Raw genomic sequence first — 72,089 nt, 5'->3', positions numbered from 1 at the left:
GACTGGTAATTTAGCTAGTTGCCCGGTTTTGAGCAATTGTGCAATTTTTTAGGCGGGATACTTGTAGTAATTTGTATTATTATAATGGTATGTTGCTGTGTACATTGCATACTCAATCTCCTCACAATATTCAAACCAAAAAGAGTTCATTTTAGACCAGTATGTTTTGAGAGTCGCTGGTCAAAGGGAAGGGTATAATTTTATCTGTATTTAACCACCGGTTCCATATTGACCACTGACTCCTTTTTGTGCTTAGCTTCATTTCCAACGCCGTCACATTGGTGGCACAGGCATTTTTCTACTCACAGCTTGTTAACTTGATTTTGTTTTTTATTAGGAAAGAGAACACAACCTCGGGAAGAAATGTAGATAAGGATGTACCAGGCTAAGAATGTTTATGGTAGAGCAGGGTACAGCTCAGTTTTGGAAATACACTGTGGGATCTGGCCAGACTCAATTGTGTTTTTTCAACACTTAACAGGTACTGCCAGCGCTTGAATTTGACAACTTACTCAAAGGGACTGGGGTGTTTAGAACCTAACTCTTTAATTTATTTAAAGTATGTTAGGTGGGGGAGCTTGACAGCTGTGAGAAGACAGAACTCCTCTCTGGGAATGGATGAATTGCCCAGAGAATAATCCCATTAGGGTGGTTCTCTCTTGCCTTTCAGTTGTCAGGGTTCCACAACCTGAAGCTGGCAGACAAGGGATGATGTCGGAGTCAAGCCCAATTGTGATGCATTTTTAATTCTTATTTCTAGCTTTGCGGTGAGCATACATTAATACTTAGTCACTAATATGTGTGTTTGTGTGTGTGTATATATATATATATATATATATTATATGCATTGTTGTTGTATTGCATTTTCCTTGACCATTATTAGTCTACTGGTATGATTATCTTAAGAGTTGCACATGTGTTGCTTACGTTACAGTCTTTGTGTAACTTGGGAAGTTCCTTAATAAATTGATTACTCAGGCTAAGAATGCTGCATTATTTGCATTGCTTTCACTTTGTTCCCTCTCAGGCTGAAGAAAAGCAGAAAAATGACACAGTAAAATCTAGTAAATTTGACTGAACCATTTTTTTGGGCCTCCTTGCATGAAAACGCCCCCTTGCATATGTTATGCCTGGCACAGGCATAATGTGGCGCAAGAGTTTACAAAGTGGTGCAATGCATACATGGCGCCACTTTGTAAATATGGCACATGGAAATTTCCCTCTTAATGCCACATTAGCGTAAAAAATTATTCTAGTATGGTGCAAGGGCATTGCAAATATGCCCCATAGTTTTGATTGGGTATTGTCAGTGTTTAGGTGATTGAATGTAGGTAATACTTTATTGCAAAAAAGCCCTTTTTTGTCATGGTGAGATCTCACTTTTTGCCTGGTATTTGATGTGGTCTCAAAGTTGGTAGTGCCCAGGGCCCCTGCCAACTGTGTCCCTTGGGCCAGTCCTCTGTCCCAAAACTGTTGTGATGCATTGACACAACTGGCAACACCTTTGGCTGCCTCTATAAGTCCATAGTAAATGGTGCTTGGGTACCCAGGGAATGGGGTACTAAGGGTAGAACCCTGAGGACAGAAGCACAGATTGTGCACCCTCTAGGGGCATGCATCCATATGCACCCATCACTGCCACTGCAGGCCGAGTGTCCTAGTGCAATCCTAACATGCAAACTCAACATGGCACACAGAGCCTGTGTGCCCTGTCCACTATACACTGCATGCAATATAGGTAAGTCACCCCTCTGGCAGGCCTTCCCGCCCTAATACAAGGTGCACTATACTGTATGTGTGGGCATAGATGTATGAGCAATATGCCCTTACTGTGTCCTTGCCCAACCTGGGACATAGTAAGTGAAAACAGGAGCCATTTTACATGCATGTACTGGACTCTGGTCAGTACAAGTTTCACAGCTACTTGATGGCTACTCGGAACCCTGGGTTGTTGGGTATCAAATAATTCAGAATGATAAATCTAAATTCATACCAGGATTGGATTTAGTCCAAAACTGTGGTGGTGCATTGACACAATTGGCAACACCTTTAGCTGCCACTGAAAGTCCCCAGTAAATGGTACTTGGGTACCCAGGGCACGGGGTACTAAGGGTAGGACCCTGAAGAGAGCACCACAGATTGTGCCACCCTCTAGTGGCATGTATTGAATTTAGTCCAAAATGTACCAAGGGATCACCTTAGAGGTGTCCCCTGCAAAAGCTAACTACCCTGGCATAATTGCTGGTCAGTCACAACCAGCCTGCCACCACCAAATAAGCTTCTAGGACCATGGGGTGAGATGTCCTACTCTGGGTCCCAGAACAAAACCCTTTCTGGGTGGAGGTGTCACACCTCCTTCCTCAGAAGTGTACACTGCCCTGCTAGCGAGCTTCAAAGGGCTTACGTTCTTTGAAACTTGACCCCCCCCAAGCCTGCTGCTAGCAGCAGATGGTTGTCCCCATTGCAAATTCCTACTTTTGGTAGAAGCAGCAGTAGGAAAACACACAAAGGACAGCGGGATTGGTCAGCCACATCTTGCACCATCCCTATGGTGTTTCATGCGAGGTGACCTCCTCCATTTCATTTTCCTCCGTCTTGGGAAAAGGAGCGAAACTAGCCAGTCAGGTGTAGGAAAGGAACCTCTGTCCACAGGAGGTAGTTACTTAGTGAGTATAGCCAACCTAAAATAGATGATCCATTTGTCACTACTAGTACTCACCTAAATGGCCACTAAATACAATATTTAGTGGCCACCCCTAGACCTGAGATTCAGATTCCAAGGACAAAAGAAGACCAGCAGCAAAGAAGTCCCAAGGCTCGAGAACTGAAGTCCTGCTGCACCAAGAAGAAGGTGCCAAACCCTCCCTGCTGCTCCCAGGACTCGACAATTGCCACTGAGGGGTTGCTCGGATATCAGACAGATTCTTCAAACCCACAGGGGACCTCTAGTTTTCTAGAAATTGCTGAAGGTCTCCCTTCAGAGTGAAGGTTTCACTCATGTACCAAAGACCAAAAGATCAGTGAAGTCCAGTTCATTGACTGGCTACCGACCAAGGAACTGAATGCCACAGCCAGACTAAATTTCACCTGACAGACTACGAAGATAAATTCTACCAGTGTGCCAAGTTTGGTAGCATTGCAGCCTCCAGTGGCTGAACCGGGCCATAGCCCCTGATACTGGTTACTCCACGATGGGCACCCAGAAGGACAGCCCACTATGGACTGAAAAAGGACTAGGAAGAAGCCTCAGTTGAGGGACTTCAGAAAACACCAGGACCTCCCAATAGATTGCCCCTACCATCTGGCTCACTGATCCACTCTGAACCTGGCTGCCCTGTGCCCTGCACTGAAGATCCATTTGTGTACTAAGGGTCCTCCACCCTTGTGACTTCGACACTCCAAGCCGACCCACTGGGCTCACCTTGAAGTCCACCTATACAGTGCTTTTCCAAGTGGTCCCCCACAGTGGACTTGCACCAGCTCCAATGACTTTCTGCAGCTGCTCCCAAAGAGCTGCCCACCACTTCTCCTGCTACTCCACAGGGCCCACCGATGACCTCGACCTATCTGCAAAAGGAGACATTGGTTAACATATTGTCTGATTTTTTTTAAATTTCATTTTTATATGCATTTTTAAACTATTTCTCCATTGATTCCCATGGTGCTTAATTACGCACAGAACTGAGACAGTTTATAAATTTTGAAAATTCATAACTTAATCAAAATCAGGTAAGTACTTTTTATCCTGGTCTTAAAAATCTATAAAAATCTGAAGTATTTTTGGAAATTGATCTTGATTTATTCTTTTGAGTGTGTGTCTTGCTTTATTAATACTATGAGTACAACAAATGCTTTGCACATCTCCAAGATTAGCCTAACTGCTACACCAAGCTACAATAAAAATGAGAGAATTAGATGGTCTAGATTTTACCTCGGTAAATCAATGTATGGGTGACCAGCCTCTCTGCACAGTGTGTCTAGCTTTGCACACTAAATAAAGAGCCAGCCTCTTACAATTAGTAAGTAGATTTTTCATTGGCTCTTGAAGGAATAGAATATTAATTGAATATTTAGATATGTTTTTGCTTCTGTAGAGTAAACCAAACGTACTGCAGGTCAACTTGTAACTAATATGCCTCTTGTAGAATTTGTTGTGAACTTGTGACCTAGTGGTTTTAGTGGGTTTCTATGGAGACTGTGCTAAGAGGGCATTGGGGGAAGGGTGCTAAAGAAATACTCCTGTGTTTCCAAATTTTAAGAGGTTGTACTTATTATTGAGCGAAAAGAGCTTGGTTTCCTAGAGAGTAAATGCTAATAAAGTGTACTATGTTGAAGAACATATCACAAAACCTCAAAGCTATACATGGTTTTCAACATGTTTTTTTTTCACGATTTCACCACCATCATTGCGATTATGTCGTGATCAGGAAAAAAAAAATCTACTATAGAGGATTCCTCAGAAGTGGTCATGAGAGGGTTAACATTCAGTAACCATTCAGAAGTGTTATTGCATAACTAAAAAATGAAATGTATGCTTTTATTTTCTCTTTTCTTAATTATAACACGGTGCAAAGTTGAATAGGTTGCCATTTATGGTTGCTATGTGTAAGAGTGCTCATCCATAATGATGCTTAGTTTTGACAATTTCCAATATATCTGATGAGAGCAAAAAGAAAATATTTTACCAACACACTCAGTTTTCATGTATGTCAATAAGTTTTAATTTTGTGAAAAGAAATTTGATTGTAACTGAGTATCTCTACATGAGATTGCTGTACAAAACATTTTGAAAAGTATTGAAAGTAGCAGAGACCATCTAAGCGTGGTAGAGTGAGTGATGCTATATATCTATTTAATTGGTGAGTAAGATTCAATTTCTGTCATGTGCAGAGTAAGTGTCTGAGAAGTTAGCTCATAATCTTATCCATAGATCACCATCCAATGCAGGTGCTGCTTTCCTGCACAGTCTTATTGCTAGAAAGAAATCTACATGGTAAGGTTTAAAGTTACATTTACGAATGTTTTAGAAGATGTGAAAGTTTTAGTTGTGTATACAGCATGGGCTGCTCAAAAACAATGTGTTGGTTGGAATTCTGGGACCTGTAGTTCTATTTATTCCTTTTTAGATGAGATGTAGGAGAGTCAGTATTGAAAGGGAAGCACATGCAGTAGAGATATATGAAGTATAGGCTTATAGTTTAAAATACAGGCACTGAGGTATTAATTGAGCTACTTATGTATATTTACACGCCATAAATGTAATAAAAGGCACTCACAGAGGGGCAGATGTACTAAAACATTACAAGGTGCTGCTATAGGTTGACACGGACACTCACTGATACATATAGGGACACACTGACAAAATCTTGTCATTTATGTAAACAAATGCTGCTTTTATCATGTGTCAGGTCCAGTAGTGTAGAGTCTGTGTCTGCTCTGAGTGCCTACCTAAATTTGGCCTGTAATAACCATTTCTCAGATGTCATACTAACGTTTTAGTACAAATACTACACTTTTGTGATATGCTGTAGGTATACCAACAAGCATGTTGATTGTGCTTCAGAGAGTAACAAATATACTTATCAGTTTCATAAACCTAGACATGCTCTTCCAGACCTGTACGTCAAGCAGTACATAGAGTAGACTACTTACCAAAGAACTGACATTAATCTTTCCAAAGCATAGCTCCTGTGTCTGAGCCAGTGACAGACTGACAGAGAAATGTATACTTTCAGTGAGATAATCAGAAAGTATGCAGCACTATCTAATGCAATTGCAGACACAGTTACATAGCACTGTATTCTATAATGGAGGCACTAAGGTATTTGTTTAGGCATTCACGTACACATTTACAGAACTATACAGGTACTAGAAGAGGCCCTAACATAAACCGCACATGTACTGAAACATCTTACAGCAGTAATACAGGTGGACACCTACTTTCATTTGGGTATATAGGCAAATACTGGCACAATCTTGTCATATATCTAGACAAATACTAGTTTACTCATGTATGTGGGATTGAGGTATGAAGCCTGTGTGTGCCCTCTAAGTGCCTAACTAAAGTTGGCCTGTAAAACCCATTTTCAGGTCGCACAGTTATATTTGAGTGGAAATAGCCCACTTGTCTGATATGCAGTAGGGGTGCCATCAGGCGTAGTTGTAAGTGCTTAACTGATTAAGATTTGTACTTTATAGATTTAGAAATTTACTCATGCACTTGTAGGCCCCTAAGCCAAGCACTACATAGAGTACACCAATCACCAAGCAACTGATGTTTGTGTTTCCAAAGCATGGATATTGTGTCCTAGCCAGTGACAGAGAAGCTTCTATATTAATTAACTTACTGAAAAAGTACTTATATATGCAGAACTACCAAAGGCAATTGGAGACCTACTCATATACCACTGTATTCTCCAATACAGGCACTGAGGTATTTGTTCAGCCACTTATCTGCACATTTACAGATACAAGTAAAGTTGTTCTGTAAAAGTCCTTTTTCAAGTCTCAATTTCATAGGTATGCTATCAAGCATACATTATTGTACTTAAATGGTTAAGAAATGTACATTTCAGTTTTATAAACTTAGGATTCTAGAAGTGCATGACTAAGCCGAACACTACATGGAGCAAAGAACTCACCAAGCAACTGACATTTATGTTTTAGAAATCACAGAACCTATGTTACAACCAGTAACAGAGCAACAGAGAGAATTCTACTTTCACTCACATACTGACAAAGTACTTAAATATGCAGCACTATTAAATGCAATTACAGACACACTGACATAGTGCTGTATTTGCTGACAGAGGCACTAAGGTATTTGTTTAGCCACTTATGTACACATTTACAGAGCCATGCAGGTAATAAAACATGCACTAACATACTGGCAGATGAACTAAGACATGTCATAGCAGTACTACTGGTAGACACCTGCATTCACTCAGCTATACAGGAAGTACTGTAAAGCCTGTGTGTGCTCTCTTACTGCCTAACTAAAGTTGACCTGTAAAAGCGGTTTATCAGGTCTCAAATTCACGTTTTAATACAAATACCTCACCTCTGTGATATGCAATAGGTATGCCATCAAGCCTGCTGCATTGTTCTTAAGTCATTATGAAGCCTACTTTTTAGTTTTAAAAACGTACTCAGGGCCTTGCAGACCTATAAGCCAAGAATGACTTATAGCATACCACTCACCATGCAACTGACATTTATGTTGTCAAACCAGCAATTCTGTGTCTTGGGTACAGCCAAACTGACAGAGACACTTCTACAATCATTGTCAAATTCAAGTGAACACATGCTCACCTACCCCTGTATTCTCCAGCACAGACACTAATGTATTTTTTAAGTTGGTTACATATACATTTATAGAGCCATACATATTCTAAAACAGGTTCTCCCATACCAGCAGATGTATTAAAACATCTCATGGCACTAGTACAGATGAACACATACATTCAATGACATATATTGGGAATTAATGACACAATATTGCCATCTTTCCAGACAAAAAGGTGCTTAAAGCATGAGTGAGGCCTAGTACTACATGGCCTGTGTATGTTGTGTCACTGCATAGTCAACCTTGTCTGTAAAACCCCTTTGTCAAGTCTCAAAGTCATTATATTTTCTTCTATCCAGAGAAATACTATTTTTCTGAAGGGGGAGGCCTAGTGGAGCAGACCCTAACTCTATTCTATCAATAGCCACTGAAATTGACCTGTAAAAATATGTTTGTAATGTCTGAAATGTATATCTTAATGCAAATAAGTCACTTCTGTCATTTGCTGTAGGTATACTCCATAAATCATGAAGGAGTCGTTTGGGGTTTTAAAAAAGTTAGCTGTATTCTTACAGACTCCTAAAACATGCTATAGTAGTATTAAAAGTAGGCCTGCACATTCATTCACATACATATGCAAATACTGCATGTATATGTAATAATTATGGTTTAATAATGAGTGAGATATAGTATTGTCAAATCAGTCTATGAGGTATAACTAGCTACTCGATGAGGTATAGAGAGCCATTGTCTGTAAACTCATAAAGCTATTTTTCCTAGAAGAAAGCCATATCTTATAAAATATATTAACACAATTTTAATATCATCGTAAATTCTTTCTAGTATCTAATGTACAACTGAATAGGAATGAAATGTACCTTCTTTATTCATTTTCAGGTGGAAGATTCTATTCAGTGACACAGAGTTGCAATGTTGTCAAAATGTGAACTAAGAAAGAAAGAAGAACAGAAATACTACATCCTTAGAAGTGAGACACAAAAGGGGCAAAATGTAAAAAAAATGTAGTGAATGAAAAACTAACTGCTGGTAAGAAAATGTTGGAATTTTTCCCTTATGCTGGGTCATCCCCAATCACCACTGAAGTTAAGCCTGCCTGCTGGTGCCAAGCCACCAAGGGAGTGAGCTGTGGTTAGCTGAGGGTGATTCTCTTTTATCCTGACTGGAGTGAGGGTCCTTTCTTTGACAGGGTTAGCCTGGCTGCCAACCAAACACCCCATTTCTAACAGAAAACAAAAACATTTCCTAAAATGGTATGTGATCAGCTTGAAAGATAGCAAAATGAGGAGCATAAAAGTGAAAACTTGAGACCTACTAAGAAAGGAGTGAAAGTTCAAGATATTCGAAGTAAAAAGTCCTGGAAAGAAGAAAAAACTTAAACTAGAAGGCAGCGCTAGTTCAAGGAAATATGTTAGGATGTTCTGTAGCAGAGTAATCAAGGATCTAATGAAAATTATAAGTAAGATTAAAAGCAGGACAAAAGTTGTCAGACAAAAGGAACGTGCTGACTATATAGTTGATAAGGCGTTTGCTCTGAAGAGGAAGCTATTTATTTTGATTTTGAACAGAATGAGAACATTAGATAAAATAGTATTGAGTATGAGAAGAAGCCAAAAGAAAATACTTCTAAACAGAGCTAACTTTTTGCAAAGTTTTTAGAGGGGAATGGATACGTTTTTCTAGTACTGAGCCTTTCTTTAATAAACAAAACTACTTGCAAGAGAACAGACTAGTGCATGCAGCTGATGAATGTGGACTCTGTGATGAAATTAACGACAGTTCTCTTCTTGAGAAACAGATAATGATAATTAGAAATAGTGAGGTCATAGCTGAAGAAGTTCAAGGAAGGTGTACATAGGCTCCTGTTTATAAGTGGAAGTATAGCAGTATTTGTACAGTATTGTTCAACAGGAATCGATTGACATAGTGAGCGACTTTTTACAGAAGTTCCCATGCACAAAATTACAGTTTTACAAAGACTAGGCCCATGCAAAGTAAGAAAGTACACAAATCTACAGGGACATTCACTAGCATGTTTATCTGAGAAAGTTTGCCAAAGCACCTTTCATCACTTTAGAATATTGGCTGTATACCCCTCGTAAACACGTACTCTAGTTAGACGGCTTTACCACATAAATAGTTCAGTCGAATTACTTGAGCGAATGGATAGAATTCTTTTGTATGTAACAGTGGCAGAGTTAGAAAAGATTAATGTTGATGTGTGGTGCTGTTTCTTTGGACCAAAAGAGAAGGTCATAGGAAATGAGCACATCGATTCTGCAGTTGTAACACAACCAGAGATATCTATTACTCTTGAGTACGTTCGTGAAGAAATATAGAAAGTTTAAAACAGTCTGTTCAGAGAAACCAGACTGTATTTGCATATGCTGTAGATGCACTCACTACAAAAATCAAACTCATTATGTTAACATGACTTCAAAAGCTGAAGAAGACAACAGTTATCAATGAAGAGGTTTTGCAGCTTATTTATTTGTAGAAAAACACTCTGATTGCTGCAAATGACAAATTATATGTAAGTACTGTTATAATAAATTAGAGGAGAATAAAATGCCAGCTAAAGCAGTGTATAACAAATTTGAACTAGTTCTATTCCTCAACAGCTACAAGACTTAAATGTTTATGAGTCTATACTCATACAATGTGTACATCCATTCCAAGCAATAGTGCTGTTGGAGCCAAAAACTGTAGGTGTGGAAAGAGATTTCGAAGAAGGACTTGTGATTCTAGTCAATGGTGTGCCTACAAAGAGTAAAAAGATATGACAAGAGTTAGTAGATGCTAGTAAACTGAAGAAAACAATATTATATCTGATGAAAAATAATATTTACTATAAAATGTAAATTCTCTTCAAAATATTTCACATATAAATGATCACACTAAATTGTCTAGAAGCCAAATTCAGAAGATTGATCAAACAATAACCGAAGACATGTATGAGCACTACAGTAGTCATCCTCTACATTTTAATGAGATTAATGGAGATGTCATTGAGCTATTTCAAATGAAAAAAGCAAAAGGTGTTCCATTAAATGTATGGGAGAAAAGCTGAGAAGCTCATTGTTTTCCACATTTGTTTCCTACTGGAGTTGGCAGTAGGTCGATGACCAGCCTATACAAATACCAGCAGCTGAACACAGATCTATCAGACTTTATTCAGAGGTCCCTGTATTTTGTCAGAGTATTCCTTATATATTTGACCTACTGTTTGAGAGCTGAGAGCGACTTGTTTGGGTTATCCGATGCAGTAAATCACATTCTAAAAACAGTAGTAAACCTCTAGCATCTGACAGCAAGGGAATTTGTTAGTAAAGTTCAAGGAAAAGATTAACACTTTGAATACAACTTATTCAATTTGATGGCATGTCAACATAGTACAAATGAATATTGGTATTGACGGCATGGTCAATAAAAATACATGTAATTAATATTGGACCATCTACTTGGTTTGTAACGCTGAGTTGTGCTGAATATGCATGGGATCACCTTTTTGGATTTTTACGTGAAGGAAACTCAAGCATAAAAGATATCCATTTGAAAACAGCTGGATAACTCTGTTAATTGAATCCTACAAACGCTTACAGATGTTTTAACCACCAATTTCAGACAATGATGGTTTTCATCTGTAAAAAAAAACTTAGTCACCTCTTGGTAAAATGACTGATTTCTTCTGGCACAAAGAGTACCAAATTAGAGGTGCTGCACATGTTCATATGCTGTTATTGATAAAAGATGCCCCAATGTTTGGAGCAGAAATTGATGGATCTGTCTTGTCTTTCATGGAACAGTACGTGACATGCACCATCTCAAATGAATATGCTGAGAAGCGATTGAGACAACAAGTTCTTAGATTTCAAAATGATAGTTGTTGCAAATATTGTCATTGGAAGTACAAATCAAAAGGGAAATTTTATATACCTTTTTGCTTTGGCTTTCCATGTTCTGTAATCTCAGAAGGAAGAGTAATGAGCTTTTTTCTGCATTGAGACACATCTTGACAACAAATCACGAAAAATACCTACAACATTAGAAGAACAGAAGCTTCAAAATATGACTACAATCCTGTTGTTCTAAAGATTTGGAATGCAAATATGGGCATTCATGGTAATAATTTTATTGCTGTAGCTCACTACGTCACTTCTTACATACCAATGGCAGAAAAGACAGACATGAAAGAGGTGTTGGAAGAGATTTCTGCAGAAAAGAGTCTCACCAAAAAGTTGTAAGGTTGTAGCTTGAAAATTGATTGTTATGAATGTGTAGATAGGCTGAGCTCAGCAAGTTTGTTCTCCAAGTCTAGATGAACTGTATGAGTAAGCCTAGGCCTTGCAAGTAGTCTTAACAGAGCATTAAAGTGTTTCCAAAAATAGAGTATCTTGCAGAAGTTGATCCAGAGAGTAGGGACATTCTGAAGATTAACATGCTAGATTTATTCTACCCACGAACAGGTCCCCATCATGAAAATGTCTCACTATGAAGTACTACGCATTGCACATATAGAGCTAATTTCACACAAAAAAGCATTGAAGAATGAAGATTTGCAGTTACTGGATGTGATGGCTATCTGGTAAGACACAACACAGGAAAGCTAATCATTCACAGAAAGCTGAGTTGCCAAGCTCTAGATGGAAAAGAGTTTTTCTACTTGACAACTCTTCAAACCATGGAGAAATGAATCAGAACTACTTGGACACTATGACTGTTATGAAGACTCTTTCAATGCTGTAAAATGTACTACTCAGTGTTCTGTATTTTCAACATACTTGCAGATGTTGAAAGAGGACATTGAACAAATAGCTAGGGAGATTTCACAGAGCAGTCAAAGTTTTGCACCAGCAAGTCAAGATCCTCCTGGAGAACCAGTAATTCAAAATGAGGCAGCCACAGCAACAAATGAAGTGGAGATTGCAATGCAGCAAAGAAGAGAAGAAACTGTGAAATTAGAACAGTTAGTGGAAGCACTAAATAATGAACATCGAGAAAATTTTAATGAAGTTAAAACAAAAATTCAACATGGATTTCTTCATAATAAAAAAAAGTATATGGCTGATCAACATATAAACCAATATTACTGTATATCAGTGGACAAGGTGGAACTGGAAAACACTGCTTAAATAATGTTCTCACTAGTTATCTACAAATGACTACTGATACAAATTTGTCATGTGTTGTGACAGCACCAGCAGGATTAGCTGCTCATAACATAAGAGGAATTACTGTGCATCAACTTTCAATGCTACCTGTAGAACATGACAGTAAACGCGAGTATCAGAACTTATCTGGTGATACTTGCCATGAAGAATCAAGATTACTGAAAAATATGTCTCTTTTCATCACTGATGAAGTAAGCATGGTATCAAACATAAACATAATGCTTGCCTTCATACACTTAATGATGCAGCAAGTTTTAGGAACAAACTATGATATAATATTTGGCGGGAAACTTCTAATTGTCTTTTGTGACCTAATCCAACGTACTCCTGTAAAAGGAAAACCAATTTTCAAAACTCTTCTACAAATGAAACAAGGAATTCCCTAGGAAGTATTGGCAATGTAAACATCTGGTTAAACTTTGAGTACAAAAAATTATTAAAACATATGTGTAAAGCATCTGACACAGAATATGGACACATATTGAAAGACATTAGAGTAGGAGTTCTTACGAAAAAAAGGGAAACATGCTTTGGAAAGTCACCTTATCAAGACTTACTTGTAATCCACAATAACTGCAACAGAACTAATGTTCAATTTCATCAAAGAACTAAGGGCCAGATGTAGCAAAGTATTTGCACGTCGCAAACGGCGAAAATCGCCGTTTGCGAGGTGCAAATGCCTCTTTGCTATGCAGAAATGCATATTGCGAGTCGGTACCGACTCGCAATATGCATTTCCGACTTCTCAAATAGGAAGGGGTGTTCCCTTCCTATTTGCGAGTCTGAGTGGTATGGAATACCATTTGCGACCGCGTACGCAGTCGCAAATGGCATCGCAGTTACCATCCACTTCAAGTGGATGGTAACCCAATCGCAAATTGGAAAGACCCCTTCCAGTTTGTGACTGGACCCACAAATATTTTTTCAGGGCAGGGAGTGGTCCAAGGGACCACTCCCTGCCCTGAAAAAATACCGAAACTAAAGGTTTCGTTTTTTTTTTAAGTGCAGCTCGTTTTCCTGTAAGGAAAACGGGCTACACTTAAAAAAAATAAATAACTGCTTTATTTAAAAGCAGTCACGAACATGGAGGTCTGCTGACGACAGCAGGCCTCCATGTTTGCGAGTGCCTATACTCGCTATGGGGCCGCAATTTGCGACCCACCTCATGAATATTCATGAGGTGGGTCATTGCGACCCCATAGCGAGTTGCAGTCGGTGTCTGAGACACCGTACTGCATACCAATTTGCGAGGTGCAAAGTGCTAGTCGCATGGACTCGCACTTTGCACCTTGCAAATTTTAAATTTGCTACATCTGGCCCTAAATCTATAGTTTGCTTATTACCAACCCTTCAAGAGTGCTCAAACTTTAATGAAAAGTTACTTCGACTGGAGAAAGAAGAAATGTTGTAATTAGCAGCTATTGATAAAATTGAAGATCAAGGAGTTACAATATTAGTGTCAGATAAACTAAAAAAAAAGCGTATTCTTTGGAAAAATCAGTAACAAAATGAGCAGGACTAGAAAAGTGTTTCTGTGCCTGTAAAAGCTATTGAGTGATATTACAGAACAATTTAAAAGTTGAGGCAGGCTTAGTAAATGGTGCAATGGTTATGTTGTTGATTTAAATAATTTTTCAAATGGAGACGAGGTGAAATACTTGGCTATAAAATTTGATCAATTAGATGATGCTAAGAAGACTGTCCTGTGTGTTATATGCTTTTTGCTTGTAAAAGACTTTTACATTTAAGGAAAACTCTTTCCTCTGTCATTAGCATATGTGGTAATGATTCATAAATTAAAAGGTCTATGTTTAGATGCAAAGCCTAAATTTAGAAGCTCTGTTTTCAAAGAAGGAATGTTGTATATATTGTTGTCACAGATTAGAAGTTTGTCTGTGCTGTTTTTAATTGACTTTAATGAAAACAAGGTTAGTGCTGAGATAAACTGTGTACAAGAGTATAGAGAAGTTTTTACACTCCGCATTTAAGGGAGTAGACTGTTTATGAGAAACATGTACTGTGCCCTAAGTGGAAAATTACAAAACAGTCCACAGACCCTCAAGAAAAAGAAAATGCAAAAGGACAAGACTGACACTGCTAAGAAGAGAAAACTGGCAAACGATAGTGACATTTTTGGATACCAGTTAGAAACAGTTCAGGACTGCTATGCCAATGTCATTCTCAGTGTACTATTTAGTTTACCCCATATAGTAAACCAAATTGAACAACAGTTAGATAAGAGAATGTGTTGTGCTCAATATACTTTGCTGCAACATTTAATTAATTACAGAACTGTAGCACATCACTCCGAAATCTTTTAAACATATGTACTGGATCTATAATATTTACTCTGCATACTGAGCAAAATGCCCAGGAATTTATTATGGTGATGCTTGGAGCTTTAGAAGAAGAAGAAATAAATATTGATGATCTTTTTGAACTGAGTTACAAATGGACCCATGAATGTGAAGACTGCTCTTCCACATCTGCTGCTGACAACGACTGTGAACAATGTCTTTACTTAATGTTACCAGATTGTAAACCCATACCTTTTGACAAATTGTATAAAAATGCTTACCAAAATATGAGCTGCTCAATCTGCAGATCAGACCTTGCATCTACATAATGTTTGCAAACAACAGGAAAATAACTTATTGTGTTGCAGCAACAATGCAGCCCAGGTGGTTCCAAATTATAAACTGAAATTACAATCTTCAAAGCTGGACAAATATAATTTTCAGGAAGCATTAAGGTCTGAATATAACCTCAGGACACAACATTGTGTATTTGAAGAGCAAAACGGATGGACAGAATGCAATGACATCATCCTAAAATACAAACAGAAGCTCCCATTAAAACTACCAAATTCCTATCTTCTTATTCTCTAAACAAAGTTCTAATGAAAAACAATGGCTAAGGAAGTGGACACAGTGTTTTCTAGATATGGTTAATCTGTTTTATAGATATTATTTGGTCTATTAAGGATAATGTCTTTGAAAAAGATGTTCAAATTTCAAGCGACATTTTGAAATTCCGATGGGAAATCTGGGCTCATTGAAGAAGCCCCCTCACTTTTTGTCCCCATTTCTCGCTCATACTGGTATTTTCCTGACTCTGATAGTGTCCTGGGCACTGCTAAACAGTCCCAGGGCCTGTGCTCTGATTATAATGGTATATGCAAATTAGGCTAATTGTAATTGGCTGTACCAACCTACATATAAGTCCCTAGTATATGGTAGGGCTAGTAGGTTTAGGGGTTCCAACATAGGTAGTACACCCATAGGTTCTCTGCTGTGGTGCCCAGTGTCATTTTAAAGCATTTTAAAGCCTTGCTGGCTGCTTTTAAGTTTAAGTTAACCCCAAATTTGCCTTGAGCATTAAAAGTACTTCCAAAGACCTAAGCTACCTTATTTTTACATATAATTCACCCCTAAGTTATGACCTAACGGCACCCAAATTTGGATGCAGTGTAACTATAAGCAGGGACTTTATAAAAATTGTTTTATAAGCCCTGGTGAGGGAAAAATAGCCAAATTCATTGTTCCCAATTGAATGGGCTTCATAAGCTAACATGGATAGACTTTATTTTAAAATGTTAGTCTTATGTTCTATAGGAAGGAGCTAAATATAGCATTTTTTATACCAGCAACTTGCAACTGTTGAATTTACTATAACTTGAACAGGGAAAGAATTTTAGAACTCTTGCTGAAAGTTGCCAACTTCAGCCCTGTAGTGCCCTTCTCTGATTGGTCAGCCTCTGGCAGCCTGACCCAGGCGGCCTTGACGAGGCCTGGCCTGAAACAAAGGGAGCAATTGGTGAGAGGAGAACTACCTCAGTGGATGACATCACTGATGACATCTCAAAGGACATCACTAATGATACCATCCACAAAAAAGTGATACAAGCGCTCATACACCCATAGTGACAATTATACATCCAGACAGACAACAACTCACACTCATTCATACACCTACAAAACTACTGACAAACACACTCACTCAGGCACTAACATAATGATGCAGTTAGCATACATTCCTAAGTCAGCTATTCATACACCTACACAGCTACTCAGGCACCTACTCACACATTCATAAACAACTCAAACGTCAGGTCGTACCTTGTAGATCCAGTTAAAAAAAACAAATAACACACCCACACACCACTAATATACACACACACAAAGCCATAGAAGCACTCACACACCCATACATTGAACTATCTTGTCAAAGAAACAAGAACTCTCTGATCCAAAGAGATAGGAACACAATAACTAAATCACCTACAGAACACCTACCACACCCATTAACTAAACCCCACAATGACTGATACATAGGAACATATTTGTGCTAAGAAATAGCACTAATTGCAGAATCACTTCCCGCATAATTCATGTGTAATCTTGAGAAATTCTTAGATCATTCTACATAATTATGATGTACATTTTTACGCTAGTGACACCCACCCTTAATAAAAAACACTCAATTTTAGGAGGTGAGCCAGAAGAGCTTCCTATTCTCTTCGATATGCTGTCAAAATCTTTCCTGATTTTGCTGCCCATTGGGACATGGAATATATTCATATGTTCTGATTTTTACATACTCAGCATGCATATGAAAGCCTGCATGGCATTAACTCTATACTGTTTATTCATGAATTCTGTAGTAACACAATTTACCTTTCCATTGATCTACAACTAAACTTTTGAGCGGGTTCACCTAATTAATCTTATTCAATGGATGTCTTGCATTTGGAATTTGGGGAATTGTGAAGCATGGAAGGTGCCTTAATGGGGGGATTTATTGTCTTATGACAGTGACTGAAATTGACTCCAATCCAGAAAATGTGATTTAGGAAACGTTTAGGGTGTCTCTTTTTTGTGGTACCCTTACACTCCTACAGTTTCAAAAGGTCTGAATTGGTATATCTTAGTGGTCTGAGGTGTCACGTATTGAATGAAAAGATACCCTAGCAAAAAAAAAAACATTAAGAACGTGCGTGTCAACCAAAGACTTTCAGAAAAGATCTTAACTTTAGTGTGAATTATTTAGGAAACATTCTTTAGGCCCATACATTCAAAGCACTATTAAAGGGCATGTGGCAACCTTCAAATTACGAATATTATAAAAGCAAGAGGATTCACATTCTTGAAAATTGAGGAATGGATTTCGGTGCATGGGTAAGATAAATGCCACTTTTCTGTGCCCAGTGTCTGCTACCATTAGTCTGTCACCTTGACCAACTGATCGCTAGTGGAAGTCCGTGGGACTAGGGGCAGAAAATTAAACTCAACAACCTATACTTGAGGATCCTTGATACTGACGAATTCGCCTATTTTCACAATGGAAACAATTCCACAGATGTTTAGGTGAAAATGTGCCTTTCTCAAAAAATCATGTCATAAAGCTCAATCACAAGAGGTCTGGTGCTCTGGTGTCTGGACGTACTAGTACATAAACAGTGTGTAGGAAATTCCTCCTTTCTGCCCTAGTCACCCCCAAACATTTTCACTGATACTGGTGGTTACTGACACTGACTGTGTCCTGGGTACTGCAAACCAGTCCCAGGGCCAGTGCTCTGTGTAAAATGGATTATGCAAATTAGGCTCATTATAACTGGCTGTACCAGCCTACCTAGAAGTCCCTAGTATATAGTAGGGCATTTAGGTTTAGGGACCCCAGCAGAGGTTGTACACCCATAGCTGCACTACTGTAGTGCCTAGTGTCATTTTAAAAGCAGGCCTGCCTTGCTGGCTGCTTTTAAGTTAACTGTAACCCCAAATTTCGCCTTTGGAATTAAAAGTACTTCTAAAACCCCACGCTAACTTATTTTCACCCCAATATATGCCCTAAGTCCCAGGTTCGGCTGCAGTGTAACTATAAACAGGGACTTTATAAAAGATATTTCATAAGCCCTGGTGAGGGAAAAATAGCTAAAATCGTTGTTTCCCATTGTAGTGAACGGGCTCCATAGGATAACATGGAAAGACTTATTTTCCGTAGAAAGGTGCTAAATATAGCCAAGTATGGTATCAAATTAAATCTTAAAATACTTCCAGCAACTTGCCAATGTTGAATGTAATATAACTAGCACAGGGAAAGAGTTTTAGAACTTTTTCTGAAAGTTACAAAATTCAGCCCTGCAGTGCCCTTTCCTGATTGGTCAGCCTCTTGCAGCCGGAGCCAGGCTGCCTTGGTGTGAAGTGGCCTGGGGTGAAAGAAAGGAAGCATCTGGTGGGAGGAGATCTGCCTCAGCAGATGGTAGAACAGGATGGGGGGGAGTGCAGTCAAAGTGGACTTCAAAGGAGCGAAGGACATTTGAGACAGCAACTGGACCTCCACCATTTCCTGCAGCCCCAGACACCCTTGTGCCCCCGATTAGATTGAGAGGGCAGAAAAGGGGTGTGTTATGGGAGACTTAGTCACTCCAGTGGGTGGACTCAGCCTAAACTCTAAGATTTCATTTTTGCCATCTTGGATTTTGGAGGAATGTTGCTTTCTGGAGTTAATATTTGCTATACATCCCAGGAAGTGGTTACTCAAGAAGGTGGTGGCCTGCACTTGATTGGACAGGAGCACTCCTTACTTTTCACCCTAGGAGCAAGGATAGATATGGCAGAGCTGTCCCACACTTCAGATCACTACTGAAAAAAGATGAGAAGAAGGACTGCCCTGCTGGACCCAAGGCCTGCACCTGGACCGTGCACTCAGAAGGGCTGCACACTTTGGGCTTCAAAGGACTTTGCCTTACTTCTACCACCTCAGAAAGAGACTCTCTAAAGTGGCCATTTGAAGATTAGGACCAGGTGCATTCTCGGAGTTGAAATTCTAACTCCCAAGGATCAGCTCAGAGATTCTGGAACCTTGGGGTGAGTAGTGGACACTTGATCGATCTTAAAATTACTTCTAGTGGAAGATCCAGAAATTTGAGAAGTTTGGAGCAACTTTGAAAAAAAGCTCCGTAAATGGAGTGACCTGACGTAGAAAGTCAAACCGGCCAAAGTTGACTATGACGTAGCCTGATTTGCAGGTTCATTCCGCTCAAAAGCTCTGGAGCCCCAGACTTCCAGGATCTGACCTGCGGCTCGTAGATAGGCAATTCGACAATATTGCAGTGAAATCAGCTTGACAAGGAGGACCGCTCGAAGTTATGGCTTAAAAAACTCCCAAAAATGTTTTAAGTCCAAAGTTGAAAGTTTGACCAAGTCCTCCCGTGCAGTGTATCTGAGGAGGGTTCCATCGTGTTCAGTGCCAACTTTTAACTTGGTCCCAGTCGGAGGAAATCTTCCCCAAAACGTTTCTAAGCCTGAACAGAGAAAACTTGATTGATGCCTCCCGCACAGTGTATTCGAAAAGGGCTATAGGGTGGTTGGCCTCAACTTGTGACTTTGTCGCGCTCGTAAAGAAATCTTCAAGAAATTTTCTAAGTGTGAAGGTAAAACTTTAACCGAGGCCTCCTGCTCCGTCTGCTGAATTGACTCCATTGCAGTCACCCTCATCTTTTGACTTTGCCCCGGTGAAATGTGACCAGTTATCCCAAGTGACACTTTTTGTTTCTGGGAGCTAGAGAACATTTAGGCCCTAATTACGAGTTTGGTGGTCCGAATACCACCAGGCCACGATATTATGACCATGACGGTCTTCCCAACGGAACACAGCCAATTCACCGCCAGTGTGGAGAGGCCGCCACGGGAGGCATCTCCAGGCCGGCGGGGACCATATTTCCACTGAGCGTATTACAAGGTTGCACACTGCCGGGATTTCTGTCAGGGTCGCATGCCACCAAATCCCTGGCTGAACTGAACGCAATAAAAAGAGACTCTTACCTTCGGGAACCCAGACATGTTTGGGTCCACCATGGAACCAGAACTTGAGTTCTTCCCATTGCTCATGATCGCCCTGCGGCTGAAGAATCAGTGACAATGGAGACGACAACAACCATAAGTACACCCACCTAGCACACACTGGAGGGAAAGGTATTAGAACACACGCACACAACATACACAATAGGGATGGCTAGCAACTGCAACACCCACATGCAACAACACACACATACCAAGACATACACACCTACACACACACACAAAGCACACAAACAAACACAACCAATACAAACACCATGGCCAACACACACATGCCATACACACCCAACCCCACACACACATCACTGCCACAGGCTAACACACATGTACATAACAGCACCGACTCACACAACATCACAATCACAACTACACAAATGCGTTGCCAAACTATAGAACTGCACACCGACACATGACAACACGTACTAACAACAACATGTAAAGACAACTCAAAATCAATCAACAACAAACACCCATATAATGTCTCAAATGTCATACCATGCCCGCACAACATACAACACTTAGGACATAGCCTTCACCACACACAGAGATGCACACACAACAACCACATAATGGCACAGAACACCACCACCGCTCATCACACAACGTACAATGCACAACTCTGCATCACACATGCATGGAGCAGCACAATCATATCACAGACCCAAACACACCAATGGCAGAGGGACAAATGGCAGGCCCACACCCACACATGTGGGCCAGGCACAAGAGCTAGCACAACAAACACACACAACTTACACAAACACACACACCTAATCCCACAAACACAACACATCCATGTCGAAGTAAAGGCAAGGCAAGTATGTAACCATCGAGACTAACAGCAGGTTGGTCCAGATGTAATAAAAATAGTGGATTATCACATCAAAACTATATACAAAATAAGGCCATTGGCCAGTCCATAGTCAATTATGCCAATGACCCACATGGCACACCACAGAGTCCTAATTTAACTCCTGAATGCAAAGTAACCTTCACAGTGTAGGGACATCAAGGGGGGCACCTTAGGGGTATTTGTGGGGGTGGTGCAGGTGGGGGTCTCGGCTTGAGAGGGGATCCTTGCATTTGGGTCTGGGTTTGGGTGGGGGCTCCTTAGGTTTTGGTTTGGGCTTGGGCAGGGAGGCCTTAGCCTTTGGATGACTAGGAAGGTCCTTAGTCTTTGCCTTGTGAGGAAGGACCTTGGATGGGGGATGACTTGTTAGCAGGGTAGGGACATGGGCAAAAGCTAGGGTGACAGGGAAGGAATGCGAGGTAGAAGTGCTGGACATGGGGAGGGACACAGGGTGCTTTGGGGAACCATATGTAGGGGTCGGGAGCAGGTAAAACTCATAAAGGAATCATTTTTAGGGACACAAGTGTGGTCATGGGAAGTTTGGAAGTGGAAGGAGAGGAAGTGGTTGAAGAAGTTTTTTTGTCAGTTTATTGTGTGCAGGTGTGTGCATGGATGACTGTATGTTGTGGTGGTGTCTGCAGGTATGGTACATGTGCTGCATGTGGGGGTGTAAGTAGTTGTGGTGCCTGTGCATGTGGTAAATGTGTTGGGGGTCTGGTATTGTGCTGACTGTGGGTATGATGGGACTGGTGGCTGGATCACGGAGTGTTGGTGTCGTGCAAGCAGGTGCGAGTGGTGTAGTGTCTGTAATGGAGGGGGCCGTAAGGGAGTCAGTGCACGGAGTAGATGTTGTGTGTACAGGTGGGTGTTGTCCGTGTGCATGTGGGTGGTGGGTCTTGTGGTGGGTGGGTTTGTCACTGTGAATAGTGTCTGTTGAGGTGAATGAATGCCTGTGTGAATATGTGCCCTGGATGGGTGTGGGGAGAGGGTTTTGGGATTTAGAAGAGGTAGGTAGGGGGGCAATAACGGAACACTTGCTGCCATCGGAGAGGAGACCAGATCCTGAAAGGATCTCTGCAGGGTAGCCATGGCACCCTGAATGCCTTCCAGGAACTCCTTGCTCTGTTGTACTTGAGCTGCCAGTCCCTGGATGGCATTCACATTGGTTGACTGACCTACAGAGATGGAATTCAGGAGGTCAATGGCCTCCTCACTGAGGGCAGCAGGGCTGATGGGGGTAGGGGCAGAGATGCCTGGGGCAAAGGAGGCACCCACCCTCCTGGGTGAGCAGGCATGGGCAACTGGGTGGGGAGCTACAGGGAGGGCAGTGCTAGTAAGAGGGTGGCAAACAATGATGGTGCTGGGGAGGTCCCAGATGGGTTCGCCAGGGTGTGTCCATCGGAGGACTCAGAAGATGTTGTGGTCAAGCTGGAGTCCCCCCTCCATGACACTCCCCTCGCCCTCCATCCCACTGGGTCCCTCAACGTCACTGATATCGGCCTCCTTGTTCCAGGGGGTTGCTGGTTCCCCAATCACCTGCGCCCCTTCTCCACCTGAGGATGCTGATGCACACAAAGAGAGAGAAAGAAAGGGAGAGAGAGAGAGAAAGATAGGGTGGCTATGGGTCAATACATACTTCCCATATACACATATCAAAATGTAAATCTCTCACACATTACATATCATGGCAGGACATGCCATTAGAATTGCACCACAAGTCTGTTACTACCTATTGGCCAAGGCAAGCTGTAATGGTAATTGAACAACAGATGTGCACACAAGTTTGCATTGTGACATGATGAAGGCTATGACTCTGCATCTCAGCATTGTAGTTGCCACGGATATGCCATACATGACATGTAAACACGATGTGAAGTATGAGGAATCTCCCAGGGGAATTACCAAATTGAATGTCATCCCATTGTTGAAATGGCAAGCCCAGACATTGATGGGTTGTAAAACCGATTTTGCGGTGCAATCTGCCCTCATTTAATCACATGTAGCAGTATTCCATTGTTGTTTCTCTGCACCTTTCTTACACTCTTACACCGGTCTACACTTGATTGGCAATGGCATGCCAAATCTCCTTCTTCTGATGGGCCCTCACCTGCAGGGGTGACACAGACAGATGGAGAAGGTCATGTAGAGTGGCACAAAATCAACAGCATTGGACTACACATATCATACACACCACATGCCTACACGTATTTTCACAGTACAGAGGCTTGAACTCCCTGCACACCGCATACATCGACTCTCTGTCCAGTGTGGCAACGCCATATAGCCTCACATACACCTCTATCAAACAGGATAATGGCACTGGGCTCACCTGCGCTTCTGGTGCCCCATAAAGCTGTCCATACAGGGGAAGGACCCCATCCATAAGCTTCTCCAGCTCCTCCTGGGTGAAGGCTGGGGCCATATTACATGAATGATGAGGAATGGTGGCTCCCAGAGACAGTACAGAGCAGATCATGTCATGTCATGGCTGTCTTGCTTGCAGCAGTGTCAGGAGTCAAGTGAGCTAGGCGACAGAAAATGGCAGTAATGGCTGCCGCGTACAGGACAGTCACTGCCAACGGTGATATTCATAGGCCCCTGCCTTACATAGGCAGCATTGTAATCCATTGAGGAGTTGACCGGCAGTTGCGACCACCTAACGCCATGACGACATGCACCAGAAGAATTATGTCACTTCTATCTCTCCAGTGCACGCAGGACAGGCGACTGCTATTTTAGGAACATTGAATGGTGTGTAAGTGTAAAATAAGTGCATCATGCTAGACATATGTACAAAATGCTGTGTAGGCCTATGTTCTGCCATCATGGCTGGGTCCATACATGTGCCATTCATGCCACAGTGGTGTTTGATGGGCAGATGTCAATTCCTGTGCATGTCCAGTGGCTTGGTGCCACATAGGCCGTGTAACCACTGCCATTAGTACATATAAAGTCCATGCTGGGGCAATATACAAGTTCACAAGGCGTATTACACATGTTATGTGTGTGGGATTGTTAGAAATGGGGTCTCTGGTTGGCAGTCAGTTTGCAGTCTGTCCAAGTAGAGATCCTCACTCTAGTCAGAGTAAGGGAGTAGCGCTATTAAAGCAACCCCTGCTCTTCCCCCTTGGCAGCTTGGCACAAGCAGTCAGGCTTAACTCAAAGGCAATGGGTAAAGTATTTGTACTAACACACACAGTAATACAATGAAAACACTACAAAATTGACACAACACCAGTTTGGGAAAATAAGTAATATTTATCTAAATCAAACAGGAGCAAAATCACAAAAATCCAACATAAACAAGTCAAGATATGAATTTTCAAAAGAATAAGGGTCTTACTCCATAGAAAACAATGGAAACCTTGATTTTACACAAAGTACCTGGTTTGCGTAAAAAATAAAGCTGCACGGGTGAGCGTGCATCGGAAAAGTCAGCGATGCATCAATTCCTTACTTGCAAGTGAGGCCATGCATCGTTTATTCTCTTATCAGGTGGGCGATGCAGCATTTTTCTCCCCCACGAGAGAACGACGTGTCGATTTCCGGACAGGACACCTCAGATTCACACAGGTTCATGATGATGTTGACGGCCAGCGATGATGTGTGAGAAATCTGACGCACAGTGTTGTAAAACCACACTACATGGGGTTTGCATCATTATCAGCAGCCGCAATCGGGTGTTGCATTGTTTCTCCAGCTGCGATGAGTCTATCTCACAGCAGCCATGAAGGTGGAGAGTCAATTTTTGCTGTGAAGTGGGTGGCGCTTTGTTTTTCAGCCACATTGCAGGTGGTGCATCGAAAATTTACCCGAACGGTGTTCTGTGCATGAATTTCAGTCCTTGTTCTGCCAACTTCATCTTCCAAGAGCCCAGGGACAGAATGGGGTACCACTTTGCAGGGCAGGAGTCTCAGCAGAGAGTCCAGGTGGTGGCATAGGAAGTCTTTGTTGGCCCAAGACTTCAAAACAGGAGGCAAGCTCAGTTCAAGCCCTTGGAGATTCTTCTCAAGCAGGAATACACAACAAAATCAAGTATTTTTCCTCTTTCAGGCAAAAGCAGCAACTGCAGGACAGCTCAGCAAAGCACTGTCACAGGCAAAGTGGCAGTACTCCTCCAGTGAGGTAGCATGCTGGACAGTACATTTTGGCAGATGAGTGTTAGTTACTTACCAGAATCCAGTCCTCTGGGTATTCCAGTCAGGCCTTCAGGATGCAGTATTGCCAATACCTTCTCCTCCCACATTGAGAACTCTGGGTGGGGGGAGAGAAGGTGGTGGCCCACCGCCAGTCTTCTGTATAGCAATTTGGTGTTGTGATGCCATGGAAAGCACCTTCCCCCATAGGTCATTCCACCTCTTAAGTATATCCTCCATTGTGCATGGATGGTTACCCACTGAGCTTACCCTGTCAACAATTGTCTGCCATAAATCCATTTTCCTGACTATGAATGATTGCTGGACCTGTGCTCTGAACAGTTGTGGCTCTACCCTGATGTTTCATTGACCATGATCAGCAGCTCTTTGTCTGTGAAGCGTGGGTGCTTTTGAGTGTACATGGTGGTTGTGTTGTGGGGGTGGAGTATGTTGTGTGCAAGGGTGCAGTGTAGGGTAGTTGGTGGGGTGGGCGGTGCTTGTCTATGTGTGATGTCTAAATGTGGTGATTGTGTGCAGTGGCGATTTGTGTGCAGTATTGCTGGTGCAGTTGTGTGGTCTGTGCTGAGTGTTGTGTGTGATAGTGCATATGGTGTACCCGTGCAGTGTCTTTACTTTGTGTGATCCTCGCTGTCATTGATTGATGTTTTGGTTGCAAAGGATTGTGGGATGTGTGGGGTTGTGTTTTATAGTGGTGTGTGTAGGTGTCTGATGTGTGTATGTGTGTCAGCTGTTGGGTATTTGATTTGTCCAATGTGGTGCTGTGTTCTCGTGGATGTTTATTTTTGATTGCAGCACTTCACACCGCCAATGGTTTTCCACCATGCAATGACCACTGTGCTGATTTGTGGGTCGTAAGGTGGAGGGTGGAATGTGGTCGACATGGCAGTGCTGGTGGTGGAACAGCCACTCTCCCGTCCTCAGTTGTCTTGGCGGTCTCAGATATGTGGTTGTATTTTTTGCAGTGTTCAGTGTGTGACTCAAAATACGGAGTCAAATTACCACCTCCATTGTAGTCTTTTGGTGGTCTCTACTGTGGCAGTCTTTGATAAATACTGTCAAACTCGTAATGAGGGCCATAATCTTCAAAAATTCATATCTCTGGTTCCCCACATTGGAGTTTTGTTATTTTTGTGTCATTTTAAAGATAAAATAAATTCTACTTTTATAAATTGATGGTTGATGTTTATGGTGTTTTGTGCTTTACTTATTTAATGTTTTGTTGTTATTTAATGCTTTTCACACTTGTGTCATAAGTTAAGCCTACCTGCTCATGGCCAGGCTACCCAGGGTTTAGCAAGGATTAATCTACTGAGAGCTTGACTGGACCTAATGGAGGTTTGTGGCATATTGCTAAATGTAGGTGCCTACCTGACCTTACCAATAATCCACTTTCCAACAATTCCATAAAGAACTCAATATAAAAAATCAATGCATCAGAGACAAATTGCATTTGAAACTGGAAGGATATTCCAATTGCACCAGCCACAAATTGAAACTATGAAATTAATTCTAATTGAAGGAGAAAGAATCCTATTGTTTTTCCAGGCCAACATCTATAAGATATCTAACGAACAAAGTCTAATGTGTATGAACATGGATTATCAACACTGTAGACATCATTTGACCTAGCAGGGATGATGTTTTCAGTTGTATCTGTAAAATTCAAGAGTGCTTCATATTATTTTCATATATTGTACCAGAAATAACTGAAGACAATCATTGCAAACAACCTGTTTAGATTACTGTAGTATCTAGACCCAAGGCTAGTAAATAAAGAAATGTAGTGAGTGTGAAGCATAATATAACTTGTTTGTCGTGATCCTCTGTGCAGCTCTGTTTTTTTTTCACTATCCATTGATTGTTTTCCCCCCACTGTTGGAAGATGAGGCTTTATACTTCATTTATATAAGTACTCCCTCCGGCTCTAAATCCATTGCGGTGGCCCAGTCCTACTAGAGTGGGGAGATGAACCTGATGATGAAGCATGACACAATGAGGTGTGTGATGCTGCCTCTTCCAAAAATGAAAGACCCCCCAGTGGCTAAGATCCAGTACTTAAACCTCAGTGGATATATTATTAGAAGGAGAACCTGAAATTGATTTCTCTATTTGTAGCAATCACATTTGCTTGTGTTTTCTTGGGTGTTTTATACAAACCATTGTTTAAGTTAGAGTATATAATCTTTGAAGAGTAAAACAATCAAAATTATATATTTACTACAGTACAATGTATGTTTACATTCGAAGCCTTCAATATTGTAATATTTCTCTATGTTTGAAGCTTAAATACTAATATATTTTTATCTTCTTTCTCTTTTCCAATAGCTGCAGTATTTGAACAACGTTTTATGAAAAGAGTTCTTTCAGCATACACATATTGGTTACAGATCTGTATGGACAGTGTTTTTAAATATATAGGGCCAGATGTACGAACACATTTTCCCATAGACACAGAATGGGTAAAAACCTTTGATATATCTGGCCCATAGTGCTGATGCCATGCATTTCAAATAGCTTTGTAGGTTTATATCCTAATTAAATGGTATTACCCATACACAACTCTTCCACTCAGTCACTCACCCATGCACTATTCCACTCAGTCACTCGCCCATGTATTAAATAATGCATTCAGTCACAAATACACACACTGTACCACTCACCCATACATGCGGTTATACACTCAGGTGTTCATCCATACTTGTACTAAACCACTCATTCACTCACCCTTACACCACTGATATACTAATTCACTCACTCATACATACCTTTTTGCACTCACTCAATCACTCATACACCCAATAACGTATACAGTCACTTACTGAATGCAAGCTTTAGTGCACCCATTCACTTATTCATATATGAACTTATACATTTACTTAGTCACCCATTTGTGCACTCATACACTCAGTAAATCAGCCACACATACTCATGTAGTCACTAACTCATCCATATATGTTTTCAGACACTTGCTCACTCTCTCATACAAGCACCCGTCCACTCAGTCATACACACACATTAATACATTCAGTCACTCAGTCATGCATGCACTCACTGACTCACACATACATACACTCATGCCCTCAATCACCCCTACACACACCATACACTCAATCACTCATACATACACTCAAGGTCCTTACTCATTAAGTCATACATGCAGTCATGCAATCAGTCACTCACACACAGAGGCACTCATACACTCACCCATACATATTCTCATATACTCAGATGGTCACTCATGCACACACTCATGCACTCACTCAATCATTCATGCACTAATGCACTCAGTCAATCATCCATACGCACAGTCGTACATTGAGTCACTCATGCATGCACTCAGGCACTCTCATTCACCCATACATGGACTCATTGGCTCACACATACAGTCACTCATACACTCAGTTAATCATCCATACACATGTTCATACACTCAGTCACATAAACATGCACACTCATGCACTCACACCATCACTCATTCACAAACTCATACATTCAGTATTCACTCATCCATGCACTCGTACAGTCACACATTCATACATGTACCACTCAGATGCTCACTTATTCAGTCATTTATGCACGCATCCACTCACTTAACCATACATGCACTAATGCACTCAATCATCCATACTCCTAGAGTAATGACTCACTCCTGAATGCACTCAACTGTTGCCCATTCACCCATGCGTGCACTCCCTGACTCACCCATATAAGCACTCATACAGGCAATTACCCATACACACATTCATAAACTTAATCAGGCTCACCCTATCACTCATATACACATGTATACACTCAGTAACACATGCACTTATACAGACAAAGAAAAAGCTCCCCACTCTATTAAATTATGGAGCAATACCTTCAAGCTGAGTATGTAACTCTTAAGAAAAAACTTCTCCTAGAGATGGTCTTGGTCCACTGGAAGGTGATATTTCTCTAGCTTTTCTTTTCCCCCCTGCAGCCCTTACATACTGCCTGTTGTGATCCGCCTTCAGGTGGTAAAGCATGGTTGATGCTGGGCATGAATACTTTGTGCTTGATCCCTTAAAAGTATGTTTTTACTAAGTGTACATTTTAACAGTTTGGCCGCTGTCGTCTTCTCTCCTGAAGGGATTACAAAGAAGTTCCAGGCAATTGACTGCTTCTTCTGGGGAAGTTCTTCATCTGAAGAAGATTGCTCTTCTGGCTGTTCCTCTGAGTGCTTTGAAGTACTAGATGCCATTTTATTAACAAATAAACAAAAAAAAAGTAATCAAACAGTTCTGAAAACAGCAGTAGAGTCAGCAGAGCCAAAAACAACTTCCTCTCTCACTGCAGGTTGAAACAAAATGTGAAGACTTGGGGCCAGATGTATCAAAGGGTTTTACCCATTCTGTGTCTATGGGAAAATGTGTTCATACATATGGCCCTTGGTGTGCTCTTCCTTAAAATGTACCTAAATTCTGTGTTGTCGAATCCAATCCCTTCATTTAGCGTTCACATGACTGTCACGAACAACGATGTAATCGCGACAAACTACAACGTTGTGATTAAACAAAAAAGAAAGCAAAGAACATCTTTAAAATTCAACAACTCACACTACTAATAGTTTCTACACTACAACAATAAAATAATATGAAAGATTAGACAGTAAAATTTGTTTATAAGTGGTTCCGACTCCCCTAAAATACACTAACATTCTGCAACACCTGATTACGTTGCAGTTAAGGAAACCAAAGAGAGATTTTGAATTTAAATAAGACCCACACACAACATTTTGTATACCTGAATATCAAAGTACTCATGTCAAACTTTGAGCCGGAACACAGTTTACAAGTACATGAAAGTTTCTGAAAACAAGCTAATGTTGTGAATAATCACAAAGAATGTAACAACTGATTATTTTGTATTGAACCAAACCAAACCAAACCAAAGAGAAGTTTTTAAATTAAATAACACCCACAGACAACATTTAATTTATGTCAAACGCTGAGTAGGAAGTCACTTTACAAGTACTTGAAACTTTTACAAAATACAATTAATCATGAGCAAAGCTACGTAGGACAACGTCATGAATAAACAAAAAAATACAGTTTTGTTATGATTAAATTATTCATATATATATATTCTTGTACAGCAACACACTGAAATACTATTATAAGGATTAAGTTAGGAAAGTGTTTATATTTACTATAAACAGGTCTTTAAGTGAGATGAAAAGACTCAGGAGGGTCTCTCAAACATGCGTGGCCAATGTAATTACGGGTGTGGCTTAAAAACACATATTCTGAAAACCTCTTCTTAGCATAAAGTGCCACCTGACTGGCATTTTGCATCTTCTTTCTGTCGTTGCTTGCATAAAACAAATACAACAAGAAACACTGTACCTACACAAGGCTGAACGATTGGCCTTGGCATCAGCTGTTAGATGTATAAGATAAATACGCCACAGCTATGGTGTATAATATCCTTAAAATGCTTCAGTTATCAAATGAGACTATGAAAGAACTGAAACAAGTCTCTTTAGAGTCACCTCAAAGGCAGTTTGCTTTTTATTTTATATTTCTTTCTCTCCAAGGGTGAGGGCAAAAATTGAGATCCTGTTATGGACATGTCCGCACTTAATTGTTGGAACAGCCAGTACTAAGTGCTAGTAAGACAGAGCCCTCTGACACAATTGCTGTAAAATGTATCAGATTATAATTATACTTAACAACAGTTAGTAAAAAATCTAATATATTCACTAAACCTACATTTGAAAGAGATGTAGCAGTTTGGAAATACAAATTAAAAAACATTACAAATTTACTGGAAAAACCAAAGGTGACGCACATGTTAAAGTTACAAAATAAAATTTTAAAAACCTTGGAAATTCACTTTTGCAGGAACCTTCTAATTAGGGAATACATAAAAAAAAGTTGGAAATTCATAAAACAAAATCAAATGTTACAGGGATGTTATAGTTAGGAAATAGAATTTTATAAACCATAGAAATTCACTGAAAAAAAACAACGGTTACAGGGTCGTTCTAGTTAACCTCACATTTCACATGTATGAAACCAGTGAAATTCAGCAGTTATAGTTACCTCAGCAAACTATAACTTGCGCCTCTGTAATGCACTGCTTATGACCTCACATATTCAATCTCCCATGACATCATCCACAAAAAAAGTGATACAAGCGCTCATACTCCCATAGAGACAATTGTACATCCAGACAGACAACTGCTCAAACACTCATTCATACACCTACAGAACTACTGAAAGACACACCCACTCAGGCACTAACATAATGACACAGTTCGAATACATTCCTAAATCAGCTATTCAAACACCTACACAGCTACTTGTGCACCCATTCACACATTCATAAACAACTCAAACATGAGATCATACCTTGTAGATCAAGTTAAAAAAAACAAATAACATACCCACACACCACTAATATATACAAATATACACAAAGCCATAGGACCACTCACACACCCATACATTGAACTATCCAGTCACAGAAACAAGAACTCTCTGTCCTAAACAGACCGTAACACACAAAGTAAATCGCCTATAGAACACCTACCACACCCATTCATTCAGCCCTACAATGACTGAAACATGGGAAAAAAATTCTGCTAAGAAATAGTACTAATTGCAGAATGACTTCTCACATAATACGTGTGTAATGTTGTGAAATTCTTAGGTCATTCTGCATAATTATGATGCACATGTTTGCGCTTGTTACACCCACCCTTAATAAAAACACTAGATTTTAGGAGGTGAGCCAGAAGACTTTCCTATTCGCTTAGATATGCTGTCTAAATCTTTCCTGATTTTGCTGCCCATCAGGACATAGAATATTTTCATATTTTCTGATGTTTACATACTCAGCATGTATATGAAAGCCTTCATGGCATTAACTCTATACTGTTTATTCATGAATTCTGTAGTAACAAAATTTACCTTTCCACTGATCTAGAACTAAACTTTTGAGCGGGTTCACTTAATTAATCTCATTCAATGAATGTATTGCATTTTGGTATTATGGGAATTTTGAAGCATGGAAGGTGCATAATGGGTTGGGGATTTATTGCCTTATGACAGTGACTGAAATTGACTCTAATCCTGTAAATGTGGGAAATGTGATTCAGGAACGTTTTAGGGTGTCTCATTTTTTTGGGGTACCCTTACACTCCCACAGTTATAGGTGGCCTGGATTCGTATTTCTCAAAGGTCTGAGTTGTCAAGTACTGAATGAAAAGAAACCCTAGCAAAATAACTCATCATCCGAAAACTTTCAGAAAAGATCTTATCTTTACTGTGAATAATTTATGAAACATTTTTTAGGCTCATACGTTCAAAGCACTATTAAAAGGCATGTTGCGACGTTTAAAAAACAAATATTGTAAATGCAACAGGACCCACATTCTTGAAAATGAAGGCATTGATTTCTGTGCATGTGTAAGATAAATTCCACTTTTATGTGCCCAGTGTCTGCTGCCATTAGTCTGTGACCTTGACCAATTGATTGCTAGTGGAAATCGGTGGGACTAGGGGCAGAAAATGAAGCTCAACAACCTATACTTGGGGATCCTTGATTCTGATGAATGAGCCTATTTTCTGAATGCAAACAATTTCACAGATGCTTAGGTGAAAATGTGCCTTTCTCAAACAATCATGTCAGAAAGCTCAATCACAAGAGGTCCGGTGTTCCGGTGTCTGGACTTACTAGGATCATAAACAGTGTGTAGGAAATTCCTCCTTTCTGCCCTGGTCACCCACAAACGTTTTCACTGATACTGGTGGTTACTGACTCTGACTGTGCCCTGGGTACCTCAAACCAGTCACAGGGCCAGTGCTCTGTGTAAAATGGATTATGCAAATTAGAATAATTATAATTGGTTGTACCAGCCTACCTATAAGTCCCTAGAATATGGTAGGGCATTTATGTTTAGGGACATCAGCATAGGTAGTACACCCATATTTGCACTGCTGTAGTTCCCAGTGCCATTTTAAAGGGAGGCCTTCCTTGCTGACTGCTTTAAATTCAAGTTAACCCCAGATTTGTCTATGGAATTAAAAGTACTTCCAAAGTCCTAAGCTACCTTATTTTGATATATATATTTCACCCCTAAGGTGTACCCTAAGAGCACCCGGGTTTTGATGCACTGTAACTATAAGCAGGGAATTTATAAAATATGCTTTATAAGCCCTGGTGAGGGAAAAATAGCCAAACTCATTGTTCCTCATTGTAGTGAATGGGCTTCATAAGCTAACTTGGATAGAATGTATTTAATTTCCATTGGAAAATAAGCATGTTTGGTACCAACAACTTGCAACTGTTGAATTTAATATAACTTGAACAGGGAAAGAGTTTTAGAACTCTTGCTTAAAGTTATCAACTTCAGCCCTGTAGTGCTCTTCTCTGATTGGTCAGCATCTGGCAACCTGAGCCAGGCTGCCTTGACAAGGTGTAAAATGGCCCGGCCTGAAACAAATGGAGCATCTGGTAGGAGGAGATCCACCTCAGGAGATGATAGAACAGGATGTGGGGAGAGAAGCCAAACTGGTCTTCAAAGGAGGGAAGGACATTTGGGACAGCGACTGAACCACCCAATTTTCTGAAATCCCAGACAACCAGGTGCCCCCTGATTAGATTAAGAGAGGGCTAGAAAGGGGTGTGTTAAGGGAAACTTAGCTACAACACTAGGTGGGCTCAGCCGCATCTAAACTCTAAGATTTAATTTTTGCCATCTTTGATTTTGGAGGAATGTTATTCCCCGGGATTGATTTTTGCCATGCTTCTCAGGAAGTGGTCACTCAAGCCAGTGGTGTCCTGGTCATGATTGGACAGGAGCACCTGCCTGCTTCCCACCCCAGGAGCAAGGATAAATATGGTAGAGCTGCATCACACTTTAGATCCCTATTGGAAGAAGACAAGAAGAAGGACGGCCTTGCTGAACCCCTGGCCTGCACCTGAACACTGCACTCAGAAGGATTGCTTCATCAAGAAAAGGACTTTAACACATTTCTATAACCTCAAGAAGGGACATCCTGTAAGCTACAGGTAGAAAGGAGCTGACCAGAGTCCTAGCCCCCAAGGAGCAACTCTGAGCTTCGGGAACCTATGGGTGAGTTGTTGACACCAGAAGGATCTTAAAAGTACTTCTGGAAGAAGGTCCAGAAGTTTGGATAAGTTTGGAGCAACTTTGGGAAAAAAACTGAGTGGACCGACCTTGGGAGTCAAGCCAGCCAACATCGACCGTGACCTTGCCTGACTTGCATGTTCGTTCCAATGAAAAGCTCCGAGCTCCAGACTTTCAGGATTTGACTAGGGGTCGTAGAAAGACAATCCAACGAAGTCGCCTCAAAATCAGCTTGCTGAGGCAGGTTGTCCGACATCAGGGAAGAAAAGCTCCAGAAAAGGTTCTGAGTTCAAAGGTAAAAGTTTAATTGAGGCCTCCCACGCAGTGTATCTGAGGAGGGCTCCAGCGAGGTCCGCTTCAACTTCTGATGTGGTCTCGGATGAAGGATTCCGTCCTGAAAAAGTTTCTAAGTCCGAATGTGGAAACCTTGACTGAGGCCTACTGTGCAGCATATCTGAAGAGGGCTCCAGCGAGGTCAGCCTCAACTTGTGACTTCGTAGCAGTCGAGGAAAAAACTTCAAGAAAATGAGTAAGTGTGAAGGTAAAACTTTAACCGAGGCCTCCTGCTCAGTGTAGTCGAGCAGGGCTCCATTGCGGTAGGCCTCAACTTTTGACTTTGCCCCGGACGAGTGCGACCACATCTCCAGAGTGGCTGTTTTGATTTCTACCATAATAGACAGGGTAACCCAATATTCCTTCAAGAACTGGTTTCTTAGAATTCTAATGTAACAAATGTTCAAGGAGGACTCATTTTGATAATTTACTCAATACTCTTGAATGGAGCAGATCTGTTTACCACACTTGTAACTAGGATGAATTAACACAGTCCAGCAACCTATTTGGAGAAGCAGTATTAAGGATTCCCCATGCGTTCCTCACTGTGGGTGGAAGTACGAGGCATATTATGCTGAGCTAAGCTGATCTTTGGACCGCAACAGGAAGCTGGATGAACTAATAGTGTCCTGATACAGTGTCTCAGAAACAGGAAGCAAAAATGGTTGTAATTAATTCCTTTATGACACTTTGTCCAGGGACTGTTTGAACGGCGGGATACCGAAATGTCGACCATAGACCCACATGACGAAGCTCATTGAATTACTACTGGAATATTTCATGAAGGATTCTGATTGCTTGAATGTCATCAGACAGGACTGATTTAATCATTAACTATTGTTTGTATTAGATGGTCAGGGGTTTGGTGCCCTCCTTGTGTCCTCTAGATGTGGAGTTAGTGGGACTTGAGTATCTTATCTGTGCTTGTATACATGATTAATCAGTGTTTTTGTTGATGCTCTAATTTCTTGTATAAACTTTATGATCTTGTAAAATTGACATTGACAATTTATATCACGCCATATGTGGATTTATTCAAAAATAGAATTGGTCCATGCTTGGACTAGAGCAATAAAGTGTATTTCTAAGTGCTAGAAAATATTTAGGGCCAGATGTATCATAGTGCTGTTTTGAATTTCCTATATTATGAATTTTAAGAAATCGTTATTTGAGAAATGCAAAATGGTATGTATGAAAATAGCGAATCCCTAATAGGGATTTTTTAAACATCACAATTACTATTAGGGAATGGAACTCCATTTATCCCTATGGGCCTGAAGGCCCATAGGTGCGATTGGTCTTGCATTTCTTAATTTGCAAATTCCAGTTAGAAATTCGCAACTTAGGTAATGCAAATCCAAGGGTACTGGCAGCCTAAGGCCCCCTTTGATGCGGCCCCCTTTGATGCACCCCCCTAAAAAACAAATTTGCACATGTAAGGTGCACACATGCTCTAGGGCACTTGTATGCTACATGGCACTTTTAAAAATGCATTTTTAATGCATTTTTCAAAATTGCACATGGTTTTCACCAACTTGAAGTTGGTGGTTATTGCATTTCCTAAATGCCTTGCTTGCATTTAGGAAATGCATGATACATGTGCATAGTTAATCGCAAATAGTAATTCGCCACTTGTGATTTCCTATCTAGGAAATCACAATCTGCGATTCATGAAATTGAGTCACTATTTTAGGGAATCGCTATTTTAGCGCTTCCTTAAAATTGCACTGTGAATGCCTTTCATGAATCTTGTAAGGCTATTTTGCATTTTCAAACAGTGGAGTTTTGCAGTTCGCACCGTATGCGAATGCAAAATAGTTTGATACATCTGGCCCTTAGTCTTTAACAATTCATAACTCCAGTTCCCTTCATTGAAGTTTCGTCATTTTAGTATCATTTTAGAGATAAACATACAATCTATTTTTATAAATTGCCGTTGGATTTTTATTGTCTTTTGTTTTACTTATTTATTGTTTTGTTGATTTTATATTCTTTACATAACTGTTTTCCAAGTTAGGCATAGCTGCTTGTGACCAATCTACCAAGAGTTGAGCCAGGATTACTTTGAGACCTTGACTGGACCTAGTGGCGGTTGTGGCCTATTGCTAAGTGTAGGTACCTGCACTTCCCAATAATCCACTTTCCAGCACAGTGGGCTCGATTTTACTGGCTGGAAAAAATAGCATTTAGAATTGGATGTAGTTCGGGCAGGGGCTACACAGCTAAGCTGACAGCTTTCTATTAAAAAGAGGTATACATTCAATGTTGCTCTCTGCCTATCCACAGCCCGCCCTCCCTCCTGATACCTGCCACCCTCCCCAAAGAGGCTATTTTGTTCCTCTTTACTGCCAGCTCTGAGCAGGTGTGTAGTAAGTACAGAATTATTCACATTTATGATCATTGTGAATTTCTTTTGCTACATGCAATTGTTTAATACACAGGCACTCAGCTTTCAGACCACAATAATAACGTACACATTGGTTTATACTGACACTGGAAGTATCAACATCCCTGACATCGTGATGAGCTTTTGGGATGAGCTATCTTTGACTTTTGAAATAGGTGTCCCACAATGATCCAGCGTATAAGACCTTTTTGATAGCAGTCCTTCTTCTTCTCCCTTTTCCTGACCATCTTCTTCATGTGCCTCATATTATCCTCTGCTACAGACTTGAGTATGCTGAACAGAAACAACAGTGAAATGGCTGCTATATTCCCTCTGTTGGCTGTGGCACAGTAAGCTTGCAACTGGTCCCCTAGTTATTATTTATGTTGTTGGATGTATAGACATACAGTGCCGTCCTATCTCCATACCTACCCTTTTAATAAAAATATCTTCCAAAGTGATGCTTTTTTCTTTTCCATTAGGTGATGTGTATGTTTTTGTATTAAAACTGGGGAAATTAACCTCAAGTTGGTAGCAACCTGTCTTGCCCCTTTCAGTGACTACAGTTGGCAGTATTGCACTTGCAATATTGATTATATGAGAAATAATGTTTAAACACATTGTCATCTCCTTTGAAAAGTTAGGGTGTTATAGAATATGTTTCTCTGGTCCCCTTTACTTCTGTGCCTGGTTATGTACAGTAGATACACCAAAAGTAGATGCCTAGCAGGTCACAAGTGTATCAGGAATGTGACCTAGCTTTTAAGTACATTTGCTACCCTTTGTGGTTTGAAATCTTTACAGCATCCGGGTATTGGTGCTCAAATAATAATTTTTCCATTCAACCTAGGGAAATATTAGGACAATGGAAGGAATTTATGGTAAGACAGAGCTCTACTTTAACCTATGATTTCGTAATTGGCTACCAATCTAGCCATTTCCCCAGCAAAAGAATTCCGGGACCTCCCAACAACTTCAAGGGAGGACCCCCAACCACCTGTCTGTCATTGCTATAGATGGACTGGTATTCGAGGGACTATTCCAGAAAGTGTGGTAAGTGCAGCGAGCAAGAAGATATTCAGCTTCCTATAAAGTTGGAACTTTAACATTGTTTGAATCTCAGTGGACGTGGATGTGGACCTGGACCAGGACTAGAAGTCAAGCCTACCCAATAACAGTGCACCTTGAAGAGGCAAGACATCTTGGTTCATCCTACTCAGAACTTTGTTTAGCAAAGTTTAAGGCTCCTGCAGGACCAAAAACAAAAATCAGATATCTGACCTGAAGGAACCTGGTAAAACTGTTGTTCATAGCCTAGCCCAGATGATGGATTTCAACTTACAAAAGAAGGCCTAAGATCAAACAGAAAGGCAATAATGTGGAAATGTGTCAAAGTTTATTTTGATTAGAGCTAACAATTTAATATTTCAAAAGGTCCCAAGTCTTAATTCCTAGAACTCAACCAGAGTATCCTATTATTATCCACTAAGATCTTTTCGCTTCCATCTCACCGACGGAGGGCTGTTTATGACATTGGAGGTCCCACAACCACTGATGCTGTGGTGGCTGTTGGACTGCCGTGGTTGTGGCGGTCCAGCTGAAACATTATGAGGTTGGCAGGTGGACCCGCCAACCTACAGTGGTCCCCGCCAGGATCCTTGATCCCAACAGGCTGAGAGTGGTGCAGGATGCGATTAGCCACACCAGTACTGAACTCGGCGACGTCCTACTGATTACAACCTTGTTCTCTGCCAGCCTTTTCAAAACGTTTTCACCACCATGAAAAGACTAGTGGAGAACAAGTGCAGAGGGCAACAGAGGGCCCCTGCCTTGCCCATGACTGTGGCATTTTGAGTGTGCTGGTGCCCCTTGCTTGTGGCAGCATTGCAGCCAGCTCTATTACGAGCCAGCGACAATGCGACTGCCACTTTACCACTGGGCTGACTAACATAAACCTTGGTTTCCGAAGGTCAGATCACTGGGAAAGTCCTAATGGGGCCAGGAAGAAGGTTGCCAGAATAGCGGTGACCCCCCTGTCGGGAGTTTGGCAGACCAGTGTTCCCAACTGCCTAACTGCTAATCAGTCCCTAAATCTGAAGCCAAACCTTTGACCCGGTGAACTTTTATATTTATCCAACTCATCACAGTAGGCCTGAAAGGACAGACACCTAGGAATGTGCACCTCTGCTCCTGTTTTTGGTTTTAAAGTTCATTTTTATTTTCTACAGATGCTTTGTACTTTTTCTTTTAGAAATTCATAACTCCTGATGCCCATAAATAATTGTCATATTGGTATTGTTTTGTTAACTGCATTCCTCTTTCTTTTTCCAAAGTGTTTTGGAATTTTTATACTTTTAAGGTGTTTTGTGCTTTTAAAATACTTTATATGAATTTTGTCGTAGAGGATCATGTTGCTTGAGTGTTGTCTATCATTAGAAAGTTCAGGATGCCTCATAAAAATCTACTTTTACATTTTAGGCTCCAGACACTTTAATGTTCTGAGAGTTCCCTAAAATGTTTGGGTCTCATTATGGGTTTGGCGGTCCCCAGACCGCCATGTTGATGGTGGCAGTCACACACTAACAGGCTGGCAGAGAAGACTGCTATATTATAACCATGGTGGTATTCCCACAGAACACAGCCAGAGCACCACTGGCACTGCCAGTGTGGTCCAACCACGACGGATGATGGTAGCCACTTGCAGGCCCGTGGAGGCCATGTTTCTACTGGACAGATTACGAGGTTGCACAACACCAAGGGTTCCGCTGTGGTCACATCACCATGGAAACCCAGGTGGAAACCAACCGTATAAAAGGAGACCCTCACCTTCTGGAAGTCATACTTGTCCGGTGCCACCATAGAACCAGAACTACACATCTTCCTGCTGCCCCTGTTCGCCCAGAAACACAGGAATCAACACCGAAGACGACGACAGCAACCCTGAGTACACACTTGTGCCTTTCATTGTTGTAAATTGGCAAAGTATCTATACACACACACACAACATACCAATCCAGAAGGTGTTGCAAGGGTGACACACACACGGAACCTGACACGCACACTCCCAGACAGCTACAAACATACCTGCATATACACAGTACACAAACTACAGCCATCACACACACACACACATCAAAAACACACACCTACTCCCAGAAACACAGCACCGGCACAGTCACACACAAGAACACACAACACCACCAAATTACACTACAACACCACAACCACAACACCATCAATGCATTGCTAAGCACCCACAATAGAAACTACCTATTGACAAACCATGCACACAACACAATGTACCACTGAACACACACAACCATACAATGCATTATTCAACAAACCCAGCAAACACACATCACAATGTATCTGACATACCATTCACCACACATGCACACAGTAAGAACACAAAAAGCCACATAACACTTCAACAAACACATGTCCATGCAAACACCATTCAATACCATGACAACAACATGTCCACAACATACACATGGCCATCACACAACACACACCCATCACTGGGGTACAAATGCACTCCACACAACCTCACATGCTGCCCAGACAAAACAGATAGCACAAGCAATACTTACACGCAAACAATGTCAGCTGTTATCAAATATGCCCAAAGAAAAGAAATCCAGGACAAATATGTAATGTCGAAACCAACAACTGGTTGGTCCTATAATCTATTATAAATAAGGATAAATATTAAAATGTTCAAGGCCATAGGCCAGTCAAAATAGAAATTGTGTACTTGCTGCCTTTCTTGGTGCCAGCAGCTTCCCCACTCAGCTATGCCCCATCTCCTTTGCCTGCTGATGCTGATGCACGAAAGAGAGAGAGAGAGGGTCATCATACTCTTCACACATATACATTACAACATGAACAACATTTACAAAATATCCCTTGTAAATAAAGCCCCAGCTAGAAACCATTCAGAGCCTACATCATGTCACAACACAATACTTCCAACTTTCCCACATGACAACAGCCTCACCCACAATATAAGCCAACCATCTGACCACTACTCCACCATCCCATCAATTTAGCTGTAACTCAAAAGCATCATACATAAGATGGATTGGCTACATCAAACATCTATCGTCATACTGATCATCACTATCCATCAACAAGTCAGTCTAAGGAACTGCAGTTGACTGATAACACAATATCATGCCTGCTCCATACCTGCCCAGTCTATCACCAAAACTCATATACCATAAAAGTAAACTCATCTCGCTTCATATACGACACAGCATGTTGCTTTCCAATTACATGCCTAACAGATCATTCTGTACAGAGCTTAAACAATGGCTAAACCCTCAGATGAATAGTCTACATGTTGCATTACCATATTGTGTGCATCACAAGATGGCATAGCATGTCACTGAAACATCTATCTGAATACTTGGAAAAGATTAATTAGGGGTTTCTGCACCCACTAATCTGATACATTGTTACACAGATAGCAATTCAGTGTACTGCCATGGGGCCTACCTAGCACACAGGATATGTCCACAAACAACCACAGGGAACATAGTTACATCAACAAAACAATGGACACCAAACAATGTTCATGAAAGGCTCATACCATTCAACCACACATGCTGAATAGAAACCTCTACATTACAACATCTGAACCCCCACAATAGTAGCAACTGGCCAGACCTGTGATTTCCCCCACCTAAGTCCAGAACTAGCACTTACACAACTGATTACTACTGCACCTATGAATGACACATACACCTAGAGTTATGCTAATTTAATGACAACCTATCCCACAACAACAACAGGTGTATGTGAAATGAAACAGCTGCTACACCATTAAGTCAGGCAGAAATGGGCAGAGCATAACCAAAACTGTCCAAACAGCCTCGGATTTGCAAAGATAAGTCCGAGGAAAAAAGAGGCTACAATATCAAATCAGACACAAAGTATCAATTCAAACATGATGTAGTCAGCAAATAGCATATGTTGCACTCATAGAGGTATGGCATTGGACAATGTAGCTTGGACAATACATATAGGCTAAGGATTCAGCAGCCTAGACACTTACCTTCTCTACACCAAATACATTAGGATAAAAGGTATTTGTACACATGTCAATGTAATACCATAAAATGTCACTGTCTCCTTGTCACCATGAGTTTGACATTGTAGGATGTCCACCCTTATCAAACTTCACATTTTCCAATTTATGAATATGAAATGCCAATGGGAACACCTCCTTAGACCGCATAGGGAGTATAGTAAGTTGGCCATACCAAAAGCCGGATTTGGATGACAGCCTCACATGAAGTGTCCAACTATTTCAGAACACAGGATTACTTGGCCCTGTTACTCATCCATCAGACCCAATGTTGCATAAAGAGCGGATCCAGTGCAATAGGAGTGGTCAGAAACCAAACAGCTATACAACTCTCCATTTGGGTAAATGGAGTTAGGAACACTAGGTGGGAAGGATTACACAGCAGGTTACAAATATGTATGGCTGAGTAGAGTCACACACATGACTCAGTCACATGTGCATCTCCACATGCAGTCATACTATTTGGTAGACAAAGGTGATTAACATGTTCCCATGCACAATACAATGGCCACATCTATGATTGTTTGTTGGCAACTGTGGTACCATGTTTTCCTAGTAGTTACCATACCTGTAGCATGTACCACATCGTCACAGCTCCAATGCTTAAACATTATAGACTAAACTATCAGAGGCAAACACATGGGTTCTGTCAGTACTTACCCCCTTGTAGCTGCTAGGCTGCCCTGAAACATCCATACACCTCAGGGTAGGCTACCACCAAAATGCAGGCCATTATGGGGGTCAAGGTCCTATAGGTATCCCTCCCTCATTGGGAGGACATCCACAGCTGGGCCTCTGCGGTCTTCCGGACCCAGCATATCAGCTCCTCCCACTGCTTACTACAATGGGTACTCCACCAGCTGTGGATCCCCAAGGTCCACACTTTCTTTGCGATGGCATGCTAAATTCCTTTCTTCTGATGGGCATTTACATGCATGGATGACACAAGCAAAAAGAAAAAGTAATGTCCACATACACCATACCAATAGCAGTAGGCAATACACATCAGTGACAGCAGATAGGAAAACATTCCCATCGTCTCAATTTACACTCACTTACAGATTATCATCTGCATGCATCATCACCTTCAGTATTTTTTATTTCAGATACACAATCATTCACCACATCTATCACACATTGGTGTTCCATTGGACTCACCTGCTTCTCTGGTGCACCATATAGCTGTTCATACAGGGGAAGGACCTCCTGCACAAGCTTTTTCAGCTCCTCAGGGGTGAAGGCTGGGGCCCTATCCCCTACAGGACGTGGCATGATAGCTCCCATAGGCAGTACAAAGAAGCTCAGGTAATGGAGGTCTTCCTGCTACCTGTGTCAGGAGTCATGTGAGCAATACTGCAGAAGATGATGTTCACGTCCCCCACGTACAGGACCATCACTGCCAGCAGACATCGCTGTTGACCCAAGTCTGCCAAAGGCAGCAATGTCATCCAATGGCAATTTCCACTGTGGTTGTGACCGCCTACTACCATGGCTGCTTTCGCCGGTGGACTTGGGTCACTTCCATGTGTCCACTACAGTAGGTCAGGTGGCTGTCATGTTAAGCACATTACATGTATAGAAGTGTTTTATCATCTACATCATTAACTATACCCCATATTGTGCAGTACAGTTGTATGTACTGCCTTCATATTTGTCAATTTGTGCATCTGTGCAGTAAATGCTGTGTTACAGGAGAACATGTGGTGTTAGCAATGTACACCTACTCTGATGTTTCCATGGTTTCTAGAAAATGTAGATAATGTGCAACAATATGTGCAAGACATGTTAGATATGTTGGACTTACAACCGTGTAGTTCAATAGTTAAGTAGAGGAATGTGCCCCAAGGAGGGTATCATCAGCGTTTTACCGATGTGCTGTAATGTAGATATCTGAGTTTGTAACTGACCTTGACAGCAGATATCTGTGAGTTGTGTGTCTGACTTTACAATATGTCTGCATGCTTCATTTCACTTACTATGTTGGCATTTCTTCACATAGTTTTCCTGCCATGAGGAGAGGACAACAACCACCAGTTTACTGTCCACTAGTAGACCTGCACTCTACAGAGGAAAGACATTGTATCCAGACCTAGCGGCTGAATCGTTATACTATAATGGATCTCTGTGAACAATTGGAGCCAGACCTGATGCCTACCATTCATAATCCCTATTGCATTCCTCCCATTTTTCATGTCTTGTCAGTGCTACACGTCCTGGCCATGGTTCCTTTCAGAATACAGTGACCCTAACTACAGGAATGTCTCAGCCCATGTTCAGTCTGGTTTTGAAGGATGCACTGTGTGCATTGTTAAATGATCTGGGACACATTTCACATGTGGTTGGAGCCATAGATGGCACCCATGTAGACTTGGTTCCCTCCGTGCAAGTGAACAGATGTATAGGAAAAGGAAAAACTACCACTCCAACATTCAGGTGGTGTGTGTGGCAGACTAGTACATTTCACAAGTCAGTGCCAAGTATCCGGGCTCAGTCCACGATTCCTTCATCATGTAAAACAGCAGTATTCCACTGCTGATACCATGACTCCACACAGAGAGGGTCTGGCTGGTTGGTAAGTTGCAACTGATATGTGTGTTTGTCCCCAATGGGCCCTTATCCAGAGGGGTCCTGGCAGTCTCCGGTATCATCTCAATGCTAATAATGGCAAGGTTACCTGTGCAGGGAGTAAAACACAGAGTTCAGGTTACAATTGGAGTATTGTAGCAGTTGTGTGACATGCAGACAGTGCCTTGACATGATCCACCAGCAATTGACAGCTGATACACTATATTCCTTGGAGACAACATGATACTCTGTAACTTTGATTCCATACACCATGTTTTATGCTGGTAAACCATGTTGGTAGTGATTTACAGCTGATGGCATCTGATATTGTCAGATAATTGACATGTCTGATCACCTCTGTTACCCAGTGAACTGTCTGGCATGTTAACTGGCAAAATAAGAGCTGTAGAATGCACGTTGGAACAGGACAATACAATTGTTTGAGATGAATGTTGCTCCGGTGTTGGTCTACCCTGACAGTTTCTTCCACCCTGATCCTCAAATCCTCATCAGTGAAACGTGGGTGTATTTGTGGGGGCGTGGTTGTGAGAACAGTGTGATTGTATTCAAAGTAAAAGGGTGAAGAGTTGGGTAAAAGGTGAGATATAGGTGCTGTAATGATAGTGGGTGACTGGTGTTGTGGGTTGTGTGTGGTACTAATACGTGTGTTGTGTATTTTATGCAGGTGTGTGATGTGTGTGTAGTATACATTGGTGCCTCTTCTTGCTAATTTAAACTATCTGGGTAGTTGGTTGTCTGTGGCTGTGTGTGGTTTGGATTGCAAATGATTGTGGGTTGTGTAGTGGTGTGTTATATAGTGCAGTGAGTAGGTATCGGGTGTGTGGATGTTTATCAGATGTGGGGCATTTAAGCTATCCAATGTGGTATGGTGTTCTTTCAGAAGTGAGTTGAGACCGCTGCGAGTCACACCATAAATGGTTTTCTACCATGGAAGAACCACTGTCATGATTTTTGAATCGCAATATGATGGGAGGATGTTTGTCGGGTGGCGGTGCTGGTGGTGGGGCCACTTATTTTCCATCCTACACTGTCCCGGCAGTTTTGGGAATTTGTCTGTTTTTTCGTGTGACTCTTCATAAGGCAGTCTGATTGCCGACAACATGGAGCTCTTTAGGCAGCCACCACCACAATAGTCTTCCCCAAAAACCACAAAACTTGTAATGAGACTCATTATGTTTATTTGTCAGAACATTGGTGTTCTGCGGATGTACAGAGGAAATTTAGCATGTAGGAAACACCTGCAGTATTGTGACCTTCTGTTTCCCATTTCCTTAAATATGTACCTACCTCATTTGTAACTGTTAGAATATTTGAGAAAGTGTGCCAATCATATAAAACAGATCACTCATCAAGAAAGCAATGTTTCACGGGGTGCAATGGAAAGAGCTTCTGCAAGATGAAAAATAATTGTATCAGTGAACAACTGAAAAAATGTTGTTATTCACATTTCCTCTGGGTAATTGTAAATATAGTGGAGGACGAATACTCATTAAAACCTACAACAGATACATTTCTATGAGTAGTCATGAGAGCCCTCTAAAATGTGAGAGTTCTCAAATGGAAGGAATACACCTATAATGAGTAGATTTCCATCATTTTGAGAGTTTGTTGAAGTGCAATCTGAATCTTGATAGCATGTTCCAGTAGCCAAATTTGCACCTGTATATGACATGGTCTACTGCATTATAAAATAACTCTTTTGAACACACAATTGGTAACTTGACATACAATAAATGTGATGGTGCCCACGTAACCATACACAAGAATTTACTGTAGATTTTCAAAAGTGGGGCAGCCCTATCCTTGTCGATAGGAGTAAATTATGCTAATATAAGTCACAACTCATTTACATATATTGAAGACCCCGAGTAAGTTAATGAGCTAAGAGTGAGAATCATTGTCATTTTGAAATTGCTATCTATGTTTCATTTGTGAACATCCTCAGGAGTGTGCCTGACCAGTGCTTGTTGATTTCCTGCACTTGTCTACACACATAGGTTGCAGCTGGAAGGTTCATATGTAACTGTCAGTCACAAAGGGACATGGAAGATCAATGGTCATGTTAGGAAAAAAATTGTTTCATGTCTTAGGCAAAACATTTTCTAAAGCAAATGTAAGTGTTTCAAATGTCCCAAAATTCTATATTTTCATCAATCTATGTATTAAAAAAGCTTGTGGGTAGGTATGTGGACAGTGTGTTTTTTAGTAGATACCATAGTCATCCTACTGTTCAATATGAGTTATTAGTTCCTTGAGTTTGTATGGGGCAGACCAGTAGACAACTCTAAAAGGCTTTACTCATGAATAGACACAACTTAAAACTGTCGTAAGGTATATAAACTTTAATGAATCAGGCTCCAAATTCCTACCAAAACCATCTTTTCAGGAATCTGATTCTGTTTCCTTTGTATTCACCTGTAAAGGCAAGTCATGCACTTTGAATTCATGTGTCTGAAAAGTGTCAAAGATAAGTTAACTTCGATCTAATGGACATGTTTAAGATGTTAGATGTAAATGATAAATCTATTGTACTAAAAACATTGTAGCAAATCTACAAATTGCCCTTTTTGTAGTACTTTTAAGAGTATTGCAATAGTACCATTCATGCATTATAAAATGCTATTCACAAACCTATGGGCAGAGACTTGTTTGTCCAACCTTTTCCGTGCAGGGGTCTCAGCGACCTGAATAGAGCTCTCCATAAATGTAGGTATATGTTTTATTAGTGAATGTGGGAGGAAACTGGGGGATGAATGGAAAATGTGAAATACTTACAAATAAATGTGAGGGTATTAGGGAGCAGGGAGGGGGAAACTTGGAGAGGGAATAAGGACAGTTTAGAGAGGGATATTAAAATACAAATGGAGTAAGTTCAGCATCACGTTAAGCCACGCAGAGATACTGAAACACATTTCTATAGCATGGATTTAACATAACACTACACCAAAATAATATTAACTAAGCAATATTATTTAAGATTTGAAAGTATATATTAAAAGAGTTAAACATTATGTTGGCTTTAAAATATGTTTTAATTGAATAAATACATATTTAACTCTAATAATTAACTACAACTTTTGATAAAAAATAAAAATTAATTATAATTAATTTAATACATGTGTTTTAGTAGCATTTCCAAAATAAAAATTGTATACAAAAATGACAATAAAGGTGCAATTTTTCTACATTTATTTTAAATAATATTATTTTTTAAATTAACACATTGTAGATATTTAATATATTATTATACATTTAATTTGATGAATTAATTAATTGTTTTTAGTTCTGGGTTAGTTCTAGTTATTTTAAGTGAATTTACATTTTTATTTGGCTTTAAATGTTTTTACTTTTTTTAATTTATTAATGATCAGACTCTATTATTTGTCCCTATCATTTAGTGTAGGGAGATCAATCCAGTGGTGGAAACCTCCAGCTATATGTGAAAAGGTTTAAGTAGTAACTTTAGACTCATAACTCCTGTTGTCAGAAGCACCACCAGAAAGCTATGACATGAGTCTGTACTTTGGAATAACATTAAACTTGAATATGGTGAATAGCAAAATGTATTAAAATTACTCCTAGATGTAGTAGTAAGTGTATCCATGACTAAATCTGCACATGTAATTTTACCATTGTGCATAAGCCCCTTTGCTGTGTGTACTTTAGGCTGGTGATTCACAGTGTATCGAAAGAGACCACGCAAAATATTTCATTTGTTCCATTCTTTTCACACTGATTTTTTTTTTAATGTTGCAATAACGCATTTTCTATCTTACTGTACACATGTGTAGTTTAGACTGCCGTACCTTAATGGAATACCAAATGCAGCATGTTTTACTATGCATAATCATTTAAATATTATTTTATGGTGTGATGCCACATTTAAAACATAGCAGACTACAAAATATTGTTAAAGCTAATAATACACACATTACATTAATTGTAATGTTTTTTATTCATAGGAGCATTCATGTTCACTGCTTCACTAAACACTTTCTCAATTTTACTGATAGCAGACACCAGAGACTTTTAATAAATTGACAGCTTTTATAGTGAATTTAAAAGCATTAAGGAAGTGACAAAAATAAGATAGACCACTACCTAATGCTTTTTATTGCACCATTTTAAAATGAAATTTCTGTAAAATCCCCAGCAGGCATTCATTTATACTGTATTGGTAACAAAAATAATAAAACAAATCTAAAATCAAAATACCTTTCGGGATCACACTGTAATTAATTTGTTGACAAGATACAAATGCAGTGCTGATGTTGTTTACATTATTTCAACATTTTAAAGAACTATTTTAAATTTTAAAAAATCCATTGATGGTATATGTACCAATCTATTGGTTTGTTTAAAGCATATTTGTATTTAAAATACCCGATTTTCAAAACATTTCTCCTAATGTTTCAAGTCTGACACATCCATTTTTAAACGCTGCTGAAGTCAAATGAATGAAATCATTTAGTGGCTACAAAGCCTGTAATTTACTAAATCACAGGGATTGTGACTACGTGGTGGCATTTGTTTTAAATGTACTCAAGCTACTTTGCAATTTGGTGAGAGCTTATCTAATTGTAAATAGTTGTAGAAGTGTATTCCCACTAAATGAAATTGCAGCCCTGTACCGGTATATGGTATTTGGAATGTCCTGTTTTAGGTGTCCCTTCCAAATGTGAAATCTGTATGCAATGTGTACATTTTTTGCAACCAAAATCCAGTCACATAACATTGATAGTTTCAGATGCACTCCGCTTAGTGAATGTTAAATAAAAGATTGTTAGGGAGTTAGCAGGAGTCTAAGTGACCACTGCCAAATCTCAAACTTAAAAAAGAAAGGAAACAATTTTATTTTTAAACTCAGCACTGGTTGATTCAAACAAATTGGTCTGCTTTTAAAAAAAACATGTTAATTTATTGCAATGTGATTACAGAAGTACAGGTTTGTTGATCTTACTGAAACACAATCTCTGTGAAACCTCCAATCAGAGACATTTGCAACTTGGAACCTATCTCATTAATATGCATGCGGTGGGCTGGAATACAAGCCTGAATAAGAACATTATAAGCTGACCTATTAGTACATGGGTTGGTTTGTAAAATCCATTACTGGGCACAAAATTACTGAGCGAAAATGTCAATTCGATGTTTACAGAAACCTGGCTGAACCTCACATTGGCACCTGACATTACCACAGCCCACTCACATGGCTACAAGGTCCCTAAACATGGTAGCTTCGCAAGCTCGGAGGTGAATCACCATCATCTGCAAGAATGCCATCAGCTCCTCCATCTCCATGGTCATCATCCTCCAACATGCACATCCTGTCATTCAAACTCCACGTCACAGACATCTCAGAGGCACTCTAATCTAAAGACCAAGAGGGCCTTAAATAGTTCAGAAGGGTTCCATAGTTAGGACTGGGTGAAATTAAATTAAGCTAGCTTAGTTTACGTAATTTGGGATGTTTCTTGTTCTGCTTGTTGCAGTGACTTTGATGTAAAATTTACCATGAATACACAATAAAAGCAGAATTCAAGCAGTTGATGTTAGCTGTTCTTTTTTGCACTGTTACAGTGCAAAATGAATTCTCCCAGCAAAAAATGATGTGGGGATACATTTAGTGCCAAAATATAGCACTAATGGTCTCATTATGAGTTTGGCGGGCTGACAGCCAGACCGCCAAAGTAGAGCCCACCAAAATACATACAGCTCTCCATATTACGAGTTACACAGGTAGGACTGCCAAAGACAGCCAAAAAAACAACACCGCCAGACTCTGAAAGGCGGGAAAGAGGTGGTCCCACTACCAGCACTGCCAGCCCATCAAACAACCACCATACCTATTATGACTCACAAATCACTATAGTGGCTCTTCCATAGTGTATCACAATCACAAATGCCTTGCATGTCAACTAAACAATTGCCTATACCCACCTGAATGTGCCACAATTGCACAGTATATGGCAATGACACCAATGATACGGGTATCTCCCAGTATAATACCACCTACACACAGCTACAGCTATGTCCTCAGCTAAACTGGCCTATTTCCTCCCATCACCTATTGAATTATACTCACCTGGGGGGCACATATATGCAGTGTGCTGTATTTGGTGTAACCACACATATATGGGTAAGATGGAATGGTTAGTTCCAAAATGAAGGACAAGTCAGTATCCACTTCAAGTTGTGTAGCTGTCTGGTGACTCAATTCTGAACAACTGATAACTAGGAGGTAACATGAAAACTAGACAGCTGCACAGCAGACAAGATATGAGTCAAAGAACAGACGTCAAACTGCCAAGATACTCTACCATCCTGTAGCAAGGCACACAAGATATACATTTCCTGTGTCATGTATAGCTATTCCCCAGACTTTAAAGCATGTGTCACTGTCAAATCAGGGGACCAGGCTAAGCCTTTCTCTATATGGCTCAATGCATATCCAGCTGTAAAAGGTTTACATCACATGTTGCATTACAATCTGTAATTGTCTGTTCTTCTTCTTCATCAGATCTACATGCCATTGAGACCATGGAGAAGACACCTGAGGTGGACACTTCCCCCCTGGAAGAAGCCCTCAGTGAGGAGAGCACTCCTGGATGTGTGGACAATGAGGATGACTCTGGCCCATCTGGGATACCTGGTCAGTCTACAACTGTCACCTTCAACCTGTCTACATCGACTCCTCCCAGCCCTGTTGCATCTACATCCCAAGCAACCAATCACCCACAAACCTGTGACAGTTAGTACCATCAAATGGACCCCAGTACAGGTACCGGAGTCGCAACTAGAAAACCCTAACAATGAAGAACCTCCCACCAGTGGCAGTTGACAAACTGTGACAAGGGCGCAGGAACGTGGGGGTAGGATGCATTGGAGGGATGGTGTGGCCCGGTGGCTTGAGGTTTATAAGGATACTACTGCCCAGGACACCATCCCCTAAGTCTTGGGAGCTTATCAACAGTCCCAAGGTATGATGGGCCAGGTACTTGCTATGATGGGGGACATCAAGCAACTTCTGATGGACAACCACCATGAAGTCATGCAACAATGGGAGTCCCTCTGTGCCAACATGGCCTTCCTAACAGGGGTGCTGAAAGATGTTAACACCACCCTGAGCAGGGTATGTCCCCAACACCAGACCCCTTCCATTGGCAATCTAACATCTGCCCCTTCTACATCTGTGGAAGTCAGTGGAATGGAGGCTCTGCCAAGGGAAGGTCATGCCTCAGAAAACCCTGCCTCTGTAGCTCAAGAACCCCCCGCAAACCTGGTCATCACCCAAAAACCCAGAAGCAGCAGATGCCAAGACTACAACAACTGCCAGGAAGTGATCCTCTACTTATAGTGTCCCCTTGTGTGCCACTGATTCACCTTGTCGACTTTTCTATGACCCCTAACCGTTTTACAAGGATAGTAGTACACTGGACTTGAGACGCAAAACATTGTAGCAGCTACCCCGATGATTAAATCCATCATGACATAAATCTTCACTGTTTGCACTTTATTGCTTTGAGCCCATTCAAAATATTTCCTGTTCACTTGTTGATAAACACGACTAAACCACAACATATGTTTGAGAGTCATATATTTTGAGTATAAACTGTGACATTTCTCTCTTACACATGATGTACACAAACGTGGTGAATGAGGGCCGGGACAGGTCACATGTACTGTTGATTCTGGGTTCAGTGCATACACAATTCATCAATCCCCATTTATAGAACAGAGCTGCACATAGGCTGACCACATGCCAATGACACTGTGAAGTACAACTCCACAATTTTGTGCTTCAGCATAGGTGTTGTTAAGTAACATCCCACAAACCACTGAATGAAGGCAGATGTCAGACTGTGTCCAACTAAATAGGCAAACAGATTGCTGCAATGTGTCACCAGCCAAACTTTTATTACATACCCATACCATATCTATCAAATGAACATAACCCATGATACAGACAGAGGTCAGTACAAGTGTACCGAGAAAAGGGAACCTTCGACTTACCATGGTCAGTTATCCATATGCATGCTACTCACGTATGTCAGTCTTGACACATGCGCACAGTAGCCTGCAATGGGAAAACACAGTAACAGCTACATGCAAGTAAGTTATCAGTATCAAACCAATGAGAAGGATGAGGGGATGGATTGCACAGGATACCGTGTCACAGACACAAGGCCACACACATTACACCATTGGATCCATATACCATGGCAAGCAGGTCTATTGTGTGGGACAGAATACTGTCATGCTACTGTCCTGACAGCCTGGGCATGGCACTCGGACACCACCAATATAATGTAAAATAGTACCTGGATTATTCCATGTCCACTTTACAAGTTAGACCTGCCAAACAGACCAGCCAGTGACACAATTCAGAAATATCCATGTGAGGATGACATTAACAAGAAATCTTGAAAGTAAAAATGTTGAACAATAACTTTAGGCAGGTAATGGGAAACATGACCTAGAAATACATGTTCCAAATTCAATGGTATCTTTGGTTGTACATTGTGACAATCACCACCTGTCACCTCCACGTACTATTTTGCATGAAAACCTGAGCTATGGAAAGCTAAGCAACTAATAGCTTGTCTGATGCTCATACAAAAACCCTTCCCAAACATCCCCAATACCCCACCGAGTCAATCATTTCACAGTACAAAACATACCACCAGTCAGTTGAAATACTGATTGATGAGATCTGCCCAGATGTCTCCACGTTCATCCTCATCACTGTCACCCTTTCTTGGCATTTCTGCATTCTCACCTGGTGGAACTGCTGGTTCTCCCTCATCTGGGATGTATGGGATCTGACATCTCAGGGCGAGGTTGTGGAACATGCAGCAGGCCAATGATTTGACACACTTTGATGGGTGAGTAGATGAGGGTTCTATCAGACTTATCAATGCTAAAGAATCTTGCCTTCTGGAGCCCAAAAGTCCTCTCCATGACAGGCTTTGTCCTTTCAATGGCCTCATTGGAGCAGATTTCACCTGATGTGGTTGGGTACCTCAATGGTGTCAACAACCAGGGACAGTTTGGGTAGCCAGAATCCCCTGTAATAAATTGTCACATATGTGCAAAAATTAGTCTTGGACATCCTTACATTTGGCAGCAAACATAGGATACTAACACACATGACATATGAGTTACCGACCAGCCAGACGCTCTCTGTGTACTGTTGTGTCATCAGCTGTGGGATAGTGCTGATCCGCATGATGAAGGCATCATGGACTGAACCCGGGTGCCGTGCACATACTTGGAAAATGTAGAGGTCTGCCAAAGTGACTACTTGGACATTTATGGAGTGGAACTTCTTCCTGTTGTGATACACCTGTTCGTTGCCATGTTGGGGAATCATTGCTATATGGGTACCATCTATAGCTCCCACTACATGTGGGATGTGTGCTAATCCATAAAATTCTGCCTTCACATGGGCTAAATCATCACGGTGTGGAAATCTGATGTAGCTGTCCAGGTGTTTCAACAACACAGACAGTACAGCCTTCAAGACAAGACTGAACATAGGCTGGGGCATTCCTGCAGTTGGGGCCACTGTATTTTGGAAGGAGCCTGTGGCCAGGAAGTGCAGCACTGACATGAATTGTACAATAGGTGGTAGGCTATTTGGATGAGAAATGGCAGGCATCAGATCTGGCTCCAACTGACGACAGAGATCCATGATTGCATGGATATCCAGGCAGTAGATCTCATTCACATGTCGAACCCTCAACGGTTTGCCGGTCTGATAGTGGGTAGTAAACTGGAGGTTGTCTGGCCATTCTCATTCCAGGGTAACTATGTGAGAGTAAATAAGAAGGCATGTCCATCAGTTATTGTGTCCCTTGTAAGTGTCAAAATATATATTCCTCATATTGTGATCAGTCATGCCATATCATACAGTACAAATATGTAACATAGAATATACAAATGGAAAAATTGAATGTTAATGAAATCTCATCCTCATCCCTCAATTTTAAAATGGAAATGTAAACACATGTCTCAGCAAATCTCTGTGATATTGGCATCTGACTATGCATTTTATTAAAAAGCCACAAAAACTATCTTTCCAATTGCCAAGAGAGTGCTGACTGTGCCGCCACAAAAGATACCATACAAATGTATTCTCAACATGACAGCATGTATCTTCATTTTGACAATTCATACATGGTTTGTCAATAGCAGCAGTAAAGATTATGCAGTAGATATGTTTCTCACTTTGTGACGCATCGTTAAAATAACATTTATGACCATCTATGTGACTTAAAATGGTGACTGCCTGACCAACTGTATTAGAAAATAGGAAATGACCTCAGACTGCCGGTGGAAGTCATCATGGTGGTAGGCAGATACTACTGCGGTAGACATTGCCATTGGAACACATTGCTGCCTTTGGCAGTCTATGGCCAATGGCGATGTCCACCGGCAGTGACGGTTTCTTACTTTGTGGATGTGACCCCAATCTCAAACTTCATCTCTCACTTAACTCCTGACACTGCTGCCAGTAGGACCTCAATGACCTGAGCTGCTGTGTATTGCCTATGGGATCAATCATGCCATGTCCTACAGGTGATAAGGGTCCCTGCCTTCTCACCTGAGGAGCTGGAGAAGCTGGTGGAGGAGGTCCTACCCCTATATGGACAGCTCTCTGGTGCACCAGAGTAGCAGGTAAGTGTACCATGTGCACATATGTCTCATTAGGTCGCCTTTTCGTTGATGTGCTAAGCTAAGGTTGATGGGCAATGCTCATAAATGTGTCCTTAACGTCTTTTGGGTGCAAAAGTTGTGAAGGAATGGGTGACTTTCTGGCCATGTACTTATGTTTGGTGAGAGAATTAGAGTCCTGAGTTGTTGTGAACAGGATATCATGTATGTTCCCTGACCCACCATGGTAATGTTGCACATGGTTACTGAGGCTTTTGTGCCATTCTACGCCTGATCAATCCTAACTTAATTTGTGTTTGGAGTCTGGACATATGTGATAGCATGACTGCTGGTTTTGTACAAGCATGTTGTCTGCCTGTTTCAAGCTCATATATGTCCTCACTGTATATGCTCTTCTATCGGGGATAGGCTGTACAAGACTGTGTTTGGCTTCCTGTTGTAGATAACTTTGCCTATTTCAGTGTGGTACATGTGGGCATGATATTCTTTATTGTCAATGTCATCCATGCAGGACAATGCCCATCAGAAGAAGAGGATATGGATTGCCATCACCAAGAAAGTGCAGACTCTGGTGGTCCACAGCCAGTGGAGCGTCCACTTTTGAAAGAGGTGGGAAGACCTGAGAAGATGGGTCCAGAAGACCACAGAGGCCCAGCTGGGACTGTCCTCCCAACGAGGACGGGGTGCCCACCTGACCCTGACTCTACTAATGCCTCACGTTTTGGGGATGGCCCACCATGAGTTGGATGGGTGTTTGAATGCAGCACAGCAGGCACAAGGGGTAAGTGTAGTTATAACACATGTTTGCCCCTTTAGCAGGCAATTGAGTTATGTAATAGAATGGTTGCTCTGTCAACATGGTAAGTGCACAGTGTCACAGATCTCATGTGAACACATTGATATACAGTAGGCAAGTGTGGACATTCAAATGTATTTTGGTACATGTTACTGTACTATGTTGTACCCTCAGTACAATGGCAAATAATGGTGGACATACGACTGTGTCATATGTGCACCAATACACAATTTCTCCTACCCTGGTCATTGATACTTCCCACCAACAAGGCAATCCTCACAATGTCATTATGGTAAGGTGTGTAGGTCCTGGCTCTCTGTCCTCTGCAATGTCTCATGATTCATGTCTATGTGCAACATACAGTCAGACATATTGTAGTCATCTCTAGTTTTCAAAGGTTTTCTGAGGAGTGACAGGATCATGTGAGGCAGTGATGGCCATCTGACATGTCACATGACATACAAGGTTGACTCTTCACACTTGTTGCAAAAAATCCCCCTTGGTAAGTGAGAGATGTATATAGACATTTGGGATGTCTCGTCGGCATACATAATTGCATGTTGGATACCTTTGAGGGGTTGCAACATTTCATTTGGCTCAGATATTTTGGGATCAGAGACAGGAATGTAACTATGATGCTAATGTAATGATAGTAGAAAGTGGCCAAACATCTTTGTCCAGAGGCATACTGATGCGGGTATGATACATAGGCAATGCTAGCCTATTGAAAGTTTTGGCCCAGACAGTTATTTGTCAACATCATGTGTCAATGGTAAGGTTCAGTCATGATTCAAAATTGGTATTTGTTATGTGTACCTGATGTTGTTTTGAAGGATATCTCAAATGAGGCCAGGCTGTCTTGGAACCTCATGTTTGCCATGACACATATTTCATGCAGTAGTGGTAGATCCTGAACACCTGTGAGTAGGTTGGTAAGTGTGTCCAGGCTGTTGGCTTGCATCATTGTTGCTGTAGATGTCATGTTACCATCACATATGCTTTGGCTCTGGGTTTCCTCCACAGTCAGATGTCAGGCTTGCTATGTCTGATGTGGGGGGAGTGATGTTGTCACTCAGTCAGTGGCCTATTGCTATTGCCTAATTGCTTAGTTACCTATGTCTGGTTCTGACCTTCCTGCACAGTATTCTATTTGTGATTCTGAAATGCATTTTGCGAGTCGGTCCCGACTCGCAGAATGCATTTCTGCATAGGAAAATGTGATTTGCGACTCGCAAACAGCAGTTTTTGCCGTTTGCGACTCGCAAATCCTTTCCTACATCTGGCCCTATGTGACACGACGAAGGTATAGCTTGTTTGCACATGGCTTACTTGCCTTCACTTTATAACATGTCATTGCCTGGTACATTACAATAGGGTAGAGTATTTGTATGTTACATGTGTGTTAGATTTGTTGAAAGCTATTTTATGATTCTGAACTGTTGCTTGATTTGTGCTTGACTATGTTGTTCTGGATGGTAAACAAGTATCAAGTGACATAGGTGGTCATTACAACCCTGGCGGACGGTGTTAAAGCGCCAGTAAGACCAGCAACAGGCCGGCGGTAAAAACATTTCAATTACGACCGTGGCGGAAACCGCCAACAAAGACAGCCACTTTAACACTCAGACCGCCACGGCGGTACAAACAAACAGCCCGGCGGTCACCGCCAACAGACAGGCGGGAGACAATGTACCGCCCACACTATTATGACAGGCCAATCCGCCACTTTTTCCGGGGCGGATTCACCGCGGATAAAAACACGGCGGAAACTGGAATTTCGAATGGAAAAAGCTCAGCTCTACACACTCCACGAGGAACGAGGACACCATGGAACCGGAACTCCAAATTCTCCCAGCGATAGTCTTCCTGCTCCTCTACCAGGAGCACGAACGCTGGCGGTGAAGACCACGGTGAGTACAGCACCTACGACACAGGGGAGGCAAAAAACAGGGACACACACACGCAACACCCCCACCCTCACCCACCACAACACACACACTAATGCATATCAATACATCACAGTTACACCCCCCAAACCCCCCCCGGAAGAATGCAAAGACCAAAGAAAATGAGTGTAACCATCGGAATATATTAAAAACAAGTAGGCAGAAATATATATATACACCACGTACAAAAGAAATACCAGGCATAGTAGTCCGGGTACTGCACAAAGAAAGTCCGTGGAACACTGGGACCACACGGTATGGGTGAGGCCCACACAAGATCCCTGACCATGACGGAGAGAACACTGCAGGGGCATCAGAGAGCAAGAGAACAGGCTCCTCAGGGGGAGGGAAAGGGGGGCACCTCAGCCACTTGAGTGTACAATGCCAAATCCACAAGGGGGCCACATGCCCACTTTTCAATCCTGGGGAGTGCAAAGCCACAGTCTCTCAAGTCTCTACAGTGGGTGGCTTGCCCACTGTTCAATCCTGGGGAGTGCAAAGCCACAGTCTCTCAAGTCTCTACAGTGGGTGGCTTGCCCACTGTTCAATCCAGGGGAGTGCAAAGCCACAGTCTCTCAAGTCTCTATAGTGGTTGGCTTGCCCACTTGTCAATCCTGAGGAGTGCAAAGCCACAGTCTCTCAAGTCTCTACAGTGGGTGGTCTGCCCACTGTTCAATCCTGGGGAGTGCAAAGCCACAGTCTCTCAAGTGGATGACAGTCTCCACTGGTTCTGGAGGGGGACTGGTGCCCAGAGTGCTTCATCCTGTTACGGACAGGGGTAGTGGATGACAGTCTCCACTGGTTCTGGAGGGGGAATGGTGCCCAGAGTGCTTCATCCTGTGAAGGACAAAGGTAGTGGATGGATCTCTCCACTGGTTCTGGATGGGGACTGGTGCCCAGAGTGCATCACTCACCCCATGACGGACCCAGTTGCGTCAGTGCCCCTGCCACTCATGGGCTAGCAGTGCTTGAGATGGCGGTGCCCTGTTCAGCGGTGCTTGAGATGGCGGTGCCCTGTTCAGCGGGGCTTGAGATGGCAGTGCCCTGTTCAGCGGGGCTTGTGCTGGTGGTCCTTCATAGCCCAGCGCGGCTGGTGGTCCTTAATGGCCCAGCGGGGCTGGTGGTCCTTAATGGCCCAGCGGGGCTGGTGCTGGCAGTCCTTCATGGCCCAGCGGGGCTGGTGCTGGCGGTCCTTCATGGCCCAGCGGGGCTGGTGCTGGCGGTCCTTCATGGCCCAGCGGGGCTGGTGCTAGAGGTGGCCTCCTGGTCAGCTGGGCTGGTGCTGGCCTCCTGGGCAGCTGGGCTGGGGCTGGCGGTGGCCTCCTGGGCAGCTGGGGCTGGTGGAGGCCTCCTGGGTAGCTGGGCTGGGGCTGGCAGTGGCCTCCTGGGCAGCTGGGCTGGGGCTGGCGGTGGACTCCTGGGCAGCTGAGCTGGGGCTGGCCTCCTGGGCAGCTGGGCTGGCGGTGGCCTCCTGGGCAGCTGGGCTGGGGCTGGGGCTGGCCTCCTGGGCAGCGGGGATGATGTCGGTCTTCTCCGCCGTGCTGCTCTTCCCAGACTTGCCGGGTTTCTTGTGGCCCTTCCCCACCTTGGAAGGTGTCACAGCTGACTCCACACTCCCAACGGGACCCTTGGGAGCGGCTTTGGTGGCTGGAGTCTTCCCCCTCTCCCGCCGGGCACTGTCCAACTTCTGATGCTTCACAGGTGGGGGACTGTCTGTGCTGTGGCTCCGTGCCACACTGGCAGTCCTGGTGGCCGGTGCACTCCACATACCGGTGACTACAGGCACCACTGGTCCTGGAGATGTTGTGGCTGAGGTGCAACTTCGGGACCTATGAGATGGACGGGGTGGGGGAGGTGTGGGAAAAAGGTCAAGGGTGGACAGGATTTTTTTTGGGACACACTAGGACGGGTAGCTGGAGGGGGTTTGGGAGTGGAGGAAGAGGTGGTGGTAGTAGGAGGTGTACGTTTGGTGACTTTGGGTTAAGGTCGTCGTGAGGTGGATCGCTGTTGGGTGGGTGGGTGCCTGCGTTTGTGTATCCTGGGAGGGGGCGTCACAGACACACTGGGAGAGGACACAGGGGACGTATGAATGGTAGTGGGGGTGGTGACTGCACGTGAGCGGGGTGTGCTGGTGGGTATGCTGGTGAGGGACGTAGTGGCTGTAGAGGTAGTGCATGCAGGTGTGAGTGTAGACGAGACTGGGAGGGAGTAGGGAGACAACGAGGAGGGGGACACAGTGGAGGCAGTGGATGTTGGTGTGTCTGCATGTGTGTGTTGCTTTGTATGAGGGACTGTGGGATGTGTGGTGCCTATGTTTGCCTGAGCTTCCCTTGTGTGTTGAGGTGTGTGCAGGCTGGTCTGATGGTGTGCTTGGGATAGGCAGAGGTACAGGGGATTGTGTCTGGGTGGAGGAAGTTGGAGGGAGGAGGCTAGAGACGTAGACAATGGCTGCCATCAGTGCTGAGGCCAGAGTCTGAAAAGCTTGGTGAAGGGCCGCCTGACCAGAATGAATGCCCTCTAGCAATGCATTTGTTTGTTGCAACTGCCTTTTTACACCCTGGATGGCATTCAAAATGGTAGACTGCCCAACAGTGAGGGACACGAGGAGGTCAATGGCCTGAGGTGCCTGGGGTGAAGGTGAAGGTGATGCCCACCCTCCTGGGTGAGCGGGCATGGGGCAAAGGCTGAGGGGCTGCTGGGAGGGCGGGGCTGGTAGGGGGGGTGGCGGTTGTACCTGTAGATGCGGGGGCACATATGTTGCCGCTACCACAAGGGAGCTCCCATCAGAGGACGAGTCTGTGTGGCTGGTGTCAGCTCCTGTCTCCGCTGTGGAGCTCCCCTCGCACTCAGTCACACTGGTGAATTCCGAGTCCGTAGTCTCACCCTCCCGGGACATGTGGGATGCAGCTCCCTCGTACTCCAGTGCCACTGCTCCTCTGCCTGATGGTGTTAATGCACACAGGAACAGGGAGACCACAAAAAGGGGGGGATGACAGAAGAAAGACATGTTGAGTGCATGGATTACCGCTACCGTTGGTGGACACGACAGACACAGAAGCCCCCTGCACTACGTCGGTGCCTTACCTACTAAACTCGCCCTGCCCTTGGGAAACCCACAGCCCTCCTCCCCACCCAGACAACACCACTGCACGCAAAGTCAGCAGAATGAGAGTGTACTAACCCCCTTGTGGCTGCTGTGATGCCCTCAAGCGCCCATCCAACTCCGGGTAAGCCACCGCCAGGATCCTGAACATCAGGGGGGTCATGGTGCGACGGGCACCCCTCCCATGTTGGGAGGCCATCCCCAGCTGAGCCTCCGCCGTCTTCTTGCTCCAGGGGCGAATGTCCTCCCATCTTTTCCGGCAGTGGGTGCTCCGTCTGTGGTAGACCCCCAGGGTCCAGACGTCCTTGGCGATGGCACGCCAAATATCTTTCTTCTGGTTGGCGCTGACCTACATGAAATGTACAGGGGAAGAAGAGAAGTCATTATCAACTGCACCGTCAAAGTGATTGGCCCCCATCCCTACCCTTGCTATGTGGCACATGCATTCACCGTCTTTCATGCACGCAGCACTCTGCCCCCTTCCTTCTTAACTCCAGCCCTCTCCACACAGGCATAGCCCATACAACATGCTCCCTGTGTACTTACCTGTTTGTCTGGGGGACCATAGAGTAGGTTGTACTGGGGGAGGACCCCGTCCACCAGTTTCTCCAACTCCTCCGTTGTGAAGGCAGGGGCCCTTTCCCCAGATGCACGAGCCATTGTCTCTTCCAGACCGGGGTCATAGCAGCACTTGCAGTGTAGGTCCTCTCCTGTCGAAGATCAGGTATCGAGTGATTGAACAGATAGAAAATGGCGGTCACGTCCGCGGCGGTGCGTACCGTCACCGCCCGCGTACATCGTCATTGGCTCCTGGGACCTATAGGGTCCAATGTTAACCAATGCAGTATTGCGCCGCGGTCTTCGACCGCCTACCGCAACGGTGTACAACGCCAGCGCAGTTACCTCACATCCCATTATCCCACTTAAGAGGTCAGGCTGCTGCCATTTCAGGGGCCACATGGCTTAATTTTCAACTGCGTCACACATACCTAGGCCTAGACTCAACACACATACAGGCCACCTTTTGTGTATGGATGGTGTTCTGTTTAAACTGTGGGTACGCACCTCTGAGTTGGTTGACTCTGTGCTCGCTGTTGTCCTTCATAGGCACCGTCCACTGGGACATGTGAGGAGATGGCGGCATCCTCTGGTGTACCGACCGTTGGTGGTGCTGTCGACAATGGAGGTGCGACATTTGATAATCACCTACAGGCTTGACCATGCCACAATCCAGGAACTGTGTACCCAGTTGGAGCCAGACCTGATGTCAGCATTCCACCATCCCACAGGAATCCCCCCTCAAGTGCAGGCGCTGTCAGTGCTCCATTTCCTTGCAATATGGCTCTTTTCAAACAACTGTGGCCATGGCATCAGGGATGTCCCAGCCTATGTTTTCCAACGTATTGTCCAGAGTGTTGTCTGCCCTTCTGAAGCACATGCGGAGCTACATCGTTTTCCCTCAGGTGGAGGATTTGCCTACAGTGAAAGGTGATTTCTATGCCCAGGGACATATCCCCAACATCATAGGTGCCATTGATGGGACCCATGTGGCTTTAGTCCCCCTCCATAGGAGTGAACAGGTGTACAGAAACCGGAAGAGTTATCATTCTATGAATGTACAGAAGGTATGTTTGGCAGACCAATACATCTCCCATGTGAATGCCATGTTCCCTGGCTCAGTGCATGACGCCTACATCCTGCGGAATAGCAGCATCCCTTATATGATGGGTCAACTCCAGAGGCACCGTGGGTGGCTATTAAGTGAGCACCTGGAAGCAAGTCATTGGGAATGGTTGTCTGGGGTTATCCCTCCAGGTTAGTGTGTGTCTAACAGTTGTCCCTCGCCATTTGCAGGTGACTCTGGTTACCCCAACCTGTCAAGGCTACTGACCCCAGTGAGGAATCCCAGGACCAGGGCAGAGGAATGCTAAAATGAGGCCCGTGGGTGAACTAGGAGGGTGATCGAGCGGACCTTCAGCCTCCTGAAGGCCAGGTTCAGGTGCCTCCATATGACAGATGGATCCCTATTCTACTCACCAAAGAATGTGTGCCAGATCCTCATGGCCTGCTGTATGCTTCACAACTTGGCTTTGAGATGCCAGGTGCCTTTTCTGCAGGAGGATGGTCCAGATGGCGGTGTTGTGGCAGCTGTGGAGCTTGTGGACAGTGATGAGGAGGAAGCATAGGAAGAAGACATGCACAACAGGGACTCAGTGATCCTGCAATATTTCCAGTGAGACACAGGTAGGAATCCAAACCTGCCTACTACATGTACTTTGACACCGCTACCTCTCTCCTGTCTGTCGTTTTCACCCAGTGTATGGTCACTGAGTTGTCACTTTCCCTTACGATTTCACAGATGTGGGTCCCACTGTGTGACATCTGCTTAGATTCCTCATGGACTAGAGCTGTGTGACATAGGTATGTTGACATTACTATTTTAAAAAAACATTTTAGCACTGTAATTGCTAATACACTATTTCGAAATCACAGACAGACTCTAGATCGTTTTGTGATTTAGGTGTGTTTATTTAAATGCTCAATATTGGAGGGGGTAGTGAAATGGTGAGGGTGATGGCAGAGGAGTGTCCATGGCAGAGTCCAGTCTATATTAGTCTCACAGGTGCATTGCCCATATGGGCATAGGAAGTGGAGCTGGGGCAGTTTAATTATGGACAGGGTGACAAAGTGGAACAGTAGGATGACAATCAGGGTGGTCTCATTTCTTGGCGGGGGTCTTGGCATCGTGCTCTGTCTTTGTCCTGGATCTCAGGGACCGTTTGCGGGATGGTTCTTCGTCTGCAACGGGTGCTGGTGTGGTGGTCCTGTGGCGGGGCATCCTGTCCACTAGCGCCGGCGGAGGTGGTGGGCAGTTCATCGTCCATGCTAGTGTCAGGGGCCCCTTGTAGTGCCAGTGTCCCTCCTGGTGTTGAGTAGTTCCTTCAGCACCCCTACGATGGTGCCCAGGGTGGAGCTGATGGTTCTGAGTTCCTCCCTGAAGCCCATATACTGTTACTCCTGCATGCGCTGGGCCTCCTGAAACTTGGCCAGTACAGTTGCCATCGTCTCCTGGGAGTGGTGGTAGGCTCCCATGATGGAGGAGAGGGCCTCGTGGAGAGTGGGTTCCCTTGGCCTGTCCGCCCCCTGTCGCACAGCAACCCTCCCAGTTCCCCTGTGTTCCTGGGCCTCCGTCCCCTGGACCGTGTGCCCACTGCCCCCAGGTCCCTGTTGTTGTTGGGGTGGTGGGTTATCCTGGGTTCCCTGTAGTGGTGGACACACTGCTGATTGACGTGTCCTGGGGACGGAGGTATGGGCCTGCTGGGTGGGTGCTGTGCTGGTGTTTCCAGCGGGGGAAGGTCTGTGGTGGTCTGTGCCTGTGTGAGGGGAACCGACTGTCCGAGGACCCTGATGGTCTGGGCTGGTCATCTAGATCCAGTTGGACAGAGGTGCTGTCATCACTGTGGGCCTCTTCTGTTGGTGGTGTGGACATGTGTGGACCCTCCTGTCCGGTGATGTTGGGTAGGGGTCCTGCAGGGGTATAAAAGGATGTTTATTAAATCTGTGTGTGTAATGGTGTGCAATGGGTGGGTGACCGTGTACCCCAGTGCTAGCATTCCTGTGTGGGAGCTTGTGTGATGATGGTTTAGGGGGATGTATGGGTTTGTGCAGTGGGCATGCTTTGGTGATGGGTGTCCATGCTTTGTTGTTCCATGCAGGGCTTGGTGTTGGGATGTGTGGTTTGTGATGTTGGGACATATGTGAGGAGTTGGGGTGCTGGGGGTGAGGGTCGGGGTATGTGATAGCATGCAGGTAGGGTGGGGGATGTAATAGTAAAGCTTTGACTTACCAGAGTCCATTCCTCCACCTACTCCTGCGAGGCACTCAGGATGCAGAATCGCCAAGACCTGCTCCTCTCATGTTGTTAGTTGTGGGGGAGGAGGTGGGGGTCTGCCACCAGTCCACTGAACCGCCAGGTTGTGTCTTGAGACCACGGAACGCTCCTTCCCCCGTAGGTTGTTCCACCTCTTCCTGATGTCCTCCTGATTTCTTGGGTGCTGTCCCACTGCGTTGACCCTGTCCACTATTCTTCGCCATAGCTCCATCTTCCTAGCTATGGAGGTGTGCTGCACCTGTGCTCCGAATAGCTGTGGCTCTACCCGGATGATTTCTTCCACCATGACCCTAAGCTCCTCCTCCGAGAACCTGGGGTGTCTTTGCCGTGCCATGGGATGGTGTAAGTGATGTGTGGGGTGGAGTGTGTGGTGATGAGTGTGGTGATATGTAGTGGTGTGTTGTGTGAGGTGCGTGGAAGTTGTGTGGGTGATGGTGTTGTGTGCCTGTGGATGCTGTTGTTCTTGCTGGTGGTGTCTCTCTCTGGCCTTCTTTTTGAATTTTTTGTCGGTCGGGTTTGTGGGTGATGTGGGTGTGCGTTTTATATTGTAATGAGTGTGTGGGAGTGGTGTGCGTATGTGTATCAGGTGTGTGTATTTTGAATTGTCCAATATGGCTGTGTTTTGTAAGAGTGTGTGTATTTTGAGTGCGGCGGTGTGTACCGCCAATGGGATACCGCGGATGAAAGACTGCCGCATGGATTTGTGTGTCGTGATAGTGTGGGCGTATTTCTGTTGGCGTGACAGTGGAGGTTTTGTTTTCGCTAGTTTATCACTGACCTTTGGTGTGGCGGACTTGTGTGGGTGTCTGACTTTTGGCGGATTCCGAGATGTGGGTCATAAAAGCTGTGGTGGATTTCCGCAGCCGCGGCGGTGTGTTGGCGGTCTTCTGCACAGCGGTAAGCGGCTTTTACCGCCAATGTTGTAATGACTGCCATAGTCAGCCTTGTCATGGTATGGTCAGTGTGATTGCTTAACTTACATTTTGCTATATGTAGGTTTCTGTTAGGTAGCTTTGCTGGTGTTTCACAATGTAGATCTTGAGAGACATACATAAAATGTTGTTATGACATAATGTTGGCACAATACTGGCACTTCCTGAGGGTGTTAGTGAACAGGATATTATGTGACTTATGTGTAATGTATGATGGAAGTGTGATGTGGTGAATGTGATGACCCTACTATCAGCATCAACACCAGCATGAGATGGAAGACTGGGCACAGCCGAGTGGAGAAGTTTTAGACTTGGCATCTTTGGCGTGGTCTCCACTAACTTTTTGCCTGTTTCCCAGGTTGTTGATGTATGCTGGACTCTGTTTTTGTTACCCTGGGCACTTTTCCATGATTGCCATATTTGATTTACTAGTAAGTCCCTAGTACACTGTACTAGGGGTGCCCAGGGCTTGTAAATAAAATGCTATGAGTGGGCCTGCAGCACTGGTTATGCCAACCACATTAGTAGACCTGTAAACATGGCAGTGTCTGTGTGTGCAGTTTTAAACTGCCAATTTAACTTGGCACGTTTACCCACTTGCCATGCCTAAACACTCCCTTTTTACACATGTAAGTCACCCCCTAAGGTAGGCCCCAGATAGCCCCATGGGCAGGGTGCAGTGTATGTTAAAGGTGGGACATGTACTTTTGTGCTTTTTACATGTCCTGACAGTTAAATACTGCCAAATTCGGTTTTCACTGTTGCAAGGCCTATCTCTCTCATAGGTTAACATGAAGGTTGCCTTTAAATATGATTAAAGTGTAGATTCCCTTTGGAAGCAGGTAGACATGTGGAGTTGGGGTCTCTGAACTGTAAAAATACATCTTTTAGTGATTGTGTGTTTGAAAATGCCGCTTTTAGAAAGTAGGCATTTTCCTGCTTAAACCATTCTTTGACTCTGCCTGTTTGTGGATTCCCTGTCTGGGTCAGTTTGACAGTTGGGCTGTTTGCATCTCTCTCTAGAGAGTGACACAAAGGGAGCTGGGGTGTAGCCGGCATGTCCTGTTTAGCCATCTGCGCTAGGGGGAAAGGGAGGAGTGGTCACTCCCACCTGAAAGCGGTGTGCCTGCCCTCACACAATACAATCCCCAACCCCCGGTGTGTGCCTGGGGCCTGGCCTGAGAAAGGCAGGATCTCACAAACAAGACAGACTTTCTTTTGCAGTAGGCCTACTTCAGGGGCATAAGAAGAGCCCTCAGAACCCCTGAAAAGTAGATCACTTCTGGAATCAAGAGGAACCTCTGCCAAGGAGAAGAACTGAAGAGCTGATGATAAGTGTTGCCCCTGTATGTGACTGTGCTTTGTTGGGCTATCCTGCAGTTGCTGCTTCTGCCTGTGAAAGGGTATAAAGACTGGAGTTTGTTGTGCATTCCTGCTTGTGAAGAATCTCCAAAGGCTTGAACTGAGCTTTCCTCCTGTTGTTGAAGTCCCAGGGCCATCAAAGACTTCCCCTGCCAGCACTTAGACTCTCTGCTGAAACTCCTGCCTCCCAAATGGTGCCCTATCCAGTCCATGGGCCCTTGAAAGGTGAAGCTAGCAGACAAAGACTGAAAATCCATGCACAGACCACCATGCAGGGACATTTTTGATGCACCTTCTGTGATGCTGCTGATTAACGACGCGCTGATGGCTTCCTGGCTGAAATCAATGTTCTACCTGCTTCACGGCTGAAAGATCGATGCAGCACGGCTGTAGAAACGATGCACAAAACCCACTAATGGAGGTTGATAATGACGCAAACCCCACGCAGCACGATTTTGTGATACCGTGCGACTGGATGATTCAACGCAATATCGATGGGCCCGGAAAAAAATGCAAAACCTGCCCGGACCTGAGGTGCCTGTCTGGATCGACTCATCGCTTTCTTGCGGGAGAGAAGAAATGACACACGCCGACCCAACCAGAGAAGGAACAACGCATCGCTGGCCTTTTCCAATGCACACTCACCCATGTGGTGTTATTTTGACGCTACCAAGGTACTTTTCTACACTAACAACGTTCTCGCTGTTTTCTAAAGAATTTAAGATTCTTATTCTTTGAAAATTCATAACTTGATTTGTGAATGTTAGTTTTTTGTCATTTTTGTCTTGTTTTGTTTAGATAAATATTACCTATTTTCCTAAACTGTTGTTGTGTCATTTTGTAGTGTTTTCACTGAGTTACTGTGTTTGTTGGTACAAATACTTTACACATTGCTTCTGAAGTTAAGCCTGCCTGCTCGGGCCAAGGTAATAAGGGGGTGAGCGGGGTTAACTGAGGGTGATTCTCATTTACCCTGACTAGAGTGAGGGTCCCTGCTTGGACATGGGGTAACCTGGCTGCCAGCCAAAGATCCCATTTCTAACAGGAAACTTCTGGCCACTGGACCTCCATACCCCCGACAGCTAGTGTGAGGTGAGTGCCACGGGGAGACCAGATCCACTACATCATCTTCGTAATCCTCCTCCTGTGGCTACTCCCTATTGGTGGCGGACCCATTTGGGACCACCCCAGTGCCGACTCTCTCTGCCATCCCCTTTCTATCACCACCATCCCTGTAGCTCCCCACCCAGTTAGCCGTGCCCACCCATCCAAGAGGGTGGGCATCCCCTTTGCTGCAAGCACTACTGGCACAGCCCCTGTTAGCCCTGCTGCCCTCAGTGAGGAGGATATTGACCTCCTGACGTCTATCTCTCTGGGTCAGGTGATCATCGCGAATGCCATTTAGGGACTGGCAACACAAATACAACAGAGCAATGCACTCCTGGAGGGCATTCACGTTGGAATCTCTGACCTACAGAGATCTTTTCATGCTCTGGCCTCCACCCTGATGGCAGCCAGTCACCCCTTGTCTGCCGTACCCCCACCACCTTCTTCCTAGTCCAAATCCCACTCCCCCTTCTTCCCAGTCCAAATCCCCCTTCACTGGTCCAGGCAAAACACACAACAGACTGGCATGTATCCACCTCAACATCCAAGGGCTGCCCAGTCTAACATAAGCTCCACAAGACACACCACTGGCACGCAAACATACAACATCCACCTGCAGACACAGCAACAGTTACAACCTGCCCTGACACCCTCCACCACCAGTGCCACAGACACGAACCTGACATACCTGCATATACCACACTAATATTCAGTGATCCAGTCATCACACCTATACTACCCACAGACAGCACATCAGCAGGCCCCTAGACATCCACGCCAGTCACCACACCGCAGGCACCACAACCCCTGAAATGCCTACATGCAGCACATCCACCATACATGCAGTCACCACCCCAAAAGACAGCAACCCACCCACCATGGCACGCCCCCAGTACATCCACCCCTCAGTCCAAGACACATAAATCCCTCACTCACCCACCCAACAGATACCCACAAGCACACCTCCTACAAACATGCACCCAAGACATCCACTCCCTCACCCTTCACACCCAAACCATCTTCTTATGACTGTCCATGTGCGTTTTCATATGTGAACTTGGCCTTTTTCCTACTCCTCCCCGGTGATACCCCAAAATGTTCTTTGTCCCTCCCCAAGGCCACCTCTTCCAACTCTGACTCCCTCCCCCTGCCAGCACCCAGGCCTGTCCACCTGCCAAAAAGAAGTCCATCCTTCCCAAAACGTTTCAACCCCCTCTCCCAAACCAAACCCTAAAGTCCCCACCCCCAGCCCATGCCCAACCCCCTCATCACCTCCCAATAATCCCTGATGCCAATAATAATGCCTGCTCCTTGATGCCCCTACCTTTGGAGGTTACGTGGAAGTCAGGAGTCAAGTTGGGGCACCATTCTGTGCTTTTGTTTGCAAAACATTTTGTATATATGAACTGGCCAATGGTCTTGGACTTTTATTTTTATGCATAAAATAATATGTCATAACCAACCAGTTGTTGGTTTTCTGGTTATATCTTTGTACTGCATTTCCTTTCCTAGTTTTGAGTTGTTCCTGGCTGACATTGGTTGTGTGCCAGTACTTTGTTGTATGTGCTGCTTGCAGCTTCATTTATCGTTTGAGCAGTATGTGAGGTAGTGTGCAGTGCTGTTGTCCTTCAGGGGTTGGGTGTATGTTGTGCATGGCATGATAGGTTCAATATACTGTGTGTGTGTGTGAGATCAGTATGTCGATTGCTTTGTTGGATGATGGTGTAATTTTGTGTGTTCCATTGCACATGGTTGTATATTGTGTTGTATGTGTGTTAAGTCCCTGGCCAGTGTTGGTGTGAGTGTGTGTTTATATTTGTGCAGTTGTAGTGTTGTTGTGACCTGGTGGTATGTTATATGGGAATGTGTGAGGCTGGGCCTGTGCTGTGTTACCGTGTGTTACTGTGTGTTATTGATGTGTGGTGTGTATGTGTGCTGGCTGCAATGTGTGTGGTGTGTGGATGTGTCTTTGATGCAGTATATGAGTGTGTGTGTCACAGTACTGCTACATGTGTGTTCAGCCCTCGCATCCCCCTTCCTATGGTATATAAGGTAACTGTACAGATTTTGACATGTTACAAATGTAACAGGTGAATATGTGTACTTATGGTTGTTGTAGTCGGCAATGATTATGTTGTTTTTCTGTGAGCAGGAGCAGCGGGATAACATCTAGTTGTGGTTCCATGGCAGCTCCAGACGTGTATGGCTTCCTGGAGGTGAGGCTGCCTTTTATACTGTTCATTTCTGCCTGGTGTTCCATGGTGGTTCGACTGTGGTGGTCATATTGGTGGTGTGCAAACTTGTAGTGAGTCCGGAGGAAACATGGTCTCCACTGGACTGTTTGTGCCTCCAATTGACCACAGCAGTCTGTCCTGCCTGGCGGTGCCGGCGGTGCTTTGGCGGTCTTTTATGTGCACCACCGCCAAAATCATAATTTGGCGGTCTTTCCTACAGTGTATGCACTTTGGTTATAAAGTGGTAGTGTCACAATTGGTTTGAAAGTACTAGTCTAGTTAACTTCTCTTTGAGACCAACTTTGTTGGCACAGTAAAATGCACTAGCTGATTTGAAGTTTAATATCATGCATGGATTAGATTGGGTATTTACACTGCCCATATATGTGACAAAAATATTTGTCTGCAAGGAACACAACTATATTCTTACAGGGCTGCATTTTAAAAGAACTGCAGCAACACATTGGTCAGAAGAGCTGTCAGAACAAATGGCAAATAATGTTGCAACGTCAATGGCAAATCTGGATAGCAGGAACTGCTTAAATTAATTTCATAGCCCTCCTAGACCATTTCCCTGAAAGGGGTTACTCTGATGGGGGTTACCCCATCTAAACATAGATGTGGTTTAGGGACAGCCAGATCCTCCCATGAGGGACAGCCAGAGACCATCTTGGTGGCAGAAGGCATAAGCTATTTTTGATTTCAGGCTTCTGGGAATACAGCAAGGTGAAATGGATGTGTTGCAAAAGGAGATGGTAATAGAAAAAGACATTAGACAGGATCTATTAGAAAGACATCTGCAATCATTAGCTGCTTTATAGCTGTGCCACCTCAGAGCATAAATGGTCCTGGGAATACAAAATCGGAAGAAGAAAGTCCTGATGGCAGAAAGAAAGCTAAAGGATTTCTGGTTCTTGTACCCAGGAACTGGAACTGCTTTTCAAAGTTCAAGTGGCTTACCTCTTTCTTTCCTGCTCTAGGGGCCAAAAAAAAGATGAACTCCTGACCCAAACAAGGCTCATTGCTGTCTACGAACTAGATCCTGCTATAGTTCTTGTTGGAGAGAGACCTGATGCCTACAACCCTGCCTAGAGGACATGCAAGCTGCAAGAGTAACCAGTGGAAATGTTGATACTAGTTTGAGAAAAGTCTTTTTCACAGCCATGGTGGCCAAGAACAAGGTGC

This window comes from Pleurodeles waltl, chromosome 8, assembly GCF_031143425.1.
Source record: "Pleurodeles waltl isolate 20211129_DDA chromosome 8, aPleWal1.hap1.20221129, whole genome shotgun sequence".
Classification (NCBI taxonomy): domain Eukaryota; kingdom Metazoa; phylum Chordata; class Amphibia; order Caudata; family Salamandridae; genus Pleurodeles; species Pleurodeles waltl.
The sequence above is the reverse complement of the archived record's forward strand: the minus strand, read 5'-3'. Positions refer to the sequence as shown.